Here is a 72,089-nt window from a genome sequence, read left to right as displayed (position 1 = left end):
ATACAGTAGAGAGGTTATATACAGTAGAGAGGTTATATACAGTAGAGAGGCTATATACAGTAGAGAGGTTATATACAGTAGAGAGGCTATATACAGTAGAGAGGTTATATACAGTAGAGAGGTTATATACAGTAGAGAGGCTATATACAGTAGAGAGGCTATATACAGTAGAGAGGCTATATACAGTAGAGAGGTTATATACAGTAGAGAGGTTATATACAGTAGAGAGGCTATATACAGTAGAGAGGTTATATACAGTAGAGAGGCTATATACAGTAGAGAGGTTATATACAGTAGAGAGGTTATATACAATAGAGAGGTTATATACAGTAGAGAGGCTATATACAATAGAGAGGTTATATACAGTAGAGAGGCTATATACAGTAGAGAGGCTATATACAGTAGAGAGGTTATATACAGTAGAGAGGCTATATACAGTAGAGAGGTTATATACAGTAGAGGGGCAATATACAGTAGAGGGGTTATATACAGTAGAGAGGCTATATACAGTAGAGGGGCCACATACAGTAGAGGGGCCACATACAGTAGAGAGGTTATATACAGTAGAGAGGCTATATACAGTAGAGAGGTTATATACAGTAGAGAGGTTATATACAGTAGAGAGGCTATATACAGTAGAGAGGCTATATACAGTAGAGAGGCTATATACAGTAGAGGCTATATACAGTAGAGAGGCTATATACAGTAGAGAGGCTATATACAGTAGAGAGGCTATATACAGTAGAGAGGTTATATACAGTAGAGAGGCTATATACAGTAGAGAGGCTATATACAGTAGAGAGGCTATATACAGTAGAGAGGCTATATACAGTAGAGAGGCTATGTACAGTAGAGAGGTTATATACAGTAGAGAGGCTATATACAGTAGAGAGGCTATATACAGTAGAGAGGTTATATACAGTAGAGAGGCTATATACAGTAGAGAGGCTATATACAGTAGAGAGGCTATATACAGTAGAGAGGCTATATACAGTAGAGAGGCTATATACAGTAGAGAGGGTATATACAGTAGAGAGGGTATATACAGTAGAGAGGCTATATACAGTAGAGAGGGTATATACAGTAGAGAGTATATATACAGTAGAGAGTATATATACAGTAGAGAGGCTATATACAGGCACCGGTTAGTAAGGGCTGATTGAGGTAGTATGTACAGTTGAAGTCAGAAGTTTACATACACCTCAGTCAAATACATTGAAACTCAGTTTTTCACCAATTCCTGACATTTAATTCTAGTAAAAATTCCCTGTCTTAGGTCAGTTAGGATCACGTTTTCTCAATTCGTATTTGGTAGCATTGCCTTTAAATTGTTTAACTTGAGTCAAACGTTTCGGGTAGCCTTCCACAAGCTTCCCACAATAAATTGGGTGAATTTTGGCCCAGTCTAACCCAGTCCAGCCCTAACAACAACCCAGTATACGTAAACTTCTGACCCACTGGGAATGTGATGAAAGAAATAAAAGCTGAAATAAATCATTCTCTCTACTATTATTCTGACATTTCACATTCTTAAAATAAAGTAGTGATCCTAACTGACCTAAGACAGGGAATTTTCACTCTGATTAAATGTCAGGAATTGGTGAAAAACTGAGTTTAAATGTATGTATTTGGCTAAGATGTATGTAAACTTCCAACATCAACTGTAGTCTTGGTCTGGCGTGTTTAGTCTATATATGGATGACACACGCCTCCTTTTACTGTAGAGAACAGAGCACCTGTTTAGTGAATATTATGTGGTATTATTGGAGAGGGTCTGACACATTTAGTTTAGAGAGGCCTGGGGAGTCACAGCTGCTCTAGAAGTAGTGTTTCCTGTTTCTCTCCCAGGCCAGCCCTAACAACAACCCAGTCTAGCCCAAACAACAACCCAGGCCAGCCCTAACAACAACCCAGTCTAGCCCTAACAACAACCCAGTCTAGCCCTAACAACAACCCAGTCTAGCCCAAACAACAACCCAGTCTAGCCCTAACAACAACCCAGTCTAGCCCTAACAACAACCCAGTCTAACCCAGTCCAGCCCTAACATTAACCCAGTCTAGCCCTAACAACAACCCAGTCTAGCCCTCACAACAACCCAGTCTAGCCCTAACAACAACCCAGTCTAGCCCTAACAACAACCCAGTCTAGCCCTAACAGTAACCCAGTGTAACCCTAACAGTAAGCCAGTCTAACCCTAACAGTAACCCAGTCTAACCCAGTCTAGCCCTAACAACAACCCAGTCTAGCCCTAACAGTAACCCAGTCTAACCCTAACAGTAACCCAGTCGAACCCTAACAGTAACCCAGTCTAACCCAGTCCAGCCCTAACAGTAACCCAGTCTAGCCCTAACAGTAACCCAGTCTAGCCCTAACAGTAACCCAGTCTAACCCAGTCTAGCCCTAACAACAACCCAGTCTAGCCCTAACAGTAACCCAGTCTAACCCTAACAGTAACCCAGTCGAACCCTAACAGTAACCCAGTCTAACCCAGTCCAGCCCTAACAGTAACCCAGTCTAACCCAGTCTAGCCCTAACAACAATCCATTCTAACCCAGTCTAGCCCTAACAGTAACCCAGTCTAACCCTAACAAGAACCCAGTCTAACCCTAACAGTAACCGAGTCCAGCCCTAACAACAACCGAGTCCAGCCCTAACAACAACCCAGTCCAGCCCTAACAACAACCCAGTCCAGCCCTAACAGTAACCCAGTCTAACCCAGTCTAGCCCTAACAGTAACCCAGTCTATCCCTAACAGTAACCCAGTCTAACCCTAACAGTAACCCAGTCTAACCCTAACAGTAACCCAGTGTAGCCCTAACAGTAACCCAGTCTAACCCTAACAGTAACCCAGTCTAACCCAAACAGTAATCAAGTCTAACCCAGTCCAGCCCTAACAACAACCCAGTCCAGCCCTAACAGTAACCCAGTCTAGCCCTAACAGTAACCCAGTCTAGCCCTAACAGTAACCCAGTCGAACCCTAACAGTAACCCAGTCGAACCCTAACAGTAACCCAGTCGAACCCAGTCTAGCCCTAACAGTAACCCAGTCTAACCCAGTCTAGCCCTAACAGTAACCCAGTCTAACCCAAACAGTAACCCAGTCTAACCCAAACAGTAACCCAGTCTAGCCCAGTCTAACCCTAACAGTAACGCAGTCTAACCCTAACAGTAACCCAGTCTAACCCAAACAGTAACCCAGTCCAGCCCTAACAGTAACCCAGTCTAACCCTAACAGTAACCCAGTCTAACCCTAACAGTAACCCAGTCTAACCCTAACAGTAACCCAGTCCAGCCCTAACAGTAACCCTGTCTAACCCAGTCCAGCCCTAACAGTAACCCAGTCTAACCCTAACAGTAACCCAGTCTAACCCAGTCTAATTTTTCTGCATCATTTTTGGACAGAAAGTTTCTGATTTTTGCAATGTTACGTAGATGGAAAAAAGCTGTCCTCGAAATGGTCTTGATATGTTCTTCAAAAGAGAGATCAGGGTCCAGAGTAACGCCGAGGTCCTTCACAGTTTTATTTGAGACGACTGTACAACCATTAAGATTAATTGTCAGATTCAACAGAAGATCTCTTAACCCAGTCTAACCCAGTCTAGCCCTAACAGTAACCCAGTCTAGCCCTAACAACAACCCAGTCCAGACCTAACAACAACCCAGTCTAACCCAGTCTAACCCTAACAGTAACCCAGTCTAACCCTAACAGTAACCCAGTCTAACCCTAACAGTAACCCAGTCTAACCCAGTCCAGCCCTAACAACAACCCAGTCTAACCCAGTCTAGCCCTAACAGTAACCCAGTCTAACCCTAACAGTAAACCAGTCTAGCCCAAACAGTAACCCAGTCTAACCCAGTCTAGCCCTAACAACATCCCAGTCTAGCCCTAACAACCCAGTCCAGCCCTAACAACAACCCAGTCTAACCCATTCTAGCCCTAACAGTAACCCAGTCTAACCTTAACAGTAACCCAGTCTAACCCAGTCTAGCCCTAACAGTAACCCAGTCTAACCCTAACAGTAACCCAGTCTAACCCAGTCTAGCCCTAACAGTAACCCAGTCTAACCCAGTCTAGCCCTAACAACAACCCAGTCCAGCCCTAACAACAACCCAGTCTAACCCAGTCTAGCCCTAACAGTAACCCAGTCTAGCCCTAACAGTAACCCAGTCCAGCCCTAACAGTAACCCAGTCTAACCCTAACAGTAACCCAGTCTAGCCCAGTCTAACCCTAACAGTAACTCAGTCTAACCCTAACAGTAACCCAGTCTAACCCTAACAGTAACCCAGTCTAACCCAGTCTAGCCCTAACAGTAACCCAGTCTAACCCTAACAGTAACACAGTCTAACACATTCTAGCCCTAACAGTAACCCAGTTGAACCCTAACAGTAACCCAGTCTAGCCCTAACAGTAACCCAGTCTAGCCCTAACAGTAACCCAGTCTAACCCAGTCTAGCCCTAACAACATCCCAGTCTAGCCCTAACAACAACCCAGTCCAGCCCTAACAACAACCCAGTCTAACCCATTCTAGCCCTAACAGTAACCCAGTCTAACCCTAACAGTAACCCAGTCTAACCCAGTCTAGCCCTAACAGTAACCCAGTCTAACCCTAACAGTAACCCAGTCTAACCCAGTCCAGCCCTAACAGTAACCCAGTCTAACCCAGTCTAGCCCTAACAGTAACCCAGTCCAGCCCTAACAGTAACCCAGTCTAACCCAGTCTAGCCCTAACAGTAACCCAGTCCAGCCCTAACAGTAACCCAGTCTAGCCCTAACAGTAACCCAGTCTAACCCTAACAGTAACCCAGTCTAGCCCAGTCTAACCCTAACAGTAACTCAGTCTAACCCTAACAGTAACCCAGTCTAACCCTAACAGTAACCCAGTCTAACCCAGTCTAGCCCTAACAGTAACCCAGTCTAACCCTAACAGTAACACAGTCTAACACATTCTAGCCCTAACAGTAACCCAGTTGAACCCTAACAGTAACCCAGTCTAGCCCTAACAGTAACCCAGTCTAGCCCTAACAGTAACCCAGTCTAACCCAGTCTAGCCCTAACAACATCCCAGTCTAGCCCTAACAACAACCCAGTCCAGCCCTAACAACAACCCAGTCTAACCCATTCTAGCCCTAACAGTAACCCAGTCTAACCCTAACAGTAACCCAGTCTAACCCAGTCTAGCCCTAACAGTAACCCAGTCTAACCCAGTCCAGCCCTAACAACAACCCAGTCTAACCCAGTCTAGCCCTAACAGTAACCCAGTCTAACCCTAACAGTAACCCAGTCCAACCCTAACAGTAACCCAGTCTAACCCAGTCCAGCCCTAACAGTAACCCAGTCTAACCCTAACAGTAACCCAGTCTAACCCAGTCTAGCCCTAACAGTAACCCAGTCTAGCCCTAACAACAACCCAGTCCAGCCCTAACAACAACCCAGTCTAACCCAGTCTAGCCCTAACAGTAACCCAGTCTAACCCTAACAACAACCCAGTCTAACCCTAACAGTAACCCAGTCCAGCCTTAACAACCCAGTCTAGCCCTAACAGTAACCCAGTCCAGCCCTAACAGTAACCCAGTCTAACCCTAACAGTAACCCAGTCTAGCCCAGTCTAACCCTAACAGTAACTCAGTCTAACCCTAACAGTAACCCAGTCTAACCCTAACAGTAACCCAGTCTAACCCAGTCTAGTCCTAATAGTAACCCAGTCTAACCCTAACAGTAACCCAGTCTAACCCAGTCTAGCCCTAACAACAACCCAGTCTAACCCAGTCTAGCCCTAACAGTAACCCAGTCGAACCCTAACAGTAACCCAGTCTAGCCCTAACAGTAACCCAGTCTAGCCCTAACAGTAACCCAGTCTAACCCAGTCTAGCCCTAACAACATCCCAGTCTAGCCCTAACAACAACCCAGTCCAGCCCTAACAACAACCCAGTCTAACCCATTCTAGCCCTAACAGTAACCCAGTCTAACCCTAACAGTAACCCAGTCTAACCCAGTCTAGCCCTAACAGTAACCCAGTCTAACCCTAACAGTAACCCAGTCTAACCCAGTCTAGCCCTAACAGTAACCCAGTCTAACCCAGTCTTGCCCTAACAACAACCCAGTCTAACCCAGTCTAACCCTAACAGTAACCCAGTCTAACCCAGTCTAACCCTAACAGTAACCCAGTCTAACCCAGTCTAACCCTAACAACAACCCAGTCTAACCCAGTCTAGCCCTAACAGTAACCCAGTCTAACCCTACCAACAACCCAGTCTAACCCTAACAGTAACCCAGTCCAGCCCTAACAACAACCCAGTCTAGCCCTAACAGTAACCCAGTCCAGCCCTAACAGTAACCCAGTCTAACCCAGTCTAGCCCTAACAGTAACCCAGTCCAGCCCTAACAGTAACCCAGTCTAACCCAGTCTAGCCCTAACAGTAACCCAGTCCAGCCCTAACAGTAACCCAGTCTAACCCTAACAGTAACCCAGTCTAGCCCAGTCTAACCCTAACAGTAACTCAGTCTAACCCTAACAGTAACCCAGTCTAACCCTAATAGTAACCCAGTCTAACCCAGTCTAGCCCTAACAGTAACCCAGTCTAACCCTAACAATAACCCAGTCTAACCCAGTCTAGCCCTAACAACAACCCAGTCTAACCCAGTCTAGCCCTAACAGTAACCCAGTCTAACCCTAACAGTAACCCAGTCTAACCCTAACAGTAACCCTGTCTAACCCAGTCCAGCCATAACAGTAACCCAGTCTAACCCAGTCTAGCCCTAACAACATCCCAGTCTAGCCCTAACAACAACCCAGTCCAGCCCTAACAACAACCCAGTCTAACCCATTCTAGCCCTAACAGTAACCCAGTCTAACCCTAACAGTAACCCAGTCTAACCCAGTCTAGCCCTAACAGTAACCCAGTCTAACCCTAACAGTAACCCAGTCTAACCCAGTCTAGCCCTAACAGTAACCCAGTCTAACCCAGTCTAGCCCTAACAACAACCCAGTCCAGCCCTAACAACAACCCAGTCTAACCCAGTCTAGCCCTAACAGTAACCCAGTCTAACCCTAACAACAACCCAGTCTAACCCTAACAGTAACCCAGTCCAGCCCTAACAACAACCCAGTCTAGCCCTAACAGTAACCCAGTCCAGCCCTAACAACAACCCAGTCTAACCCTAACCCTAACCCTAACCCTAACCCTAACAGTAACCCAGTCTAGCCCAGTCTAACCCTAACAGTAACTCAGTCTAACCCTAACAGTAACCCAGTCTAACCCTAACAGTAACCCAGTCTAACCCAGTCTAGCCCTAACAGTAACCCAGAATAACCCTAACAGTAACCCAGTCTAACCCAGTCTAGCCCTAACAACAACCCAGTCTAACCCAGTCTAGCCCTAACAGTAACCCAGTCGAACCCTAACAGTAACCCAGTCTAGCCCTAACAGTAACCCAGTCTAGCCCTAACAGTAACCCAGTCTAACCCAGTCTAGCCCTAACAACATCCCAGTCTAGCCCTAACAACAACCCAGTCCAGCCCTAACAACAACCCAGTCTAACCCATTCTAGCCCTAACAGTAACCCAGTCTAACCCTAACAGTAACCCAGTCTAACCCAGTCTAGCCCTAACAGTAACCCAGTCTAACCCAGTCTAGCCCTAACAACAACCCAGTCCAGCCCTAACAACAACCCAGTCTAACCCAGTCTAGCCCTAACAGTAACCCAGTCTAACCCTAACAACAACCCAGTCTAACCCTAACAGTAACCCAGTCCAGCCCTAACAACAACCCAGTCTAGCCCTAACAGTAACCCAGTCCAGCCCTAACAACAACCCAGTCTAACCCTAACAGTAACCCAGTCCAGCCCTAACAACAACCCAGTCTAGCCCTAACAGTAACCCAGTCCAGCCCTAACAGTAACCCAGTCCAGCCCTAACAGTAACCCAGTCTAACCCAGTCTAGCCCTAACAGTAACCCAGTCTAGCCCTAACAGTAACCCAGTCTAACCCTAACAGTAACCCAGTCTAGCCCAGTCTAACCCTAACAGTAACTCAGTCTAACCCTAACAGTAACCCAGTCTAACCCTAATAGTAACCCAGTCTAACCCAGTCTAGCCCTAACAGTAACCCAGTCTAACCCTAACAGTAACCCAGTCTAACCCAGTCTAGCCCTAACAACAACCCAGTCTAGCCCTAACAGTAACCCAGTCGAACCCTAACAGTAACCCAGTCTAGCCCTAACAGTAACCCAGTCTAGCCCTAACAGTAACCCAGTCTAACCCAGTCTAGCCCTAACAGTAACCCAGTCTAACCCTAACAGTAACCCAGTCCAGCCCTAACAACAACCCAGTCTAACCCATTCTAGCCCTAACAGTAACCCAGTCTAACCCTAACAGTAACCCAGTCTAACCCAGTCTAGCCCTAACAGTAACCCAGTCTAACCCAGTCTAGCCCTAACAGTAACCCAGTCTAACCCAGTCTTGCCCTAACAACAACCCAGTTCAGCCCTAACAACAACCCAGTCTAACCCAGTCTAGCCCTAACAGTAACCCAGTCTAACCCTACCAACAACCCAGTCTAACCCTAACAGTAACCCAGTCCAGCCCTAACAACAACCCAGTCTAGCCCTAACAGTAACCCAGTCCAGCCCTAACAGTAACCCAGTCCAGCCCTAACAGTAACCCAGTCTAACCCAGTCTAGCCCTAACAGTAACCCAGTCTAGCCCTAACAGTAACCCAGTCTAACCCTAACAGTAACCCAGTCTAGCCCTAACAGTAACCCAGTCTAACCCTAACAGTAACCCAGTCTAGCCCTAACAGTAACCCAGTCTAGCCCTAACAGTAACCCAGTCTAACCCTGTCTAGCCCTAACAACATCCCAGTCTAGCCCTAACAACAACCCAGTCCAGCCCTAACAACAACCCAGTCTAACCCATTCTAGCCCTAACAGTAACCCAGTCTAACCCTAACAGTAACCCAGTCTAGCCCTAACAGTAACCCAGTCTAACCCTAACAGTAACCCAGTCTAGCCCTAACAGTAACCCAGTCTAACCCAGTCTAGCCCTAACAACAACCCAGTCCAGCCCTAACAACAACCCAGTCTAACCCAGTATAGCCCTAACAGTAACCCAGTCTAGCCCTAACAGTAACCCAGTCTAACCCTAACAGTAACCCAGTCTAGCCCTAACAACAACCCAGTCTAACCCAGTCTAACCCTAACAGTAACCCAGTCTAGCCCTAACAGTAACCCAGTCTAGCCCTAACAACATCCCAGTTTAACCCAGTCTAGCCCTAACAGTAACCCAGTCTAACCCAGTCTAGCCCTAACAACATCCCAGTCTAGCCCTAACAACAACCCAGTCCAGCACTAACAACAACCCAGTCTAACCCATTCTAGCCCTAAGAGTAACCCAGTCTAACCTAGTCTAGCCCTAACAGTAACCCAGTCTAACCCTAACAGTAACCCAGTCTAACCCAGTCTAGCCCTAACAGTAACCCAGTCTAACCCAGTCTAGCCCTAACAACAACCCAGTCCAGCCCTAACAACAACCCAGTCTAACCCAGTCTAGCCCTAACAGTAACCCAGTCTAACCCTAACAACAACCCAGTCTAACCCTAACAGTAACCCAGTCCAGCCCTAACAACAACCCAGTCTAGCCCTAACAGTAACCCAGTCCAGCCCTAACAGTAACCCAGTCTAGCCCAGTCTAGCCCTAACAGTAACCCAGTCTAGCCCTAACAGTAACCCAGTCTAGCCCTAACAGTAACCCAGTCTAACCCTAACAGTAACCCAGTCTAACCCTAAAAGTAACCCAGTCTAACCCAGTCTAGCCCTAACAGTAACCCAGTCTAACCCTAACAGTAACCCAGTCTAACCCTAACAGTAACCCAGTCTAACCCAGTCTAGCCCTAACAACAACCCAGTCCAGCCCTAACAACAAACCAGTCTTACCCAGTCTAGCCCTAACAGTAACCCAGTCTAACCCTAACAGTAATCCAGTCCAGCCCTAACAACAACCCAGTCTAGCCCTAACAGTAACCCAGTCCAGCCCTAACAGTAACCCAGTCTAGCCCTAACAGTAACCCAGTCTAACCCTAATAGTAACCCAGTCTAACCCAGTCTAGCCCTAACAGTAACCCAGTCTAACCCTAACAGTAACCCAGTCTAACCCAGTCTAGCCCTAAAAACAACCCAGTCTAACCCAGTCTAACCCTAACAGTAACCCAGTCTAACCCTAACAGTAACCCAGTCTAACCCAGTCCAGCCCTAACAGTAACCCAGTCTAACCCAGTCTAGCCCTAACAACATCCCAGTCTAGCCCTAACAACAACCCAGTCCAGCCCTAACAACAACCCAGTCTAACCCATTCTAGCCCTAACAGTAACCCAGTCTAACCCTAACAGTAACCCAGTCTAACCCAGTCTAGCACTAACAGTAACCCAGTCTAACCCTAACAGTAACCCAGTCTAACCCAGTATAGCCCTAACAGTAACCCAGTCTAACCCAGTCTAGCCCTAACAACAACCCAGTCCAGCCCTAACAACAACCCAGTCTAACCCAGTCTAGCCCTAACAGTAACCCAGTCTAACCCTAACAACAACCCAGTCTAACCCTAACAGTAACCCAGTCCAGCCCTAACAACAACCCAGTCTAGCCCTAACAGTAACCCAGTCCAGCCCTAACAGTAACCCAGTCTAACCCTAACAGTAACCCAGTCTAGCCCAGTCTAACCCTAACAGTAACTCAGTCTAACCCTAACAGTAACCCAGTCTAACCCTAACAGTAACCCAGTCTAACCCAGTCTAGTCCTAATAGTAACCCAGTCTAACCCTAACAGTAACCCAGTCTAACCCAGTCTAGCCCTAACAACAACCCAGTCTAACCCAGTCTAGCCCTAACAGTAACCCAGTCGAACCCTAACAGTAACCCAGTATAGCCCTAACAACATCCCAGTCTAGCCCTAACAACAACCCAGTCCAGCCCTAACAACAACCCAGTCTAACCCATTCTAGCCCTAACAGTAACCCAGTCTAACCCTAACAGTAACCCAGTCTAACCCAGTCTAGCCCTAACAGTAACCCAGTCTAACCCAGTCTAGCCCTAACAACAACCCAGTCCAGCCCTAATAACAACCCAGTCTAACCCAGTCTAGCCCAAACAGTAACCCAGTCTAACCCAGTCTAGCCCTAACAACATCCCAGTCTAGCCCTAACAACAACCCAGTCCAGCCCTAACAACAACCCAGTCTAACCCATTCTAGCCCTAACAGTAACCCAGTCTAACCCTAACAGTAATCCAGTCCAGCCCTAACAACAACCCAGTCTAGCCCTAACAGTAACCCAGTCCAGCCCTAACAGTAACCCAGTCTAGCCCTAACAGTAACCCAGTCTAACCCTAATAGTAACCCAGTCTAACCCAGTCTAGCCCTAACAGTAACCCAGTCTAACCCTAACAGTAACCCAGTCTAACCCAGTCTAGCCCTAAAAACAACCCAGTCTAACCCAGTCTAACCCTAACAGTAACCCAGTCTAACCCTAACAGTAACCCTGTCTAACCCAGTCCAGCCATAACAGTAACCCAGTCTAACCCAGTCTAGCCCTAACAACATCCCAGTCTAGCCCTAACAACAACCCAGTCCAGCCCTAACAACAACCCAGTCTAACCCATTCTAGCCCTAACAGTAACCCAGTCTAGCCCTAACAGTAACCCAGTCTAACCCTAACAGTAACCCAGTCTAACCCAGTCTAGCCCTAACAGTAACCCAGTCTAACCCAGTCTAGCCCTAACAACAACCCAGTCCAGCCCTAACAACAACCCAGTCTAACCCAGTCTAGCCCTAACAGTAACCCAGTCTAACCCTAACAACAACCCAGTCTAACCCTAACAGTAACCCAGTCCAGCCCTAACAACAACCCAGTCTAGCCCTAACAGTAACCCAGTCCAGCCCTAACAGTAACCCAGTCTAACCCTAACAGTAACCCAGTCTAGCCCAGTCTAACCCTAACAGTAACTCAGTCTAACCCTAACAGTAACCCAGTCTAGCCCTAACAACAACCCAGTCTAACCCAGTCTAGCCCTAACAGTAACCCAGTCGAACCCTAACAGTAACCCAGTCTAGCCCTAACAGTAACCCAGTCTAGCCCTAACAGTAACCCAGTCTAACCCAGTATAGCCCTAACAACATCCCAGTCTAGCCCTAACAACAACCCAGTCCAGCCCTAACAACAACCCAGTCTAACCCATTCTAGCCCTAACAGTAACCCAGTCTAACCCTAACAGTAACCCAGTCTAGCCCTAACAGTAACCCAGTCTAACCCAGTCTAGCCCTAACAACAACCCAGTCCAGCCCTAATAACAACCCAGTCTAACCCAAACAGTAACCCAGTCTAAACCTACCAACAACCCAGTCTAGCCCTAACAGTAACCCAGTCCAGCCCTAACAGTAACCCAGTCTAACCGAGTCTAGCCCTAACAGTAACCCAGTCCAGCCCTAACAACAACCCAGTCTAGCCCTAACAGTAACCCAGTCCAGCCCTAACAGTAACCCAGTCTAACCCAGTCTAGCCCTAACAGTAACCCAGTCCAGCCCTAACAGTAACCCAGTCTAACCCTAACAGTAACCCAGTCTAGCCCAGTCTAACCCTAACAGTAACTCAGTCTAACCCTAACAGTAACCCAGTCTAACCCTAATAGTAACCCAGTCTAACCCAGTCTAGCCCTAACAGTAACCCAGTCTAACCCTAACAGTAACCCAGTCTAACCCAGTCTAGCCCTAACAACAACCCAGTCTAGCCCTAACAGTAACCCAGTCGAACCCTAACAGTAACCCAGTCTAGCCCTAACAGTAACCCAGTCTAGCCCTAACAGTAACCCAGTCTAACCCAGTCTAGCCCTAACAGTAACCCAGTCGAACCCTAACAGTAACCCAGTCCAGCCCTAACAACAACCCAGTCTAACCCATTCTAGCCCTAACAGTAACCCAGTCTAACCCTAACAGTAACCCAGTCTAGCCCTAACAGTAACCCAGTCTAACCCTAACAGTAACCCAGTCTAACCCAGTCTAGCCCTAACAGTAACCCAGTCTAACCCTACCAACAACCCAGTCTAACCCTAACAGTAACCCAGTCCAGCCCTAACAACAACCCAGTCTAGCCCTAACAGTAACCCAGTCCAGCCCTAACAGTAACCCAGTCCAGCCCTAACAGTAACCCAGTCTAGCCCTAACAGTAACCCAGTCTAGCCCTAACAGTAACCCAGTCTAACCCTAACAGTAACCCAGTCTAGCCCTAACAGTAACCCAGTCTAACCCTAACAGTAACCCAGTCTAGCCCTAACAGTAACCCAGTCTAGCCCTAACAGTAACCCAGTCTAACCCTGTCTAGCCCTAACAACATCCCAGTCTAGCCCTAACAACAACCCAGTCCAGCCCTAACAACAACCCAGTCTAACCCATTCTAGCCCTAACAGTAACCCAGTCTAACCCTAACAGTAACCCAGTCTAGCCCTAACAGTAACCCAGTCTAACCCTAACAGTAACCCAGTCTAGCCCTAACAGTAACCCAGTCTAACCCAGTCTAGCCCTAACAACAACCCAGTCCAGCCCTAACAACAACCCAGTCTAACCCAGTCTAGCCCTAACAGTAACCCAGTCTAGCCCTAACAGTAACCCAGTCTAACCCTAACAGTAACCCAGTCTAGCCCTAACAACAACCCAGTCTAACCCAGTCTAGCCCTAACAACAACCCAGTCTAGCCCTAACAGTAACCCAGTCAACCCTAACAGTAACCCAGTCTAGCCCTAACAGTAACCCAGTCTAGCCCTAACAGTAACCCAGTCTAACCCAGTCTAGCCCTAACAGTAACCCAGTCTAACCCTAACAGTAACCCAGTCTAACCCAGTCTAGCCCTAACAGTAACCCAGTCTAACCCAGTCTTGCCCTAACAACAACCCAGTTCAGCCCTAACAACAACCCAGTCTAACCCAGTCTAGCCCTAACAGTAACCCAGTCTAACCCTACCAACAACCCAGTCTAACCCTAACAGTAACCCAGTCCAGCCCTAACAACAACCCAGTCTAGCCCTAACAGTAACCCAGTCCAGCCCTAACAGTAACCCAGTCCAGCCCTAACAGTAACCCAGTCTAACCCAGTCTAGCCCTAACAGTAACCCAGTCTAGCCCTAACAGTAACCCAGTCTAACCCTAACAGTAACCCAGTCTAGCCCTAACAGTAACCCAGTCTCACCCTAACAGTAACCCAGTCTAGCCCTAACAGTAACCCAGTCTAACCCTGTCTAGCCCTAACAACATCCCAGTCTAGCCCTAACAACAACCCAGTCCAGCCCTAACAACAACCCAGTCTAACCCATTCTAGCCCTAACAGTAACCCAGTCTAACCCTAACAGTAACCCAGTCTAGCCCTAACAGTAACCCAGTCTAACCCTAACAGTAACCCAGTCTAACCCTAACACTAACCCAGTCTAGCCCTATCAGTAACCCAGTCTAACCCAGTCTAGCCCTAACAACAACCCAGTCCAGCCCTAACAACAACCCAGTCTAACCCAGTATAGCCCTAACAGTAACCCAGTCTAGCCTAACAACAACCCAGTCTAGCCCTAACAGTAACCCAGTCCAGCCCTAACAGTAACCCAGTCTAGCCCTAACAGTAACCCAGTCTAACCCTAATAGTAACCCAGTCTAACCCAGTCTAGCCCTAACAGTAACCCAGTCTAACCCTAACAGTAACCCAGTCTAACCCAGTCTAGCCCTAAAAACAACCCAGTCTAACCCAGTCTAACCCTAACAGTAACCCAGTCTAACCCTAACAGTAACCCAGTCTAACCCAGTCCAGCCCTAACAGTAACCCAGTCTAACCCAGTCTAGCCCTAACAACATCCCAGTCTAGCCCTAACAACAACCCAGTCCAGCCCTAACAACAACCCAGTCTAACCCATTCTAGCCCTAACAGTAACCCAGTCTAACCTTAACAGTAACCCAGTCTAACCCAGTCTAGCCCTAACAGTAACCCAGTCTAACCCTAACAGTAACCCAGTCTAACCCAGTCTAGCCCTAACAGTAACCCAGTCTAACCCAGTCTAGCCCTAACAACAACCCAGTCCAGCCCTAACAACAACCCAGTCTAACCCAGTCTAGCCCTAACAGTAACCCAGTCTAACCCTAACAACAACCCAGTCTAACCCTAACAGTAACCCAGTCCAGCCCTAACAACAACCCAGTCTAGCCCTAACAGTAACCCAGTCCAGCCCTAACAGTAACCCAGTCTAACCCTAACAGTAACCCAGTCTAGCCCAGTCTAACCCTAACAATAACCCAGTCTAACCCTAACAGTAACCCAGTCGAACCCTAACAACAACCCAGTCCAGCCCTAACAACAACCCAGTCTAACCCTAACAGTAACCCAGTCTAACCCTAACAGTAACCCAGTCTAGCCCTAACAGTAACCCAGTCTAACCCAGTATAGCCCTAACAACATCCCAGTCTAGCCCTAACAACAACCCAGTCCAGCCCTAACAACAACCCAGTCTAACCCATTCTAGCCCTAACAGTAACCCAGTCTAACCCTAACAGTAACCCAGTCTAGCCCTAACAGTAACCCAGTCTAACCCAGTCTAGCCCTAACAACAACCCAGTCCAGCCCTAATAACAACCCAGTCTAACCCAAACAGTAACCCAGTCTAAACCTACCAACAACCCAGTCTAGCCCTAACAGTAACCCAGTCCAGCCCTAACAGTAACCCAGTCTAACCGAGTCTAGCCCTAACAGTAACCCAGTCCAGCCCTAACAACAACCCAGTCTAACCCAGTCCAGCCCTAACAGTAACCCAGTCTAACCCAGTCTAGCCCTAACAGTAACCCAGTCCAGCCCTAACAGTAACCCAGTCTAACCCTAACAGTAACCCAGTCTAGCCCAGTCTAACCCTAACAGTAACTCAGTCTAACCCTAACAGTAACCCAGTCTAACCCTAATAGTAACCCAGTCTAACCCAGTCTAGCCCTAACAGTAACCCAGTCTAACCCTAACAGTAACCCAGTCTAACCCAGTCTAGCCCTAACAACAACCCAGTCTAGCCCTAACAGTAACCCAGTCGAACCCTAACAGTAACCCAGTCTAGCCCTAACAGTAACCCAGTCTAGCCCTAACAGTAACCCAGTCTAACCCAGTCTAGCCCTAACAGTAACCCAGTCGAACCCTAACAGTAACCCAGTCCAGCCCTAACAACAACCCAGTCTAACCCATTCTAGCCCTAACAGTAACCCAGTCTAACCCTAACAGTAACCCAGTCTAACCCAGTCTAGCCCTAACAGTAACCCAGTCTAACCCTAACAGTAACCCAGTCTAACCCAGTCTAGCCCTAACAGTAACCCAGTCTAACCCTACCAACAACCCAGTCTAACCCTAACAGTAACCCAGTCCAGCCCTAACAACAACCCAGTCTAGCCCTAACAGTAACCCAGTCCAGCCCTAACAGTAACCCAGTCTAGCCCTAACAGTAACCCAGTCTAGCCCTAACAGTAACCCAGTCTAACCCTAACAGTAACCCAGTCTAACCCAGTCTAGCCCTAACAGTAACCCAGTCTAACCCTAACAGTAACCCAGTCTAGCCCTAACAGTAACCCAGTCTAGCCCTAACAGTAACCCAGTCTAACCCTGTCTAGCCCTAACAACATCCCAGTCTAGCCCTAACAACAACCCAGTCCAGCCCTAACAACAACCCAGTCTAACCCATTCTAGCCCTAACAGTAACCCAGTCTAACCCTAACAGTAACCCAGTCTAGCCCTAACAGTAACCCAGTCTAACCCTAACAGTAACCCAGTCTAGCCCTAACAGTAACCCAGTCTAACCCAGTCTAGCCCTAACAACAACCCAGTCCAGCCCTAACAACAACCCAGTCTAACCCAGTCTAGCCCTAACAGTAACCCAGTCTAGCCCTAACAGTAACCCAGTCTAACCCTAACAGTAACCCAGTCTAGCCCTAACAACAACCCAGTCTAACCCAGTCTAGCCCTAACAACAACCCAGTCTAGCCCTAACAGTAACCCAGTCAACCCTAACAGTAACCCATTCTAGCCCTAACAGTAACCCAGTCTAACCCTAACAGTAACCCAGTCTAACCCAGTCTAGCCCTAACAGTAACCCAGTCTAACCCTAACAGTAACCCAGTCTAACCCAGTCTAGCCCTAACAGTAACCCAGTCTAACCCAGTCTTGCCCTAACAACAACCCAGTTCAGCCCTAACAACAACCCAGTCTAACCCAGTCTAGCCCTAACAGTAACCCAGTCTAACCCTACCAACAACCCAGTCTAACCCTAACAGTAACCCAGTCCAGCCCTAACAACAACCCAGTCTAGCCCTAACAGTAACCCAGTCCAGCCCTAACAGTAACCCAGTCCAGCCCTAACAGTAACCCAGTCTAACCCAGTCTAGCCCTAACAGTAACCCAGTCTAGCCCTAACAGTAACCCAGTCTAACCCTAACAGTAACCCAGTCTAGCCCTAACAGTAACCCAGTCTCACCCTAACAGTAACCCAGTCTAGCCCTAACAGTAACCCAGTCTAACCCTGTCTAGCCCTAACAACATCCCAGTCTAGCCCTAACAACAACCCAGTCCAGCCCTAACAACAACCCAGTCTAACCCATTCTAGCCCTAACAGTAACCCAGTCTAACCCTAACAGTAACCCAGTCTAGCCCTAACAGTAACCCAGTCTAACCCTAACAGTAACCCAGTCTAACCCTAACAGTAACCCAGTCTAGCCCTAACAGTAACCCAGTCTAACCCAGTCTAGCCCTAACAACAACCCAGTCCAGCCCTAACAACAACCCAGTCTAACCCAGTATAGCCCTAACAGTAACCCAGTCTAGCCCTAACAGTAACCCAGTCTAGCCCTAACAGTAACCCAGTCTAACCCTAACAGTAACCCAGTCTAGCCCTAACAACAACCCAGTCTAACCCAGTCTAACCCTAACAGTAACCCAGTCTAGCCCTAACAGTAACCCAGTCTAGCCCTAACAGTAACCCAGTCTAGCCCTAACAGTAACCCAGTCTAGCCCTAACAACACCCCAGTTTAACCCAGTCTAGCCCTAACAGTAACCCAGTCTAACCCAGTCTAGCCCTAACAACATCCCAGTCTAGCCCTAACAACAACCCAGTCCAGCACTAACAACAACCCAGTCTAACCCATTCTAGCCCTAAGAGTAACCCAGTCTAACCCTAACAGTAACCCAGTCTAGCCCTAACAACAACCCAGTCTAACCCAGTCTAACCCTAACAGTAACCCAGTCTAGCCCTAACAGTAACCCAGTCTAGCCCTAACAACATCCCAGTTTAACCCAGTCTAGCCCTAACAGTAACCCAGTCTAACCCAGTCTAGCCCTAACAACATCCCAGTCTAGCCCTAACAACAACCCAGTCCAGCACTAACAACAACCCAGTCTAACCCATTCTAGCCCTAAGAGTAACCCAGTCTAACCTAGTCTAGCCCTAACAGTAACCCAGTCTAACCCTAACAGTAACACAGTCTAGCCCAGTCTAGCCCTAACATTAACCCAGTCTAACCCAGTCTAGCCCTAACAACAACCCAGTCCAGCCCTAACAACAACCCAGTCTAACCCTAACTGTAACCCAGTCCAGCCCTAACAACAACCCAGTCTAGCCCTAACAGTAACCCAGTCCAGCCCTAACAGTAACCCAGTCTAGCACAGTCTAGCCCTAACAGTAACCCAGTCTAGCCCTAACAGTAACCCAGTCTAGCCCTAACAGTAACCCAGTCTAACCCTAACAGTAACCCAGTCTAACCCTAAAAGTAACCCAGTCTAACCCAGTCTAGCCCTAACAGTAACCCAGTCTAACCCTAACAGTAACCCAGTCTAACCCTAACAGTAACCCAGTCTAACCCAGTCTAGCCCTAACAACAACCCAGTCCAGCCCTAACAACAAACCAGTCTTACCCAGTCTAGCCCTAACAGTAACCCAGTCTAACCCTAACAGTAATCCAGTCCAGCCCTAACAACAACCCAGTCCAGCCCTAACAGTAACCCAGTCTAACCCAGTCTAGCCCTAACAGTAACCCAGTCTAGCCCTAACAGTAACCCAGTCTAACCCTAACAGTAACCCAGTCTAACCCTAACAGTAACCCAGTCTAGCCCTAACAGTAACCCAGTCTAACCCTAACAGTAACCCAGTCTAGCCCTAACAGTAACCCAGTCTAACCCTAACAGTAACCCAGTCTAGCCCTAACAGTAACCCAGTCTAACCCTAACAGTAACCCAGTCCAGCCCTAACAGTAACCCAGTCCAGCCCTAACAGTAACCCAGTCTAGCCCAGTCCAGCCCTAACAGTAACCCAGTCTAGCCCTAACAACAACCCAGTCTAACCCTAACCCAGTCATCAATGCACTTATTGATAAAGCCAGTGACTGATGTGGTGTACTCCTCAATGCCATCGGAAGAATCCCAGAACATGTCCCAGTCTGTGATAGATAAACAGTCCTGTAGCTTAGCATCTGCTTCATATGACTTTTTAATGGATCGGGTCACTGGTACTTCCTCCAGTTTTTTCTTGTAAGCAGGAATCAGGAGGATAAAATGGTCAGATTTGCCAAATGGATGGCGAAGGAGAGCTTTGCATGTGTCTCTGTGTGTGGAGTAAAGGTGGTCTAGAGTATTTTTCCCTCTGGTTGCACATTTAACATGCTGATAGAAATGAGGCCAAACGGATGAGTTTCCCTGCATTAAAGTCCCCGGCCACTAGGAGCGCCGCCTCTGGATGAGCGGTTTCCTGTTTGCTTATGGCCGTATACAGCTCGTTGAGTGCCAGCATCGGTCTGCTGTGGTTTATAGACAGCTATGAAAAATAAACTATTTTTGTAAATAGTGTGGTCCACAGCTTATCATGAGATACTCTACCTCAGGCGAGCAAAAACCTTACTAGTCCAACGCTCTAACCACTAGGCTACGCTGCCGCCCCAGGGTAGTGGGAATCAAACCCACTACCCTGGCGTTACAACCTCCATGCTGTACCAGCTGAGCTACAGAGGACCACTAAACCACATTGATATGCCCACAGGAAATAGACGTGATAGTTATAACTAAACGTCTTGGTGGTGACTACTTGGTGGTGACTACTAGTTGTATTACCATTGAGTTAGATCTCATTTAAGATTTAAAAAGATTTCTGGAATCTCATTGAATCTCATTGAATACATTTCCAATGTCTCCCATGACAGTATAATTTTAAACCGTCCCCTCGCCCATACCCGGGCGCGAACCAGGGACCTTCTGCACACATCAACAACAGTCACCCACGAAGCATCGTTACCCATCGCTCCACAAAAGCCGCGGCCCTTGCAGAGCAAGGGGAACTACTACTTCAAGGTCTCAGAGCAAGTGACGTAACCGATTGAAACGCTATTTAGCGCGCACCGCTAACTTATTTCGGTCTGTGTGTTCATAAACAAAAGGCCCCCTGTGAAGACTGCCTTCACGTTCAGTTTCCTACTTAATTTATTTTTGATTTTTTTAAAAGGACTTAACAGTAGAAAAAGGTTGTCAAGGCAAGACTAGTCGGCGTGGCAACAAGCTGGAATGATCGCAAACTGACACTCGGGCTGAGGTAGTATAGATTCAAACGAGAGACATCACAACGGTTTTTATTTTCTGAAACAAATCATACATTGTTAAGTTACCATTTATTTAAATATTAAAGACAAAAACAGCTCTGATGAATCTAAAAAGCTAAGCGGAGATCACTCAATTAGGTAAAGCTCTTTCACCTGTTATCACCATTACTCTTCAACACATTTCAAAACATTTTTTAAATGTACATTTTCCTCAGTGGAATACTTTCTAACAAAAGACATATAGTTAAAATATGAACAGTGTCACAAAGTTGTTCATCATACAGTCAAAAAACATGACTGGTTCCCATTGAAGTAATTCATATCCACGATTTCAAAACATAAGCAGTGCAACATATATGTAAACAGTACACGTGAGGGGTATCCCAGGAGTGGTATGTAGTACTGCTCAGTGTATAGTATGGGAATTAGTGATGAAGGAATACTGCTATCCATCCCTCATAGGTCCACCCCTCATCTCACCGGAGTCATATTCACCAGGTACCAAACAGAAAAAATGGTCTGAAACAGAGAGGGACTAACTGAAGGGCTAAAACAGGAAGGGACTAACTGAAGGGCTGAAACAGGAAGGGACTAACTGAAGGGCTGAAACAGGAAGGGACTAACTGAAGGGCTGAAACAGGAAGGGACTAACTGAAGGGCTGAAACAGGGAGGGACTAACTGAAGGGCTGAAACAGGGAGGGACTAACTGAAGGGCTGAAACAGAGAGGGACCAACTGAAGGGCTGAAACAGAGAGGGACTAACTGAAGGGCTGAAACAGAGAGGGACTAACTGAAGGGCTGAAACAGGGAGGGACTAACTGAAGGGCTGAAACAGAGAGGGACTAACTGAAGGGCTGAAACAGAGAGGGACTAACTGAAGGGCTGAAACAGAGAGGGACTAACTGAAGGGCTGAAACAGAGAGGGACTAACTGAAGGGCTGAAACAGGGAGGGACTAACTGAAGGGCTGAAACAGAGAGGGACCAACTGAAGGGCTGAAACAGAGAGGGACTAAACTGAAGGGCTGAAACAGAGAGGGACTAACTGAAGGGCTGAAACAGGGAGGGACTACCTGAAGGGCTGAAACAGGGAGGGACTACCTGAAGGGCTGAAACAGAGAGGGACTACCTGAAGGGCTGAAACAGGGAGGGACTAACTGAAGGGCTGAAACAGGGAGGGACTAACTGAAGGGCTGAAACAGGGAGGGACTAACTGAAGGGCTGAAACAGGGAGGGACTAACTGAAGGGCTGAAACAGGGAGGGACTAACTGAAGGGCTGAAACAGGGAGGGACTAACTGAAGGGCTGAAACAGAGAGGGACTAACTGAAGGGCTGAAACAGAGAGGGACTAACTGAAGGGCTGAAACAGGGAGGGACTAACTGAAGGGCTGAAACAGGGAGGGACTAACTGAAGGGCTGAAACAGGGAGGGACTAACTGAAGGGCTGAAACAGAGAGGGACTAACTGAAGGGCTGAAACAGAGAGGGACTACCTGAAGGGCTGAAACAGAGAGGGACTAACTGAAGGGCTGAAACAGGGAGGGACTAACTGAAGGGCTGAAACAGGGAGGGACTAACTGAAGGGCTGAAACAGGGAGGGACTAACTGAAGGGCTGAAACAGGGAGGGACTAACTGAAGGGCTGAAACAGGGAGGGACTAACTGAAGGGCTGAAACAGAGAGGGACTACCTGAAGGGCTGAAACAGAGAGGGACTAACTGAAGGGCTGAAACAGGGAGGGACTAACTGAAGGGCTGAAACAGGGAGGGACTAACTGAAGGGCTGAAACAGGGAGGGACTAACTGAAGGGCTGAAACAGAGAGGGACTAACTGAAGGGCTGAAACAGGGACTAACTGAAGGGCTGAAACAGAGAGGGACTAACTGAAGGGCTGAAACAGAGAGGGACTACCTGAAGGGCTGAAACAGAGAGGGACTAACTGAAGGGCTGAAACAGAGAGGGACTGACTGAACTTGTCCCATAAAAAAACAACACTTGTTTTCAGTTGTAAAAACGTTTCAGTGCTGTGTGCACTAGTGAATGTGACCCTCGTGATCAGGAAGGAGTAAAGTTCAGAACAGAACTGCACTGTAAATTCCATGCAGCTATTCATTATTCAGCCTACATGGCACAACGAATGACAGACAAAACTGATAATCTGACAATCACCGTAATAAAAAAGGGCTTTCCTGAATGAATCACACATGTTGATATGTACTTATCTTTGCCTTTCCACTTACTAGTATTGATTTTGCAGACAGCTGGGTGTTTTGAAGGATTCTCCTGTACAGTGATTGCGCTAGTTGATGTACCGTCGTTGAACAGACTGATTGATTGTAGGCCGCTCTGGAAAGGAGTGAATGCCGAAGGCCTCCATTGTAATGTGTATGATCTTTATGGAAATCAAATGAACATCCCGAAAACAGGAAAATAAAAAGATAACGGGAAGTTTGTTGACTCGTATTAAAGTGCTGTCATTTAGTCAGCCTGTATTGTGGCAGCGTACATTGTAATTGCGTGTCATTTAGTCATTCAGATGTAATAGATAAGATGGAATGCAATCTGTGTGTTTTGTGGCAGCGTACATTGTAATTGCGTGTCATTTAGTCATTCAGATGTAATAGATAAGATGGAATGCAATCTGTGTGTTTTGTGGCAGCGTGTATTGTGGCAGCGTGTATTGTGGCAGCCTGTATTGTGACAGCCTGTATTGTGACAGCCTGTATTGTGACAGCCTGTATTGTGGCAGCCTGTATTGTGGCAGCGTGTATTGTGGCAGCCTGTATTGTGGCAGCCTGTATTGTGGCAGCCTGTATTGTGGCAGCCTGTATTGTGACAGCCTGTATTGTGGCAGCCTGTATTGTGGCAGCCTGTATTGTGACAGCCTGTATTGTGACAGCCTGTATTGTGACAGCCTGTATTGTGGCAGCCTATATTGTGGCAGCGTGTATTGTGGCAGCGTGTATTGTGGCAGCCTGTATTGTGGCAGCCTGTATTGTGGCAGCCTGTATTGTGACAGCCTGTATTGTGACAGCCCGCTAGCTACTAGACAGACCGCTAGCTAGGCAGACCGCTAGGTAGGCAGACCGCTAGGTAGGCAGACCGCTAGGTATCAGTGGTCCATAGACATCTGCTCTAGTTCCTCCATCCAGTCACAGGGACAGTCCTCTTCAAAGTCTCTGAGAATAGGACATGGGGACTGTTAGAAAACAGGGCACTGTATGTATCAAGCTCCCCATGGACCCCCACCCCCCTACCCCCCACCCCCCTACCCCCCTGTCCATGCAATCATATTCATTGTTATTTAAAAAGGACACAACTCATCCTAAAAATCATCACTCCTACTCTGATACATACATGCCTAAATTAGAGAAATAATGTTCACAGAATGGATGTGTATGGACTGGTCAATATGACTGAAGCATATTATTTACCTCATTCAATGCATCAGAGGGACCAATACTGACCTACCAATACTGCCCTACCAATACTGCCCTACCAATACTGCCCCTACCAATACTGCCCCTACCAATACTGCCCCTACCAATACTGCCCTACCAATACTGCCCTTACCAATACTGCCCTACCAATACTGCCCTTACCAATACTGCCCTTACCAATACTGCCCTTACCAATACTGCCCTACCAATACTGCCCTACCAATACTGCCCTACCAATACTGACCTACCAATACTGCCCTACCAATACTGCCCTACCAATACTGACCTACCAATACTGCCCTACCAATACTGACCTACCAAAACTGCCCTACCAATACTGCCCTACCAATACTGACCTACCAATACTGACCTACCAATACTGACCTACCAATACTGCCCTACCAATACTGCCCTACCAATACTGACCTACCAATACTGACCTACCAATACTGCCTTACCAATACTGACTTACCAATACTGCCCTTACCAATACTGCCCTACCAATACTGCCCTACCAATACTGCCCTACCAATACTGCCCTACCAATACTGCCCTACCAATACTGCCCTACCAATACTGCCCTACCAATACTGCCCTACCAATACTGCCCTACCAATACTGCCCTTACCAATACTTCCCTTACCAATACTGCCCTGACCAATACTGCCCTACCAATACTGCCCTACCAATACTGCCCTACCAATACTGCCCTACCAATACTGCCCTTACCAATACTGCCCTTACCAATACTGCCCTTACCAATACTGCCCTTACCAATACTGCCCTACCAATACTGCCCTACCAATACTGCCCTACCAATACTGCCCTTACCAATACTGCCCTACCAATACTGCCCTACCAATACTGCCCTACCAATACTGCCCCTACCAATACTGCCCCTACCAATACTGCCCTACCAATACTGCCCTACCAATACTGCCCTACCAATACTGCCCTACCAATACTGCCCTACCAATACTGCCCTACCAATACTGCCCTACCAATACTGCCCTACCAATACTGCCCTACCAATTTTTTAAATTACCTTTATTTAACTAGGCAAGTCAGTTAAGAACAAATTAATATTTTCAATGACGGCCTAGGAACAGTGTGTTAACTGCCTGTTCAGGGGCAGAACGACAGATTTGTACCTTGTCAGCTCGGGGATTCGAACTTGCACCCTTTCAGTTACTAGTCCAACACTCTAACCACTAGGCTACGCTGCCGCCCCAGTGTGGAACTGAGGACAATAAATTATTTTATTTACCTTGGTTTCACAGTAACATGACCCCCATTTTCTCCAAAACACAATAGAGGCATGATACTTGTCCACATGATTAAGCATGTATTTAAAATGTAGCCAAAAATGACATTAACTAATTTTTTGACCAAATTAGCATTTACTGCCTTTTAGCTTGTTATGGTTAATGGTCTAATGGTTATACTACTTTCTACTCTCTGTGTCTGTCCCAAAGTAGACCCTATTCCCTTCATAGTGTACAGGCCCATAGGGCCCTGGTCAAAAGTAGTGCACTATATATAGGGAATAGGGTTCCATAGGGCTCTGGTCTAAAGTAGTGCACTATATAGGGAATAGGGTTCCATAGGGCTCTGGTCTAAAGTAGTGCACTATATAGGGAATAGGGTTCTATAGGGCTCTGGTCTAAAGTAGTGCACTATATAGGGAATAGGGTTCCATAGGGCTCTGGTCTAAAGTAGTGCACTATATAGGGAATAGGGTTCCATAGGACTCTGGTCTAAAGTAGTGCACTATATAGGGAATAGGGTTCCATTTGGTGGAATACACAATATGTCTGGTCTGGCCAATGGGCTTCCAGGAGGTCTTACGTATCCTCGTCGTCAGACCGTGGTTGCAGCCGTTCTTCATCCTCTGTCTGTCCAGCTGTCGGTCCGTCTGTGTCGTCCCTTCCTCCCCGGGACAGGGGGCCTACCAGAGGGTCTTCACCTGGGGGGGGGGAAGAGGGACACGTTTCAAATCGGACCCTTTACCCTATGTAGTGTGGGACAAGGCCCCGTTCCCTACATTCTAGGGCCCTACTTTGGACCCGATAAATTAGTGCCTAGTCCTAAATCAGGATGAGTGTACATGTACACTGAGTATACAAAACATTAGGAACACCTTAATATTGAGTTGAACTGCCTTTTCCCCCCAGAACAGCCTCAATTCGTTGGGTCATGGGACTCCACAAGGTGTTGAAAAGTTCCTCAGGGATGCTGGTCCATGTTGACTCCACAAGGTGTTGAAAGCGTTCCACAGGGATGCTGGTCCATGTTGACTCTACAAGGTGTTGAAAGCGTTCCACAGGGCTGCTGGCCCATGTTGACTCCTGACACAGTTGTGTCAGGTTGTCTGGATGTCCTTTGGGTGGTGAATCATTCTTGATACACACAGGGAAACTGTTGAGTGTGAAAAACCCGGCAGCGTTGCAGTTCTTGACACAAACCGGTGCACCTTCTACCATACCCTGTTTAAAGGCAATATTTTGTCTTGCCCGTTCACCCTCTGAATGGCACACAGACACAATCCATGTCTCAATTGTCTCAAGGCTTAAAAATCCTTTATTAACCCGTCTCCTCCCATTAATCTACACTGATTGAAGTGGATTTAACAAGTGACATCAATAAGAGATCGTAGCTTTCACCTGGATTCACCTGGTCAGTCTATGTCCTGGAAAGAGCAGGTGATCTTAATGTTTTGTATACTCAGTGTATATTATATCCTGGAATGCTCAATCCCCCTAAAAAAAAAAAACCATTGAAAAATATTGCAGGAAACCAAACACTCTGGGCACCATAGGGAATGTGGCATCATGGTGTACTAGACTACACTGCAGGAAGACATGACTCCATGTGAACTAACCAAACACTCTGGGCACCATAGGGAATGTGGCGTCATGGTGTACTAGACTACACTGCAGGAAGACATGACTCCATGTGAACTAACCAAACACTCTGGGCACCATAGGGAATGTGGCGTCATGGTGTACTAGACTACACTGCAGGAAGACATGACTCCATGTGAACTAACCAAACACTCTGGGCACCATAGGGAATGTGGCATCACGGTGTACTAGACTACACTGCAGGAAGACATGACTCCATGTGAACTAACCAAACACTCTGGGCACCATAGGGAATGTGGCATCATGGTGTACTAGACTACACTGCAGGAAGACATGACTCCATGTGAACTAACCAAACACTCTGGGCAACCATAGGGAATGTGGCATCATGGTGTACTAGACTACACTGCAGGAAGACATGACTCCATGTGAACTAACCAAACACTCTGGGCACCATAGGGAATGTGGCATCATGGTGTACTAGACTACACTGCAGGAAGACATGACTCCATGTGAACTAACCAAACACTCTGGGCACCATAGGGAATGTGGCATCATGGTGTACTAGACTACACTGCAGGAAGACATGACTCCATGTGAACTAACCAAACACTCTGGGCACCATAGGGAATGTGGCATCATGGTGTACTAGACTACACTGCAGGAAGACATGACTCCATGTGAACTAACCAAACACTCTGGGCACCATAGGGAATGTGGCATCATGGTGTACTAGACTACACTGCAGGAAGACATGACTCCATGTGAACTAACCAAACACTCTGGGCACCATAGGGAATGTGGCATCATGGTGTACTAGACTACACTGCAGGAAGACATGACTCCATGTGAACTAACCAAACACTCTGGGCACCATAGGGAATGTGGCATCATGGTGTACTAGACTACACTTCAGGAAGACATGACTCCATGTGAACTAACCAAACACTCTGGGCACCATAGGGAATGTGGCGTCATGGTGTACTAGACTACACTGCAGGAAGACATGACTCCAGGTGAACTAACCAAAGTTAACGTGCATCAAACCAAACACACGAAGGCTCGTCATGTGTCAATCGTTATTGATCATATCATGCCATTTTTTTTGTCATTTAGCAGAGCAACCTACAGGAGCAATTAGGGTTAAGTGCCTTGCTCAAGGGCACATCGACAGATTGTTCATCTAGTCGGCTCGGGGGTTCAAACCAGAAACCTTTCGGGTTACTGGCCCAACGCTCTTAACCACTTGGCTACCACAGGGTCAGGGTAGTTGATATAGCAGCACAACTCTCATCATCATCATCATCATCATCATCATACTGTAGCTTTAAAGAGCAGTGGTAGACCAAATTACATTCTAGACCAGGGGTACCAATTTACCCCACCATTTCTTCTGTGTGCCGGCTACGGACAGACGATCTGTGTGCCAGCTACGGACAGACGATCTGTGTGCCAGCTACGGACAGACGATCTGTGTGCCAGCTACGGACAGACGATCTGTGTGCCAGCTACGGACAGACGATCTGTGTGCCAGCTACGGACAGGCGATCTGTGTGCCAGCCATGGACAGGGATCTGTGTGTCAGCTTTGGAGAGACGATCTGTGTGCCAGTCATGGACAGGGATCTGTGTGTCAGCTTTGGAGAGACGATCTGTGTGCCAGTTACGGACAGACATACTGTGTGCCAGTTATGGACAGACGATCTGTGTGCCAGCTACGGCCTAGGAACAGTGGGTTAACTGTCTGTTCATGGGCAGAACGACGGATTTGTACCTTGTCAGCTCGGAGATTCGAACTTGCAACCTTTCAGTTACTAGTCCAACGCTCTAACCACTAGGCTACCCTGCCGCCTCTACACTCTAACCACTAGGCTACCCTGCCGCCTCTACACTCTAACCACTAGGCTACCCTGCCGCCTCTACACTCTAACCACTAGGCTACCCTGCCGCCTCTACACTCTAACCACTAGGCTACCCTGCCGCCTCTACACTCTAACCACTAGGCTACCCTGCCACCTCTACACTCTAACCACTAGGCTACCCTGCCGCCTCTACACTCTAACCACTAGGCTACCCTGCCGCCTCTACGCTCTAACCACTAGGCTACCCTGCCGCCTCTACGCTCTAACCACTAGGCTACCCTGCCGCCTCTACGCTCTAACCACTAGGCTACCCTGCCGCCTCTACACTCTAACCACTAGGCTACCCTGCCGCCTCTACGCTCTAACCACTAGGCTACCTGCCTCCTCTACACTCTAACCACTAGGCTACCCTGCCACCTCTACACTCTAACCACTAGGCTACCCTGCCGCCCTACGCTCTAACCACTAGGCTACCCTAACCACCACTAGGCTACCCTGCCGCCTCTACGCTCTAACCACTAGGCTACCCTGCCGCCTCTACGCTCTAACCACTAGGCTACCCTGCCGCCTCTACGCTCGAACCACTAGGCTACCATGCCACCTCTACGCTCTAACCACTAGGCTACCCTGCCACCTCTACACTCTAACCACTAGGCTACCCTGCCACCTCTACACTCTAACCACTAGGCTACCCTGCCACCTCTACACTCTAACCACTAGGCTACCCTGCCACCTCTACACTCACCTACCTCCTCACCTACCTCCTCACCTACCTCCTCAAATGATCTCACCTTTTCCTCACCTACCTCCTCACCTACCTCCAACCACCTCCTCACCTACCTCCTCATCTACCTCCTCACCTACCTCCTCACCTACCTCCTCACCTACCTGCTCTGAGTCACAGTATCTTACAACAACCGTCAATCACATCCGCGCTCATCAAGAGCCACACGAAACAGTTCAACTAAAACAATTTTTTTTTTTTTTTTAAAGCTACAGTTTGCAGCTCCTTGACATTTTCAACCATCTTGAGTAACACACCAGTCAATAGTTCTGGCAGACAAAGGCCAAAGGTCAATTTATCTTTGAAATTATTGTGTCTTTGTTGGGCAAACCATCACATAAAGCCTGCCAAGATTTTTCTTTGCTGATGACAATTTGCATCCTCCTGAAATTAAAAATAAAATAAAAGACTTGCTAGCTGCTAGCCATGCGAAAATGAATCTCTCATCTTCAGTGCTGCCTTGGTTTTTGAATTTGGCGGGAGAGGTGGGTCGTCTTGCACTGAACTAATAATATGAAACTCCTGCAAAATCATGAAAACTGTGCTTCCAACTTTGTGGCAATAGTTTGGTCCCTTTCCTGTTTCAGCATGACAATGTGCACAAAGCGAGGTCCATATTGAAATGGTTTGTCGAGATCGGTGTGGAACAACTTGACTGGCCTGCACAAAGCCCTGACCTCCACCCCATCGAACACATTTGGGATGAATTGGATCGCCGACTGCGAGCCAGGCCTAATCGCCCAACATCACTGCCCGACCTCACTAATGCTCTTGCGGCTGAATAGAAACAAGTCCCGACAGCAATGTTCCAACATCTAGTGGAAAGCCTTCCCAGAAGAGTGGAGGCTGTTATAGCAGCAATGTTCCAACATCTAGTGGAAAGCCTTCCCAGAAGAGTGGAGGCTGTTATAGCAGCAATGTTCAAACATCTAGTGGAAGGCCTTCCCAGAAGAGTGGAGGCTGTTATAGCAGCAATGTTCAAACATCTAGTGGAAAGCCTTCCCAGAAGAGTGGAGGTTCCAACATCTGTTATAGCAGCAATGTTCCAACATCTAGTGGAAAGCCTTCCCAGAAGAGTGGAGGCTGTTATAGCAGCAATGTTCCAACATCTAGTGGAAAGCCTTCCCAGAAGAGTGGAGGCTGTTATAGCAGCAATGTTCCTACATCTAGTGAAAAGCCTTCCCAGAAGAGTGGAGGCTGTTATAGCAGCAATGTTCCAACATCTAGTGGAAAGCCTTCCCAGAAGAGTGGAGGCTGTTATAGCAGCAATGTTCAAACATCTAGTGGAAAGCCTTCCCAGAAGAGTGGAGGCTGTTATAGCAGCAATGTTCCAACATCTAGTGGAAGCCTTCCCAGAAGAGTGGAGGCTGTTATAGCAGCAATGTTCCTACATCTAGTGGAAAGCCTTCCCAGAAGAGTGGAGGCTGTTATAGCAGCAATGTTCCTACATCTAGTGGAAAGCCTTCCCAGAAGAGTGGAGGCTGTTATAGCAGCAATGTTCCAACATCTAGTGGAAAGCCTTCCCAGAAGAGTGGAGGCTGTTATAGCAGCAATGTTCCTACATCTAGTGGAAAGCCTTCCCAGAAGAGTGGAGGCTGTTATAGCAGCAATGTTCCTACATCTAGTGGAAAGCCTTCCCAGAAGAGTGGAGGCTGTTATAGCAGCAATGTTCCAACATCTAGTGGAAAGCCTTCCCAGAAGAGTGGAGGCTGTTATAGCAGCAATGTTCCTACATCTAGTGGAAAGCTTTCCCAGAAGACTGGAGGCTGTTATAGCAGCAATGTTCCAACATCTAGTGGAAAGCCTTCCCAGAAGAGTGGAGGCTGTTATAGCAGCAAAGGGGGGACCAACTCCATGTCAATGCCCATGATTTTGAAATGAGATTTTCAACGAGCAGGTGTCCACATATTTTTGGTCATGTAGTGTATCATAGCTTTTAAATAGCTGTGGTAGAACGTTACAGTAAGTCATAACAGTAGAGATTGAAGCAAATGGAAGAGGCGTAACTGCGTCTATCACTATCAAGGTTGTTGAGAGATCTACATCACTTGGGAAGTCATACATCAATCATCTATTACAATTCCTGTCAATCAGAAATAAGGTTTCACAGCACGCATGACCAACCATGTGGTAGACAAGTCAATTATAATTTTCTAGAAAGATTCCCCTCTAAGTGGGACCTACCTTCTGTGTGTATGGAGTAGGTTCTGAAAGCGGGACCTACCTTCTGTGTGTATGGAGTAGGTTCTGAAAGCGGGACCTACCTTCTGTGTGTATGGAGTAGGTTCTGAAAGCGGGACCTACCTTCTGTGTGTATGGAGTAGGTTCTGAAAGCGGGACCTACCTTCTGTGTGTATGGAGTAGGTTCTGAAAGCGGGACCTACCTTCTGTGTGTATGGAGTAGGGGACCTACCTTCTGTGTGTATGGAGTAGGTTCTGAAAGCGGGACCTACCTTCTGTGTGTATGGAGTAGGTTCTGGAAAGCGGGACCTATCTTCTCTGTGTATGGAGTAGGTTCTGAAAGCGGGACCTACCTTCTGTGTGTATGGTAGGTTCTGAAAGGTTCTGTGTATGGAGTAGCGGGACCTACCTTCTGTGTGTAGGTTCTGGACCTTCTCTGTGTAGTAGGTTCTGAAAGCGGGACCTACCTTCTGTGTGTATGGAGTAGGTTGTGTGTAAGCGGGACCTACCGGGACCTACCTTCTGTGTGTATGGAGTAGGTTCTGGAAAGCGGGACCTACCTTCTCTGTGTATGGAGTAGGTTCTGAAAGCGGGACCTACCTTCTGTGTGTATGGAGTAGGTTCTGAAAGCGGGACCTACCTTCTCGGTGTATGGAGTAGGTTCTGAAAGCGGTGGAGAGCTGGGCTTTCTCTAACAGTCTCAGTAGCTTCTCTGGTGGACTCCTGTCCCATCGTTTCCGCTCTCTGTTCTCTACAGAATTAATGGAAATATTGACAGTTTAAAAAATATATATATATATATTTTTTAATACGTTTTATTTGATTGAATAGTGGAAATCTGAGGGCTCCGACGGGAGGCGAATGTTTATTGCAATTATACACGGTGGGTGTTCACTCTACGTTGTTTGAGTGTACCTATCTAGGGGTGTGTCAAGCATCGTTTCAGTACCTATCTAGGGGTGTGTCAAGCATCGTTTCAGTACCTATCTAGGGGTGTGTCAAGCATTGTTTCAGTACCTATCTAGGGGTGTGTCAAGCATTGTTTCAGTACCTATCTAGGGGTGTGTCAAGCATTGTTTCAGTACCTATCTAGGGGTGTGTCATGCATTGTTTCAGTACCTATCTAGGGTGTGTCAAGCATTGTTTCAGTACCTATCTAGGGTGTGTCAAGCATTGTTTCAGTACCTATCTAGGGGTGTGTCAAGCATTGTTTCAGTACCTATCTAGGGGTGTGTCAAGCATTGTTTCAGTACCTATCTAGGGGTGTGTCAAGCATTGTTTCAGTAACTATCTAGGGGTGTGTGAAGCATTGTTTCAGTACCTATCTAGGGGTGTGTCAAGCATTGTTTCAGTACCTATCTAGGGGTGTGTCACGCATTGTTTCAGTACCTATCTAGGGGTGTGTCAAGCATTGTTTCAGTACCTATCTAGGGGTGTGTCAAGCATTGTTTCAGTAACTATCTAGGGGGTGTGTCAAGCATTGTTTCAGTACCTATCTGGGATGTGTCAAGCATTGTTTCAGTACCTATCTAGGGGTGTGTCAAGGGGTGTGTCATTGTTTCAGTACCTATCTAGGGGTGTGTCAAGCATTGTTTCAGTACCTATCTAGGGGTGTGTCATGCATTGTTTCAGTACCTATCTAGGGGTGTGTCAAGCATTGGTGTGTCAAGCATTGTTTCAGTACCTATCTAGGGGTGTGTCAAGCATTGTTTCAGTACCTATCTAGGGGTGTGTCAAGCATTGTTTCAGTATCTATCTAGGGGTGTGTCAAGCATTGTTTCAGTAACTATCTAGGGGTGTGTGAAGCATTGTTTCAGTACCTATCTAGGGGTGTGTCAAGCATTGTTTCAGTACCTATCTAGGGGTGTGTCAAGCATGGTTTCAGTACCTATCTAGGGGTTTGTCAAGCATGGTTTCAGTACCTATCTAGGGGTGTGTCAAGCATTGTTTCAGTACCTATCTAGGGGTATGTCAAGCATTGTTTCAGTACCTGAATAGGGGTGTGTCAAGCATTGTTTCAGTACCTATCTAGGGGTGTGTCAAGCATTGTTTCAGTACCTATCTAGGGGGGTGTGTCAAGCATTGTTTCAGTACCTGTCTAGGGGTGTGTCACGCATTGTTTCAGTTACTATCTAGGGGTGTGTCAAGCATTGTTTCAGTACCTATCTAGGGGTGTGTCATTGTTTCAGTACCATTGTTTCAGTACCTATCTAGGGGTGGGTGTGTCAAGGGGTGTGCATTGTTTCAGTACCTATCTAGGGGTGTGTCAAGCATTGTTTCAGTACCTATCTAGGGGTGTGTCAAGCATTGTTTCAGTACCTGTCTAGGGGTGTGTCACGCATTGTTTCAGTTACTATCTAGGGGTGTGTCAAGCATTGTTTCAGTACCTATCTAGGGGTATGTCAAGCATTGTTTCAGTACCTGAATAGGGGTGTGTCAAGCATTGTTTCAGTACCTATCTAGGGGTATGTCAAGCATTGTTTCAGTACCTGAATAGGGGTGTGTCAAGCATTGTTTCAGTACCTATCTAGGGGTGTGCCTGGCCTGTCTCAGTGAGAGTATCTGCATACCTGAATGTGTCTGGCCTGTGGTTGCCAGACTCCCAGAGGAGAGGAGGTCTGTGTTAGCCAACACCTGTAGAGCTGTGTCTGAGGGGCCTGGGGCCCACTGTCTACGAGGGCCACAATGCTCTCTACTGGTGCTGCTCTCAGCAGGGGCCTCAGCAGGGGCCTCAGCAGGGGCCACACAGATCTCCAGACCTGTATGAAGACATGATCAAACATGTTCAACTTCCTTATATTATACACACACACACACACACACACACACACACACACACACACACACACACACACACACACACACACACACACACACACACACACACACACACACACACACACACACACACACACACACTCGTGGACAAAAGTTTTGAGAATGACACAAATATTAATTTCCACAAGGTTTGCTGCTTCAGTGTCTTTAGATATTTTTGTCAGATGTTACTATGGATACTGAAGTATAATTACAAGCATTTCATACGTGTCAAAGGCTTTTATTGACAATTTCATGAAGTTGATGCAAAGAGTAAATATTTGCAGTGTTGACCCTTCTTTTTCAAGACCTCTGCAATCCGCCCTGGCATGCTGTCAATTAACTTCTGGGCCACATCCTGACTGATGGCAGCCCATTCTTGCATAATAAATGCTTGGAGTTTGTCAGAATTTGTGGGTTTTTGTTTGTCCACCCATCTCTTGAGGATTGACCACAAGTTCTCAATGGGATTAAGGTCTGGGGAGTTTCCTGGCCATGGACCCAAAATATAGATGTTTTGTTCCCCGAGCCACTTAGTTATTACTTTTTCCTTATGGCAAGGTGCTCCATCATGTTGGAAAAGGCATTGTTCGTTACCAAACTGTTTCTTCTCCTGACAAGCTTTTTTCCCAGATGCCCCAAACAATCGGAAAGGGGATTCATCAGAGAAAATGACTTTACCCCAGTCCTCAGCAGTCCAATCTCTGTACCTTTTGCAGAATATCAATCTGTCCCTGATGTTTTTCCTGGAGAGAAGTGGCTTCTTTGCTGCCCTTCTTGGCAGCAGGTCATCCTCCAAAAGTCTTGGCCTCACTGTGTGTGCAGATGCGACAGGGTAGCCTAGTGGTTAGAGAATTGGACTAGTAACCGGAAGGTTACAAGTTCAAACCCCCGAGCTGACAAGGTACAAATCTGTTGTTCTGCCCCTGAACAGGCAGTTAACCCACTGTTCCTAGGCCGTCATTGAAAATAAGAATTTGTTCTTAACTGACTTGCCTAGTTAAATAAAGGTAAAATATATATATATTTTTTAAATGCACTCACACCTGCCTGCTGCCATTCCTGAGCAAGCCCTGTACTGGTGGTACACCGATCCCACAGCTGAATCAACTTTAGGAGAAGGTCCTGGCGCTTGCTGGACTTTCTTGGGCGCCCTGAAGTCTTCCTCACAACAATTGAACCGCTCTCCTTGAAGTTCTTGATGATCCGATAAACGGTTGATTTAGGTGCAATCTTACTGGCAGCAATATCCTTGCCTGTGAAGCCCTTTTTGTGCAAAGCAGTGATGACTGCACGTGTTTCCTTGCAGTTAACCATGGTTGACAGATGAAGAACAATGATTCCAAGCACCACCCTCCTTTTGAAGCTTCCAGTCTGTTGTTCGAACTCAAATCAGCATGACAGAGTGATCTCCAGCCTTGTCCTCGTCAACACTCACACCAGTGTTAACGAGAGAATCACTGACATGATGTCAGCTGGTCCTTTTGTGGCAGGGCTGAAATACAGTGGAAATGTTTTTTGGGGGGATTCAGTTCATTTGCATGGCAAAGAGGGACTTTGCAATTAATTGCAATTCATCTGATCACTCTTCATAACATTCTGGAGTATATGCAAATTGCCATCATACAAACTGAGGCAGCAGACTTTGTGAAAATTAATATTTGTGTCATTCTCAAAACTTTTGGCCACGACTGTATGCATATATAGACTGTCTTTCACACTACATTCTCATATGTTTCAGTGAGAGGGCCTATCTAGGGGTGTGTCAAGCATTGTTTCAGTTACTATCTAGGGGTGTGTCAAGCATTGTTTCAGTTACTATCTAGGGGTGTGTCAAGCATTGTTTCAGTACCTATCTAGGGGTGTGTCAAGCATTGTTTCAGTTACTATCTAGGGGTGTGTCAAGCATTGTTTCAGTACCTATCTAGGGGTGTGTCAAGCATTGTTTCAGTACCTATCTAGGGGTGTGTCAAGCATTGTTTCAGCACCTATCTAGGGGTGTGTCAAGCATTGTTTCAGTACCTATCTAGGGGTGTGTCAAGCATTGTTTCAGTACCTATCTAGGGGTGTGTCAAGCATTGTTTCAGTACCTATCTAGGGGTGTGTCAAGCATTGTTTCAGTACCTATCTAGGGGTGTGTCAAGCATTGTTTCAGTACCTATCTAGGGGTGTGTCAAGCATTGTTTCAGTACCTATCTAGGGGTGTGTCAAGCATTGTTTCAGTACCTATCTAGGGGTGTGTCAAGCATTGTTTCAGTACCTATCTAGGGGTGTGTCAAGCATTGTTTCAGTACCTATCTAGGGGTGTGTCAAGCATTGTTTCAGTACCTATCTAGGGGTGTGTCAAGCATTGTTTCAGTACCTATCTAGGGGGTGTCAAGCATTGTTTCAGTACCTATCTAGGGGTGTGTCAAGCATTGTTTCAGTACCTATCTAGGGGTGTGTCAAGCATTGTTTCAGTACCTATCTAGGGGTGTGTCAAGCATTGTTTCAGTACCTATCTAGGGGTGTGTCAAGCATTGTTTCAGTACCTATCTAGGGGTGTGTCAAGCATTGTTTCAGTACCTATCTAGGGGTGTGTCAAGCATTGTTTCAGTACCTATCTAGGGGTGTGTCAAGCATTGTTTCAGTACCTATCTAGGGGTGTGTCAAGCATTGTTTCAGTACCTATCTAGGGGTGTGTCAAGCATTGTTTCAGTACCTATCTAGGGGTGTGTCAAGCATTGTTTCAGTACCTATCTAGGGGTGTGTGTTTCAGTACCTATCAAGCATTGTTTCAGTACCTATCTAGGGGGTGTGTCAAGCATTGTTTCAGTACCTATCTAGGGGTGTGTCAAGCATTGTTTCAGTACCTATCTAGGGGTGTGTCAAGCATTGTTTCAGTACCTATCTAGGGGTGTGTCAAGCATTGTTTCAGTACCTATCTAGGGGTGTGTCAAGCATTGTTTCAGTACCTATCTAGGGGTGTGTCAAGCATTGTTTCAGTACCTATCTAGGGGTGTGTCAAGCATTGTTTCAGTACCTATCTAGGGGTGTGTCAAGCATTGTTTCAGTACCTATCTAGGGGTGTGTCAAGCATTGTTTCAGTACCTATCTAGGGGTGTGTCAAGCATTGTTTCAGTACCTATCTAGGGGTGTGTCAAGCATTGTTTCAGTACCTATCTAGGGGTGTGTCAAGCATTGTTTCAGTACCTATCTAGGGGTGTGTCAAGCATTGTTTCAGTACCTATCTAGGGGTGTGTCAAGCATTGTTTCAGTACCTATCTAGGGGTGTGTCAAGCATTGTTTCAGTACCTATCTAGGGGTGTGTCAAGCATTGTTTCAGTACCTATCTAGGGGTGTGTCAAGCATTGTTTCAGTACCTATCTAGGGGTGTGTCAAGCATTGTTTCAGTACCTATCTAGGGGTGTGTCACGCATTGTTTCAGTACCTATCTAGGGGTGTGTCAAGCATTGTTTCAGTACCTATCTAGGGGTGTGTCAAGCATTGTTTCAGTACCTATCTAGGGGTGTGTCAAGCATTGTTTCAGTACCTATCTAGGGGTGTGTCAAGCATTGTTTCAGTACCTATCTAGGGGTGTGTCAAGCATTGTTTCAGTACCTATCTAGGGGTGTGTCAAGCATTGTTTCAGTACCTATCTAGGGGTGTGTCAAGCATTGTTTCAGTACCTATCTAGGGGTGTGTCAAGCATCGTTTCAGTACCTATCTAGGGGTGTGTGAAGCATCGTTTCAGTACCTATCTAGGGGTGTGTCAAGCATTGTTTCAGTACCTATCTAGGGGTGTGTCTGGCATATTAATTTAAAAAAACTTTTTCACACAAGGACACTTTTACCATGAGAGGCTTAAAGGACTAGTCCTACATGGAGAGACAGGATGGATTAAAATGTTTAGTTTAATTCAAATGAATCTCACAGAAACACAGTAATTCATAGGTTATGACTGCTATTACCACTCTACCGTGTAATGTATTGTAAATATATAGTAGTTTGTGTATATATGCATATATACACACACACACACACACACACACACACACACACACCGTAAAATAAAGTATTACCATATTTGCATTGGTATGTAAAGAATAACAGGTTGTACTATGTATGCTGTTATATTTCCTACTCAACCTGCTCTTCTTCACACCAGGACCCTGCAGTTCAATCTCACTACGAAAATTAATACCACATCTGACTGGGTCTTAATTGTCTCCTTACCTACCCTCCAGGGTAGAGCCTGTGATGAGGGTCTTCTGCCCCAGGAGTGAGGCCACCTTCTCCCCCTCCTCTCTCCTCCATCGTCCTGTTCTCCTCTCCGACTCCTACAGATCCAGAAAGCAACACGCTGAATCAGAGACATACTACCAGCTACCGGACGGAGACGGACAGAAGATTTTAAATGGTCAATTCTACATTTCATCACAACGTATTCCCTCCCCCCGACAACAATAAACGTCGCTAATTGATGTGCTGCTGTGTGGTTTTTCAATGGTATGGTAGCTAGATGTGTTTTATTTCTACTAAATGTCTTGATATTTAAAAAACTTTAAAATGTTTTTATTTTTTTTTCAGGAGAGATTGGCCTGCGTACAGCAGCAGCTCAAGATTATTTTAATTGACAGTTCTGGTCGCCTGAACGTTTAAGTGGCTCTTCAGAAACCTCATGCCTCTACAGACCAGTAAAATGCTCGTTCATATCTCCAGAGAAGAAGGGTTCTTCTAAAACGTTGTGTAAGCCTAACAGACAGACTTGCTACAGTCAAGGGCCACATTTCAAGAGGCCACATTCCATTATGTATGAAAAGGGAAATCCATAAAGGCCTCGCAAGACCGACCCAAAGACACCGATGTATCCACCCCGAAGGTGGTGCCGTGAATATGCCAGGATACTCTACTTCCCAACAGACCGAAGACTGAACACACACTTGCATTATTAGCAAAGAGACCGAGCAAAGCAGAGAGAGACAGAAACAGAGGAAAGGCAGGCAGAAACATGCACGGACCAACTGTGTCTTTCACTGACATTTTCAACCTGCACCCTGTCGGGAGTCTGTAATACCAACATGTTTCAAACAGACCACCATAGTCCCTGTGCCAAAGAATGCTGAGGTAACCTGCCTAAATGACTACCAACCCGTAGCACTCACTTCTGTAGCCATGAAGTGTTTTGAAAGGCTGGTCATGTCTCACATCAACACCATCATGCCAGAAACCCTGGAACCAATCCAATTCGCATACCTCCCCAACAGATCCACAGATGATGCAATCTCTATTGCACTCCACACTTCCCTTTCACACTTGGACAAAAGGAACACCTATGTGAGAATGCTATTCATTGACTACAGCTCAGTGTTCAACACCATAGCGCCCTCAAAGCTAATCACTAAGCTAAGAACTCTGGAACTAAACACCTCCCTCTGCAACTGGATCCTGGACTTCCTGACGGGCCACCCCAGGTGGTAAGGGTAGGTAACAACACATCTACCACGCTGATCCTCAACACTGGGGCCCCCCAGGGGTGCGTGCTCAGTCCCCTCCTGTACTCCCTGTTCACCCACAACTGCGTGGCCAAGCACAACTCCAACACCATAATTAAGTTGACTGAAAGCACAACAGTTGCCTGATCACCGACAATGATGAGAGTATATAGGGAAGAGGTCAGAGGTCAGGCCATGTGGTGCCAGGACAACAACTTCTCTCTCAATGTGAGCAAGACAAAGGAGCTAATCGTGGACTATAAGATATAAGAAATGGAGGGCCTTACAGGCCCCCATTAACATCGACATCACCAACAAACTATCATGGTCCAAACACACCAAGACAGTCGGGAAGAGGGCACGACAACACCTTTCCCCCCTCAGGAGACTGATAAAATATTTGGCATGAGTCCCCAGATCTTTAAAAAAAGTCCTGCACCATCGAGAGCATCCTGGTAAGGTAACTGTTCGGCCTCCGACCGCAAGTGTCACAACCGGCCGTGATCGGGAGTTTTAGGGGAGGGCTTGTCCGGGGGGGGGGAGGGGGGCTTTACTTGGCTCGTCGCGCGCTCTTGCGACTCCTGGTGGATCGGCGCTTCAACGCCCCGATGGGAATCGAAGGTGGAGTCATGCGCGGTTTGGCGGGTCATGTTTCGGAGGACGCACGACTCCAACTTCGCCTCCCGTCGGAGAGTTGAAGCGCTGAGAAAATAATTAATCTAATTTGGGGAGAAAAAGGGGTGTAAATTACAAACAAAAATATATAAAAAAAAAATTTTAACACAAAATCAAGGTGTCCTACAAAGATCAAGAGAGGGAGTGCGGTGATGTAATGTCCACTACTAAAGAGAGGGAGTGCGGTGATGTAATGTCCACAACTAAAGAGAGGGAGTGCGGTGATGTAATGTCCACTACTAAAGAGAGGGAATGCGGTGATGTAATGTCCACAACTAAAGAGAGGGAGTGCGGTGATGTAATGTCCACTACTAAAGAGAGGGAGTGCGGTGATGTAATGTCCACAACTAAAGAGAGGGAGTGCGGTGATGTAATGTCCACAACTAAAGAGAGGGAGTGCGGTGATGTAATGTCCACTACTAAAGAGAGGGAATGCGGTGATGTAATGTCCACAACTAAAGAGAGGGAGTGCGGTGATGTAATGTCCACAACTAAAGAGAGGGAGTGCGGTGATGTAATGTCCACTACTAAAGAGAGGGAGTGCGGTGATGTAATGTCCACTACTAAAGAGAGGGAGTGCGGTGATGTAATGTCCACTACTAAAGAGAGGGAGTGCGGTGATGTAATGTCCACTACTAAAGAGAGGGAGTGCGGTGATGTAATGTCCACTACTAAAGAGAGGGAGTGCGGTGATGTAATGTCCACTACTAAAGAGAGGGAGTGCGGTGATGTAATGTCCACTACTAAAGAGAGGGAATGCGGTGATGTAATGTCCACTACTAAAGAGAGGGAATGCGGTGATGTAATGTCCACTACTAAAGAGAGGGAGTGCGGTGATGTAATGTCCACTACTAAAGAATCATTGTGGAATCTGAAAAGACACGTTATCCCCAAAGCGTGATGGTGTACTTACTACGTGCACATGCTGAAAGAGAGGAACGAGGTGGGTAGATAACTAAAGTGTGTGTCATTGTAGCAAAGTATTTATAAACAAAACAATTAGACCTCTTAAACCGTTCGATAATTTGTGTTCTATTATCTATACAACAGTGCAACATTTAGGAGCTTTCGATTTTTGATCGGGGTATTTTACCTAAAAACATTTAGGCCTACCTATAGAAAGAAATTATAGATCAAATAAAATTGAAAACAGCCTGGCAAGAGTGGTCAAAAGGGTGTTTATCATTCCCAAGTGGCTCTGTAAGTGAGGAGAGGATATTCTCCTCCGCTGTCCTGCTCTCCAGCCACCATCCCGTGAGCCTGAAGCCACAGACTCTGGTGAAATTGGTGTTTCTAAAAATGAATTCAAAAGGCACTCAGCCTAACAAGGTATTTTTTTTGGCTTAATTTCAGTCACAGCCTATATATAGACTATAATGATTTAATACAACAAAATGTTGTTTAAATGCTGTGCGCTTAATGTCCGACTCCCTGCCAGCCGCCAGTGTCGCGCACTCGCGAATTCTTCACAATGTTTTTCTTTTGTAGGCTATATAGCCTCGAAATAATTGAAATAGCATAGCCTAAATCGTTCATTTTTGTTGCTTCTTCGGCTCCTTGTTTGAAATGACGAGCACTTCTTCCATTCACATGTCTCATGTTAATTAAAATAATTTTCAAAATCACCAAATCATATGGTTTGGTTTCAATACTTCAAAACCCAAATGGTAGGTCTAGGTAGCCACAAAAAAAAGTAGCTTCGTTTTTGGTTAAATTCTGATTTTAATGAATGGATAGAAGCAACACTCCACGAGCGATGAGCGGGATTTCCGACCCCTCAACTCCACCTCACATGCTCTGGTAGGGGGTGGTGTCTCCTGGGTAGGGGGTGGTGTCTCCTGGGTAGTGGGTGGTGTCTCCTGGGTAGGGGTGGTGTCTCCTGGGTAGGGGTGGTGTCTCCTGGGTAGGGGTGGTGTCTCCTGGGTAGGGGATGGTGTCTCCTGGGTAGGGGATGGTGTCTCCTGGGTAGGGGATGGTGTCTCCTGGGTAGGGGATGGTGTCTCGTGGGTAGGGGGTGGTGTCTCGTGGGTAGTGTCTCGTGGGTAGTGTCTCGTGGGTAGGGGATGGTGTCTCGTGGGTAGGGGATGGTGTCTCGTGGGTAGGGGATGGTGTCTCGTGGGTAAGGGATGGTGTCTCGTGGGTAGTGGATGGTGTCTCAAGGGGTAGGGGATGGTGTCTCCTGGGTAGGGGGTGGTGTCTCCTGGGTAGGGGGTGGTGTCTCCTGGGTGGGGGTGGTGTCTCCTGGGTGGGGGTGGTGTCTCCTGGGTAGGGGGTGGTGTCTCCTGGGTAGGGGGTGGTGTCTCCTGGGTAGGGGGCGGTGTCTCCTGGGTAGGGGGCAGTGTCTCCTGGGTAGGGGGCGGTGTCTCCTGGGTAGGGGGTGGTGTCTCGTGGGTAGTGGGTAGTGTCTCGTGGGTAGTGTCTCGTGGGTAGGGTTGGTGTCTCGTGGGTAGGGGGTGGTGTCTCATGGGTAGTGTCTCGTGGGTAGGTATGGTGTCTCGTGGGAAGGGGATGGTGTCTCCTGGGTAGGGAGTGGTGTCTCCTGGGTAGGGGGTGGTGTCTCCTGGGTAGGGGGTGGTGTCTCCTGGGTAGGGGGTGGTGTCTCCTGGGTAGGGGGTGGTGTCTCCTGGGTAGGGGGTGGTGTCTCCTGGGTAGGGGGTGGTGTTTGGTGGGTAGGGGTTGGTGTTTGGTGGGTAGGGGGTAGGGGGTGGTGTCTGGTGAGTAGGGGATGTGGTTCTGAACTGGGCTGACATGCAGTACCTTGTTGGGCAGGTGTCGGTGCAGGAGACCGGCTACGCGGTGAGACGTGAGGATGGTGTGGAGGGACGGACGGTCTTTGGGGTTGGTCTTGAACATCTGTTTGACCAGGTAGTGCAGCTCATAGGGCAGGTGTTGGGGAAGAGGAGGGTAGGAACCACGGCACACCTTCATTATCAGACTCTTCCAACTAGGAGCCTGAAACTGAGACGGGGAGGGAGAACAGAGGTTTAGGAGGACTCCTGGAAACACAAGACAGACAGCTACAGGCTACGGCTCCAGACAGACAGCTACAGGCTACGGCTCCAGACAGCTACAGGCTATGGCTCCAGACAGACAGCTACAGGCTACGGCTCCAGACAGACAGCTACAGGCTACGGCTCCAGACAGACAGCTACAGGCTACGGCTCCAGACAGCTACAGGCTACGGCTCCAGACAGCTACAGGCTACGGCTCCAGACAGCCAGCTACAGGCTACAGCTCCGGCTCCAGACAGCTACAGGCTACGGCTCCAGACAGACAGCTACAGGCTACGGCTCCGGCTCCAGACAGCTACAGGCTACGGCTCCAGACAGAAAGCTATAGGCTACGGCTTCAGACAGAGAGCTACAGGCTCCGGCTCCAGACAGCTACAGGCTACGGCTCCAGACAGACAGCTACAGGCTACGGCTCCAGACAGACAGCTACAGGCTACGGCTCCAGACAGACAGCTACAGGCTACGGCTCCAGACAGACAGCTACAGGCTACGGCTCCAGACAGACAGCTACAGGCTACGGCTCCAGACAGACAGCTACGGCTCCAGACAGCTACAGGCTACGGCTCCAGACAGCCAGCTACAGGCTACAGCTCCGGCTCCAGACAGCTACAGGCTACGGCTCCAGACAGACAGCTACAGGCTACGGCTCCGGCTCCAGACAGCTACAGGCTACGGCTCCAGACAGACAGCTATAGGCTACGGCTTCAGACAGACAGCTACAGGCTAGCTCCAGGCAGACAGCTACAGGCTACGGCTCCGGCTCCAGACAGACAGCTACAGGATAGACAGGCAGACAGTTACAGACTACGAATCCAGACAGACAGCTACAGGCTAAAGCTACAGGCTCCAGACAGCTACAGGCTACGGCTCCAGACAGACAGCTACAGGCTACGGCTCCAGATAGACAGCTTCAAGCTCCAGACTGACGGCTACAGGCTCCAGACTGACGGCTACAGGCTATGGCTTCAGGCTACGGCTCCAGACAGATGGCTATGGCTCAAGACAGCTACGGCTCCAGACAGATGGCTACGGCTCCAGACAGACGGCTACAGGCTCCAGACAGACGGCTATAGGCTACGGCTCCAGGCTACGGCTCCAGACAGCTACAGGCTACAGCTCTAAACAGCTACAGGCTACGGCTCTAGACAGACAGCTACAGGCTCCAGACAGACGACTACAGCTCCAGGCTACGGCTCCAGACAGCTACATCTCCAGACAGCTACATCTCCAGACAGCTACATCTCCAGACAGCTACAGGCTACATCTCCAGACAGCTACATCTCCAGACAGCTCCATCTCCAGACAGCTCCATCTCCAGACAGCTCCATCTCCCTGGGCTGGGACACATCCTTATTCAACTCTGATGAAGACACCGTCCTTCCCTCACTATGAAACAATGGTTCTTTCAGGGGTCAGCTGAACCACTGTACACACACACACTATTTAGACAGACGAGACAGTGTGTGAGAGTGTGTGAGTACCGGGTGTCGCAGGGTGCAGAGCTCGTAGAGGACACAGCCGAGAGACCACACATCGCTGAAACACACACACACACACACACACACACACACACACACACACACACACACAACACACACACACACACACACACACACACACACACACACACACACACACACACACACACACACACACACGAGAGAGATGGCATGGGAAATCACACATCACGGTAACAATGACAAGAGTTCACACATCCCTAAATTTAAAATTCAACTATTACAAAATGGATAATTCACAAATATATATTATTATTTCGATACAGTAGATTGTAGGGTTAATCAGAATTATAAACGGGGTGGTTCGAGCCCTGAATGCTGATTGGCTGAAAGCCGTGGTATATCAGACTGTATACCAAGGGGCATGACAAAACATTTTTACTGCTCTGATTACGTTGGTAACCAGTTTATATCAGCAATAAGGCATCTCAGGGGGGTTGTGGTATATGGTCAATATACAATGGCTAAGGGCTGTGTCCTGTGTCCTTTAGCCAATGATATATTAGCCATCTACCACACCTTCCTCGGGGGCCTTAATGCTTAAATATAATCGTTGATCCATAGCGTAGCCTAATGGTTAGAGCGTTGGACTAGTAACCGGAAGGTTGCGAGTTCAAACCCCCGAGCTGACAAGATACAAATCTGTCGTTCTGCCCCTGAACAGGCAGTTAACCCACTGTTCCCAGGCCGTCATTGAAAATAAGAATGTGTTCTTAAACTGACTTGCCTGGTTAAATAAAGGTAAAGTACAGGTAATTATAATAATAATAATAATAATAAATGCCATTTAGCAGACGCTTTTATCCAAAGCGACTTACAGTCATGTGTGCATACATTCTACGTATGGGTGGTCCCGGGAATCGAACCCACTACCCTGGCGTTACAAGCGCCATGCTCTACCAACTGAGCCACAGAAGGACCCTTATGACCCTACCTCTTGTTGTTGTACGGCTCACTGTTCCAGATCTCTGGAGACACATAGTAAGGCGTTCCTACGTACGTGTGAGCGTAGGCCTTCGCACTGCCACACAGAATACAGGACGTTAAAAAGCAATGAGAAATAACATCTAAAAAATAAACTATTACATACACCGAGTTTACAAAACATTAAGAACACCTGCTCTTTTCCCGTGACGTAGACTGACCAGGTGAAACCCAGGTGAAAGCTACGATCCCTTTTGGAGGTCACTTGTTAAATCCACTTCAAAGCAGTGTAGAATGAAAGGGAGGACACGGGTTGAAGAAGGATTTATAATTGAGACATGGATTGTGTGTCGTTCACAGGGTGAACGGGCAAGACCAAATATTGAAGAGCCTTTAGACAGGGTATGGTAGAAGGTGCACCGGTTTGTGTCAAGAACTGCAACGCTGCCGGGTTTTTCACACTCAACAGTTTCCCTGTGTGTATCAAGAATGGTTCACCACCCAAAGGACATCCAGACAACCTGACACAACTGTGGGAAACATTGGAACGCTTTCCACACCTTGTAGAGTCCACATGGGGCCAGCATCCCTGTGGAACACTTTCCACACCTTGTAGAGTCCACATGGGGCCAGCATCCCTGTGGAACGCTTTCCACACCTTGTAGAGTCCTACATGGGGCCAGCATCCCTGTGGAACGCTTTCCACACCTTGTAGAGTCCTACATGGGGCCAGCATCCCTGTGGAACGCTTTCCACACCTTGTAGAGTCCACATGGGGCCAGCATCCCTGTGGAACGCTTTCCACACCTTGTAGAGTCCACATGGGGCCAGCATCCCTGTGGAACGCTTTCCACACCTTGTAGAGTCCACATGGGGCCAGCATCCCTGTGGAACGCTTTCCACACCTTGTAGAGTCCACATGGGGCCAGCATCCCTGTGGAACACTTTCCACACCTTGTAGAGTCCACATGGGGCCAGCATCCCTGTGGAACACTTTCCACACCTTGTAGAGTCCACATGGGGCCAGCATCCCTGTGGAACACTTTCCACACCTTGTAGAGTCCACATGGGGCCAGCATCCCTGTGGAACGCTTTCCACACCTTGTAGAGTCCACATGGGGCCAGCACCCCTGTGGAACACTTTCCACACCTTGTAGAGTCCACATATGGCCAGCATCCCTGTGGAACACTTTCCACACCTTGTAGAGTCCACATGGGGCCAGCATCCCTGTGGAACACTTTCCACACCTTGTAGAGTCCTACATGGGGCCAGCATCCCTGTGGAACGCTTTCCACACCTTGTAGAGTCCATGACGCGACAAACTGAGGCTGTTCCGAGGGCGAAAGGGGTGGGGGGTGCAAAATGATATTAAGAAGTTGTTCTTAATGTTATGTATACTCAGTGAATAATTATAGTAATATAGAACCGGAATTAGCGCACGAAGAATCTTCTGGTACCTGTTTAGAACACAGGCTGAGCCAAAGTCACCCAGCTTCACCCTCCCATCATCTGTCAGGAAGATATTCTGAGGAGAAACGAGAAGGAAATGGATGAAAAAAAAAAGTGGGACAGTAAAAACGAGAGAACATCAACTGGCACTGATTCCTTCTATCGCCAGATTTAGGAGGTGAAACATGACGTGAAAGAGCTTTAAAATGCTTTTTTTCTCTCCTCAGAAATAGGCTTAACCATACACAGTGGTTCCTCAAAATTAAAAGTTTCGATCCTTCTTGGCGGCAACAGTTTGTGGTAGAGGATGGCAGATGGTGGTAAATTGCGTCATTCTGTCATTGCGCCACACTATCACAAGGGTGAGTTAGAACGCAGTCTTAAACCGGGGGATTGGGGGATTTTTCACAACCTAGCCGAGCTATTAGAAAATCCTTTTGGTAATATGAATGGTGTGAATGTTTCAGTCTGAGAGACTCTCTCCTCTCGCACTAGACTACTGCATCAGGTCGACAACAACAAAGAAGAGCTTGCGGACGGTTTTCGGAGTTCAGAGAGAACTTGGGTAAATAACAATGGCGCAATTACAATTACACTTACACTTATAATTACAATTACAATTACAATTACACTACACTTACAATTACACTTACAATTACAATTGACATGTGGACTGACAAAAAAAATATATATATATATATATATATATTTGAATAAAGTAGTCTAAAACACTTGAAGGCATCAAATTATTGCTTACTGAAACACCCAAAGTCATCCAATTGTTATAGCAGGATTTAAAAAATATATTGTTCATTATGTATTCTTCAGGCACATTCTCCCCCTCAAGAGAAATGTCCAAAAAATGCCAGCAACAGGAACAGGTCTGCAACTCACACTGTGACCTTTAAATATATGGAAATATATGGAAATATATGCGTTGCCAATCGGAAACAGTAGCCATGTAAACACTCTTTACCTTGGACTTGAGATCCCTGTGTAAGACCCGTTGGTCATGGATGTGCATCGTACCAGAACACATCTGAGCAAACCACTTCAGAATCTAGTAACACATAGACATGAAATACAGTCTGAGATCCTGTTTCAGAAGATACACAAGTTAGGGATAAACGAGATATAAACGCGAAACTGTCAGTTATGGATGGAAACCGTTAATGAAAATAAAACAACAGCCATACGACTGGACTCTTTAAAAAAATAAATAAATACAAAATGTACTCTTTTTTTTTTTCTCTCTCTCTCTCCAATTCCGTGGTATCCAATTGGTAGTTACAGTCTTGTCTCATCTCTACAACTCCCGTACGGACTCGGGAGAGGAGAAGGTCGAGAGCAGTGCGTCCTACGAAACACATCACAGACACTCCGTACTGCTTCTTGACACAGCGCGCATCCAACCTGGAAGCCAGCCGCACCAATGTGTCGGAGGAAACACCGTGCACCTGGCGACCTGGTTAGCGTGCACTGTGCCCGGCCCGCCACAGTAGGTTGGCCGGTAGGGATGTCCTTTTCTCATCGTACACTAGCGACTCCTGTGGCGGGCCGGGCGCAGTGCACGCTAACCAACCAGGTTTCCTCCGCCAGGTGCATGGCGCTGTGTTTCCTCCGACACATTGGTGCTGTGGGTTGGATGGCGCTGTGGCTTGGATGGCGCTGTGGGTTGGATGGCGCTGTGTTAAGAAGCAGTGCGGCTTAGGTTGGGTTGTGTTTCGGAGGACGCGTGGCTTTCGGCCTTCGTCTCTCCCGAGCCCGTACGGGAGTTGTAGCGATGAGACAAGACAGTAGCTACTACCAATTGGATCCCACGAAAATTGGGGAGAAAAGGGGATAACATTTTTATTATTATTATTATTATTATTTTTTGAATGACATGTTCGTCAACTGCCCTACCATTTAGTATGTACCAGTTAGTGTTTTCAAAACAGTGGAGAAACCATTTACTGGTCTACTATTTGAGATTAGCATTTGGCTGAGTTAGCTAATGACCTCATGAATCCATGAATTGATTAATTACGGTGTCATACTGTTTCCTGTGAGAACAGTGTGTTCCTCTGTTGTTGTATCCTCTGGAGCAGGTCTCCTCCACCACACAACTCCATCACTATGTAGAGGTGGCCGTCACCTACAGGAGACAAGACACAAGCACTACTTTATCTGGAAGGGTTTTCTATATGCAGACCCCACATATCACATTCATTAGCCACATTCAATTACATACATAAGCAGAACAAAAGCATTCGACTGGGCACAGATGTCAGTTCAACGTCTAGATTCGATTTACATTTGGTTGAGTTGTCAACTAATGTGAATTTAACATGAAATCAACCAAAAAAAAATGACACTCCAGCCCTATACTCCAGCCCCAAACCCCAGCCCCTTACCAAGCCCTTTACCCAGCCTCAAACCACAGCCCTATACTCCAGCCCTATACTCCAGCCCCAAACCCCAGCCCTATACTCCAGCCCCTTACCAAGCCCTTTACCCAGCCCCAAACCCCAGCCATATACTCCAGCCCCTTACCAAGCCCTTTACCCAGCCTCAAACCCCAGCCCTATACTCCAGCCCTATACTCCAGCCCCTTACCAAGCCCCATACCCCAGCCCTATACTCCAGCCCCAAACCCCAGCCCTATACTCCAGCCCTATACTCCAGCCCCTTACCAAGCCCCATACCCCAGCCCCATACCCCAGCCCTATACCCCAGCCCTATACCCCAGCCCCATACCCCAGCCCCATACCCCAGCCCCAAACCCCAGCCCCATACCCCAGCCCCATACCCCAGCCCCATACCCCAGCCCCAAACCCCAGCCCTATACTCCAGCCCTATACCCCAGCCCCAAACCCCAGCCCTATACTCCAGCACCTTACCAAGCCCCATACCCCAGCCCTATACCCCAGCCCTATACCCCAGCCCCATACCCCAGCCCCATACCCCAGCCCCATACCCCAGCCCTATACCCCAGCCCTATACCCCAGCCCCAAATCCCAGCCCCAAACCCCAGCCCTATACCCCAGCCCTATACCCCAGCCCTATACCCCAGCCCCAAACTCCAGCCCTATACCCCAGCCCTATACTCCAGCCCCTTACCAAGCCCCATACCCCAGCCCTATGCCCCTTACCAAGCCCCATACCTCAGCCCTATACCCCAGCCCTATACCCCAGCCATATACCCCAGCCCCATACCCCAGCCCCATACCCCAGCCCCATACCCCAGCCCCATACCCCAGCCCCATACCTCAGCCCTATACCCCAGCCCTATACCCCAGCCCTATACTCCAGCCCTATACCCCAGCCCCAAACCCCAGCCCTATACCCCAGCCCCTTACCAAGCCCCATACCCCAGCCCTATACCCCAGCCCTATACCCCAGCCCCATACCCCAGCCCCATACCCCAGCCCCAAACCCCAGCCCCAAACCCCAGCCCTATACCCCAGCCCTATACCCCAGCCCTATACCCCAGCCCCAAACCCCAGCCCTATACTCCAGCCCCTTACCAAGCCCCATACCCCAGCCCTATACCCCAGCCCCATACCCCAGCAATATACCCCAGCAATATACCCCAGCCATATACCCCAGCCCCATACCCCCTCAGCCCCATACCTCAGCCCCTTACCCCAGCCCTATACCCCAGCCCCATACCCCAGCCCTATACCCCAGCCCCATACCCCAGCCCTATACCCCAGCCCTGTACCCCAGCCCCAAACCCCAGCCCTATACTCCAGCCCTATACCCCAGCCCCAAACCCCAGCCCTATACTCCAGCCCCTTACCAAGCCCCATACCCCAGCCCTATACCCCAGCCCTATACCCCAGCCCCATACCCCAGCCCCATACCCCAGCCATATACCCCAGCCATATACCCCAGCCATATATCCCAGCCCCATACCCCAGCCCCTTACCCCAGCCCCATACCCCAGCCCTATACCCAAGCCCCATACCCAAGCCCCATACCCCAGCCCCATACCCCAGCCCCATACCCCAGCCCCATACCCCAGCCCCATACCCCAGCCCCATACCCCAGCCCCATACCCCAGCCCCATACCCCAGCCCTATACCCCAGCCCCATACCCCAGCCCCATACCCCAGCCCCATATCCCAGCCCCATACCCCAGCCCCATACCCCAGCCCCATACCCCAGCCCCATACCCCAGCCCTATACACCAGCGCCATACCCCAGCCCTATACCCCAGCCCCATACCCCAGCCCCATACCCCAGCCCTATACTCCAGCCGTCAACGTTAATTCAACCAGTTTTTGCCCAGTGGGATTGCATAATCTGACAAGGATGGCAGTATCAAAGCATTTGCATTTCAAAAAATCAAGATAGACAATTTCACTGTGTCTACCTTCAAAAGAGTCCCTGAAGGCCACTATGCTGGGATGTTTCATCCTGGACAGGAGCACAGCTTCTCTTCTGGCGTTCGCCATCTTGGATTGTGTCTGAAGAAGACAGTTATTACTTGTATTTATTATATGTAATATATGTAGTTATTATTATTTATTTAACCTTTATTTAACCTTTATTTAACTAGGCAAGTGAGTTAAGAACAAATTCTTATTTACAATGACGGTCTACCAAAAGGCAAAAAGCCTCCTGTGGGGTCAGGGGCCTGGGATTAAAATAAATAGAAATAAATAAATAAATAAAATATAAATATTTATTGATTTCACCTTTATTTAACCAGGTAGGCAAGTTGAGAACAAGTTCTCATTTACAATTGCGACCTGGCCAAGATAAAGCAAAGCAGTTCGACACAAACAACGACACAGAGTTACACATGGAGTAAAACAAACATACAGTCAATAATACAGTATAAACAAGTCTATATACGATGTGAGCAAATTGGGTGAGATAGGGGAGGTAAAGGCAAAAAAAGGCCATGGTGGCGAAGTAAATACAATATAGCAAGTAAAACACTGGACTGGTAGTTTTGCAGTGGAAGAATGTGCAAAGTAGAAATAAAAATAATGGGGTGCAAAGGAGCAAAATAAATAAATACAGTAGGGGAAGAGGTTGTTGTTTTTGCTAAATTATAGGTGGGCTATGTACAGGTGCTGTAATCTGTGAGCTGCTCTGACAGCTGGTGCTTAAATTGTAGATGACCTGGAGCCAGTGGGTTTGGCGACAAGTATGAAGCGAGGGCCAGCCAACGAGAGCGTACAGGTCGCAGTGGTGGGTAGTATATGGGGCTTTGGTGACAAAATGGATGGCACTGTGATAGACTGCATCCAATTTATTAAGTAGGGTATTGGAGGCTATTTTGTAAATGACATCGCCAAAGTCGAGGGTCGGTAGGATGGTCAGTTTTTACGAGGGTATGTTTGGCAGCATGAGTGAAGGATGCTTTGTTGTGAAATAGGAAGCCAATTCTAGATTTGGATTGGAGATGTTTGATATGGGTCTGGAAGGAGAGTTTACAGTCTAGCCAGACACCTAGGTATTTGTAGTTGTACACATATTCTAAGTCAGAGCCGTCCAGAGTAGTGATGCTGGTCGGGCGGGCGGGTGCGGGCAGCGATCGGTTGAAGAGCATGCATTTAGTTTTACTTGTATTTAAGAGCAGTTGGAGGCCACGGAAGGAGAGTTGTATGGCATTGAAGCTCGTCTGGAGGTTAGTTAACACAGTGTCCAAAGAAGGGCCAGAAGTATTCAGAATGGTGTCGTCTGCGTAGAGGTCGATCAGAGACTCACCAGCAGCAAGAGCGACCTCATTGATGTATACAGAGAAAAGAGTTGGCCTGAGAATTGAACCCTGTGGCACCCCCATAGAGACTGCCAGAGATCTGGACAAAGGATAAATATAGAAATATAGGACATAACACACATCACAACAAGAGAGCCAACACAACACGATATAAAGAGAGACCTAAGACAACAACATAGCAAGGCAGCAACACATGACAATACAGCATGGTAGCAACACAACATGGTAGCATGGTACAACATGGTAGCATGGTACAACATGGTAGCATGGTACAACATGGTAGCATGGTAGCAACACAACATGGTAGCGTGGTACAACATGGTAGCGTGGTACAACATGGTAGCATGGTACAACATGGTAGCATGGTACAACATGGTAGCAACACAACATAGTAGCATGGTACAACATGGTACAAACAGTATTGGGCACAGACAACAGCACAAAGGGCAAGAAGGTAAAGACAAAAATATATCACACAACGCAGCCACAACTGTCAGTAAGATTGTCCATGATTGAGTCTTTGAATGAAGAGATTGAGATAAAACTGTCCAGTTTGAGTGTTTATTGCAGCTCGTTCTAGCCGCTCGAGAGCACCCTTACTTGCCGATCTACAAATAACGTCTCGGTAATCTTAAATCAGGGTTAGTTTAGCAGCTGGGGGTGAAAGAGGAGTGAGTACGACAGAGAAAACCAAGTCTAGATTTAACTTTCGCCTGCAGCTTTGATATGTGCTGAGCTGGTCCAGTGTTAAGAAGCCATGACGAAGAAGAAGAAGAAGAAGGCTCAGCCACAGACCAGATGTAGTTACTATGATAAATGCATGTAGGTTAACGCCAAAAGGAAAACATGCAAAGTAATATAGCTAGATATACGTGTATATTGAAAAACAGGTGCTTCCACACAGTAGGTCCGGGACGATACCTGTATCGCGATACTCGTTAGTATACGGGCAAAGAAACAACACACAAAGAGGATTTCACACTTCGGGAAATTGATGGAAACAAACATGATTACGTTGCCCTCTATAGTCACATTAAATAATGAACATCATGTTTAGGGTATAGAGTCTGGTCTGCTTACCTACCATTAGGTGTGGTTCCTGAGTTAAATAATGAACATCATGTTTAGGGTATAGAGTCTGGTCTGCTTACCTACCATTAAGTGTGGTTCCCGAGTTAAATAATGAACATCATGTTGAGGGTATAGAGTCTGGTCTGCTTACCTACCATTAGGTGTGGTTCCTGAGTTAAATAATGAACATCATGTTTAGGGTATAGAGTCTGGTCTGCTTACCTACCATTAGGTGTGGTTCCTGAGTTAAATAATTAACATCATGTTTAGGGTATAGAGTCTGGTCTGCTTACCTACCATTAGGTGTGGTTCCTGAGTTAAATAATGAACATCATGTTTAGGGTATAGAGTCTGGTCTGCTTACCTACCATTAGGTGTGGTTCCTGAGTTAAATAATGAACATCATGTTTAGGGTATAGAGTCTGGTCTGCTTACCTACCATTAGGTGTGGTTCCTGAGTTAAATAATGAACATCATGTTTAGGGTATAGAGTCTGGTCTGCTTACCTACCATTAGGTGTGGTTCCTGAGTTAAATAATGAACATCATGTTTAGGGTATAGAGTCTGGTCTGCTTACCTACCATTAGGTGTGGTTCCTGAGTTAAATAATTAACATCATGTTTAGGGTATAGAGTCTGGTCTGCTTACCTACCATTAGGTGTGGTTCCTGAGTTAAATAATTAACATCATGTTTAGGGTATAGAGTCTGGTCTGCTTACCTACCATTAGGTGTGGTTCCTGAGTTAAATAATGAACATCATGTTTAGGGTATAGAGTCTGGTCTGCTTACCTACCATTAGGTGTGGTTCCTGAGTTAAATAATGAACATCATGTTTAGGGTATATGTATAAAAATACAAGGTAGGTCAATATTTTGACTACCACGGCTGTTACGTTGCCCTGCAAGAAAACCAAAATATGTCACAAACAACCTCAGATCCTGAAAAGGTTTTATAGCTGCACCATAGACAGCATCCTGACGGGTTTGCGTCACCGCCTGTCAACTGCTCGGTCTCCGACCGGCGCTACAGAGGGTAGTGCGTACGGCCCAGTACATCACCGGGGCCAAGCTTCCTGCCATGCAGGACCTCTATACCAGGCGGCGTCAGAGGAAGGCCCCAAAAATTGTCAAAGACTCCAGCCATTGTCAAAGACTCCAGCCATTGTCAAAGACTCCAGACTAAACTACATTTTTCACAATTCCTGACATTTAATCCTACTGAAAATGCCCTGTTTTAGGTCAGTTAGGATCACCACTTTATTATAAGAATGTGAAATGTCAGAATAATAGTAGAGAGAACGATTTATTTTATTTCTTTCATCACATTCCCAGTGGGTCAGAAGTTTACATACACTCAATTAGTATTCGGTAGCATTCCCTGTAAATTGTTTAACTTGGGTCAAACGTTTTGGGTAGCCTTGCACAAGCTTCCCACAATAAGATGGGTGAATTTTGGCCCACTTCTCCTGACAGAGCTGGTGTAACTGAGTCAGGTTTGTAAGTATCCTTGTTGTATTGTATTCTATAGGATTGAGGTCAGGGCTTTGTGATGGCCACTCAAATACCTTGACTTTGGTGTCCTTAAGCCATTTTGCCACAACTTTGGAAGGATGCTTGGGGTCATTGTCCATTTGGAAGACCCATTTGTGACCAAGCTTTAACTTGGTCACAAACTGATGTCTTGAGATGTTGCTTCAATATATCCACATAATTTCCCTTCCTCATGATGACATCTATTTTGTGAAGTGCACCAGTCCCTCCAGCAGCAAAGCACCCCCACAACATGATGCTGCCACCAAATCAAATCAAATGTATTTGTCACATACACATACATGGTTAGCAGATGTTAATGCGAGTGTAGCGAAATACTACCGTGCTTCACGGTTGGGATGGTGTTCTTTGGCTTGCAAGCCTCCCCCTTTTTCCTCCAAACATAACGATGGTCATTATGGCCAAACAGTTCTATTTTTGTTTCATCAGACCAGAGGGCAATTCTCCAAAAAGTACAATCTTTTTCCCCATGTGCAGTTGCAAACCATAGTCTGGTTTTTTTTATGGTGGTTTTGGAGCAGTGGCTTCTTCCTTAATGAGCAGCCTTTCAGGTTATGTCGATAGGGCTCGTTTTACTGTGGATGTAGATACTTTTGAACCCGTTTCCTCCAGCATCTTCACAAGGTCCTTTGCTGTTGTTCTGGGATTGATTTGCACTCCACACTAAAGTATGTTCATCTCTAGGAGACAGAACGCATCTCCTTCCTGAGAGTTATGACAGCTTCGTGGTCCCATGGTATTTATACTTGTGTACTATTGTTTGTACAGATGAACATAGTAGCTTCAGCATTTTGACATTTCTCCCAAGGATGGACCAGGCTCGTGGATGTCTACAATGTTTGGCTGATTTCTTTTGATTTTACCATGATGTCAAGCAAAGAGGGACCGAGTTTGAAGGTAGGCCTTGAAATACATCCACAGGTACAGCATACCACCCTGCATACCACTGCTGGCTTGCTTCTGAAGCTAAGCAGGGTTGGTTCTGGTCAGTCCCTGGATGGGAGACCAGATGCTGCTGGCTTGCTTCTGAAGCTAAGGTTTGGTCCTGGTCAGTTCCTGGATGGGAGACCAGATGCTGCTGGAAGTGGTGTTGGAGGGCCAGTAGGAGGCACTCTTTCCTCTGGTCTAAAAAATATCCCAATGCCCCAGGGCAGTGATTGGGGACACTGCCCTGTGTAGGGTGCCGTCTTTCGGATGGGACGTTAAACGGGTGTCCTGACTCTGAGGTCATTAAAGATCCCATGGCACTTATCGTAAGAGTAGGGGTGTTTACCCCGGTGTCCTGGCTAAATTCCCAATCTGGCCCTCAAACCATCATGGTCACTTAATAATCCACAGTTTACAATTGGCTCATTAATCCCCCTCCTCTCCCCTGTAATACCCTGTATATAGCCTCCACATTGACTCTGTACCGTAATACCCTGTATAAAGCCTCCACATTGACTCGGTACCGTAATAGCCTCCACATTGACTCTGTACCGTAATACCCTGTATATAGCCTCCACATTGACTCTGTACCGTAATACCCTGTATATAGCCTCTGCATTGACTCTGTACTGGTACCCCCTGTATATAGCCTCCACATTGACTCTGTACCGTAATACCCTGTATAAAGCCTCCACATTGTACTGTAATACCCTGTATATAGCCTCCACATTGTACCGTAATACCCTGTATATAGCCTCCACATTGTACCGTAATACCCTGTATATAGCCTCCACATTGACTCTGTACCGTAATACCCTGTATAAAGCCTCCACATTGTACTGTAATACCCTGTATATAGCCTCCACATTGTACCGTAATACCCTGTATATAGCCTCCACATTGTACCGTAATACCCTGTATATAGCCTCCACATTGACTCTGTACCGTAATACCCTGTATATAGCCTCCGCATTGACTCTGTACTGGTACCCCCTGTATATAGCCTCCACATTGACTCTGTACCGTAATACCCTGTATATAGCCTCCACATTGACTCTGTACCGGTACCCCCTGTATATAGTCTCCACATTGACTCTGTACCGTAATACCCAGTATAAAGCCTCCACATTGACTCTGTACCGTAATACCCTGTATATAGCCTCCACATTGACTCTGTACCGTAATACCCTGTATATTGACTCTGTACCGTAATACCCTGTATATAGCCTCCACATTGTACTGTAATACCCTGTATATAGCCTCCACATTGTACCGTAATACCCTGTATATAGCCTCCACATTGTACCGTAATACCCTGTATATAGCCTCCACATTGTACCGTAATACCCTGTATATAGCCCCCACATTGACTCTGTACCGTAATACCCTGTATATAGCCTCCACATTGACGATGAGCATGAACACGATGTGAACCGTAATACCCTGTATATAGCCTCCACATTGACTCTGTACCGTAATACCCTGTATATAGCCTCCACATTGACGATGAGCATGAAAACGATGTGAACTGTATATAGCCTCCACATGGACTCTGTACCGTAATACCCTGTATATAGCCTCTGCATTGACTCTGTACTGGTACCCCCTGTATATAGCCTCCACATTGACTCTGTACCGTAATACCCTGTATATAGCCTCCACATTGTACTGTAATACCCTGTATATAGCCTCCACATTGTACCGTAATACCCTGTATATAGCCTCCACATTGTACCGTAATACCCTGTATATAGCCTCCACATTGTACCGTAATACCCTGTATATAGCCTCCACATTGACTCTGTACCGTAATACCCTGTATATAGCCTCCGCATTGACTCTGTACTGGTACCCCCTGTATATAGCCTCCACATTGACTCTGTACCGTAATACCCTGTATATAGCCTCCACATGGACTCTGTACCGGTACCCCCTGTATATAGTCTCCACATTGACTCTGTACCGTAATACCCAGTATAAAGCCTCCACATTGACTCTGTACCGTAATACCCTGTATATAGCCTCCACATTGACTCTGTACCGTAATACCCTGTATATAGCCTCCACATTGACTCTGTACCGTAATACCCTGTATATAGCCTCCACATTGACGATGAGCATGAACACGATGTGAACCGTAATACCCTGTATATAGCCTCCACATTGACTCTGTACCGTAATACCCTGTATATAGCCTCCACATTGACTCTGTACCGTAATACCCTGTATATAGCCTCCACATTGACTCTGTACCGTAATACCCTGTATATAGCCTCCACATTGACTCTGTACCGTAATACCCTGTATATAGCCTCCGCATTGACTCTGTACTGGTACCCCCTGTATATAGCCTCCACATTGACTCTGTACCGTAATACCCTGTATATAGCCTCCACATGGACTCTGTACCGGTACCCCCTGTATATAGTCTCCACATTGACTCTGTTCCGTAATACCCAGTATAAAGCCTCCACATTGACTCTGTACCGTAATACCCTGTATATAGCCTCCACATTGACTCTGTACCGTAATACCCTGTATATAGCCTCCACATTGACTCTGTACCGTAATACCCTGTATATAGCCTCCACATTGACGATGAGCATGAACACGATGTGAACCGTAATACCCTGTATATAGCCTCCACATTGACTCTGTACCGTAATACCCTGTATATAGCCTCCACATTGACTCTGTACCGTACCGTAATACCCTGTATATAGCCTCCACATTGACTCTGTACCGTAATACCCTGTATATAGCCTCCACATTGACTCTGTACCGTAATACCCTGTATATAGCCTCCACATTGACGATGAGCATGAACACGATGTGAACCGTATGCCACGGCCAGTCTCAGTCACCAGATCTCAACCCAATTGAAACACTTCTGGGAGATTCAGGAGCGGCACCTGAGACAGCGTTTTCCCACCACCATGTTAGGCCAGCAGCATACCACCCCACTACTGGCTTGCTTTTGAAGCTAAGCAGGGTTGGCCATGGTCAGTTCCTGGATGGGAGACCAGATGCTGCTGGAAGTGGTGTTGGAGGGCCAGTAGGAGGCACTCTTTCCTCTGGTCTAAAAAAATATTCCAATGCCCCAGGGCAGTGATTGGGAACACTGTTCTGTGTAGGGTGCCGTCTTTCGGATGGGACGTTAAACGGGTGTCCTGACTCTGAGGTCATTAAAGATCCCATGGCACTTATCGTAAGAGTAGGGGTGTTTACCCCGGTGTCCTGGCTAAATTCCCAATCTGGCCCTCAAACCATCATGGTCACTTAATAATCCACAGTTTACAATTGGCTCATTAATCCCCCTCCTCTCCCCTGTAATACCCTGTATATAGCCTCCACATTGACTCTGTACCGTAATACCCTGTATAAAGCCTCCACATTGACTCGGTACCGTAATAGCCTCCACATTGACTCTGTACCGTAATACCCTGTATATAGCCTCCACATTGACTCTGTACCGTAATACCCTGTATATAGCCTCTGCATTGACTCTGTACTGGTACCCCTGTATATAGCCTCCACATTGACTCTGTACCGTAATACCCTGTATAAAGCCTCCACATTGTACTGTAATACCCTGTATATAGCCTCCACATTGTACCGTAATACCCTGTATATAGCCTCCACATTGTACCGTAATACCCTGTATATAGCCTCCACATTGACTCTGTACCGTAATACCCTGTATAAAGCCTCCACATTGACTCGGTACCGTAATAGCCTCCACATTGACTCTGTACCGTAATACCCTGTATATAGCCTCCACATTGACTCTGTACCGTAATACCCTGTATATAGCCTCTGCATTGACTCTGTACTGGTACCCCCTGTATATAGCCTCCACATTGACTCTGTACCGTAATACCCTGTATAAAGCCTCCACATTGTACTGTAATACCCTGTATATAGCCTCCACATTGTACCGTAATACCCTGTATATAGCCTCCACATTGTACCGTAATACCCTGTATATAGCCTCCACATTGACTCTGTACCGTAATACCCTGTATAAAGCCTCCACATTGTACTGTAATACCCTGTATATAGCCTCCACATTGTACCGTAATACCCTGTATATAGCCTCCACATTGTACCGTAATACCCTGTATATAGCCTCCACATTGACTCTGTACCGTAATACCCTGTATATAGCCTCCGCATTGACTCTGTACTGGTACCCCCTGTATATAGCCTCCACATTGACTCTGTACCGTAATACCCTGTATATAGCCTCCACATTGACTCTGTACCGGTACCCCCTGTATATAGTCTCCACATTGACTCTGTACCGTAATACCCAGTATAAAGCCTCCACATTGACTCTGTACCGTAATACCCTGTATATAGCCTCCACATTGACTCTGTACCGTAATACCCTGTATATAGCCTCCACATTGACTCTGTACCGTAATACCCTGTATATAGCCTCCACATTGTACCGTAATACCCTGTATATAGCCTCCACATTGTACCGTAATACCCTGTATATAGCCTCCACATTGTACCGTAATACCCTGTATATAGCCTCCACATTGTACCGTAATACCCTGTATATAGCCTCCACATTGACTCTGTACCGTAATACCCTGTATATAGCCTCCACATTGACGATGAGCATGAACACGATGTGAACCGTAATACCCTGTATATAGCCTCCACATTGACTCTGTACCGTAATACCCTGTATATAGCCTCCACATTGACGATGAGCATGAAAACGATGTGAACTGTATATAGCCTCCACATGGACTCTGTACCGTAATACCCTGTATATAGCCTCTGCATTGACTCTGTACTGGTACCCCCTGTATATAGCCTCCACATTGACTCTGTACCGTAATACCCTGTATATAGCCTCCACATTGTACTGTAATACCCTGTATATAGCCTCCACATTGTACCGTAATACCCTGTATATAGCCTCCACATTGTACCGTAATACCCTGTATATAGCCTCCACATACCGTAATACCCTGTATATAGCCTCCACATTGACTCTGTACCGTAATACCCTGTATATAGCCTCCGCATTGACTCTGTACTGGTACCCCCTGTATATAGCCTCCACATTGACTCTGTACCGTAATACCCTGTATATAGCCTCCACATGGACTCTGTACCGGTACCCCCTGTATATAGTCTCCACATTGACTCTGTACCGTAATACCCAGTATAAAGCCTCCACATTGACTCTGTACCGTAATACCCTGTATATAGCCTCCACATTGACTCTGTACCGTAATACCCTGTATATAGCCTCCACATTGACTCTGTACCGTAATACCCTGTATATAGCCTCCACATTGACGATGAGCATGAACACGCTGTGAACCGTAATACCCTGTATATAGCCTCCACATTGACTCTGTACCGTAATACCCTGTATATAGCCTCCACATTGACTCTGTACCGTAATACCCTGTATATAGCCTCCACATTGACTCTGTACCGTAATACCCTGTATATAGCCTCCACATTGACTCTGTACCGTAATACCCTGTATATAGCCTCCGCATTGACTCTGTACTGGTACCCCCTGTATATAGCCTCCACATTGACTCTGTACCGTAATACCCTGTATATAGCCTCCACATGGACTCTGTACCGGTACCCCCTGTATATAGTCTCCACATTGACTCTGTACCGTAATACCCAGTATAAAGCCTCCACATTGACTCTGTACCGTAATACCCTGTATATAGCCTCCACATTGACTCTGTACCGTAATACCCTGTATATAGCCTCCACATTGACTCTGTACCGTAATACCCTGTATATAGCCTCCACATTGACGATGAGCATGAACACGATGTGAACCGTAATACCCTGTATATAGCCTCCACATTGACTCTGTACCGTAATACCCTGTATATAGCCTCCACATTGACTCTGTACCGTAATACCCTGTATATAGCCTCCACATTGACTCTGTACCGTAATACCCTGTATATAGCCTCCACATTGACTCTGTACCGTAATACCCTGTATATAGCCTCCACATTGACGATGAGCATGAACACGATGTGAACCGTATGCCACGGCCAGTCTCAGTCACCAGATCTCAACCCAATTGAAACACTTCTGGGAGATTCAGGAGCGGCACCTGAGACAGCGTTTTCCCACCACCATGTTAGGCCAGCAGCATACCACCCCACTACTGGCTTGCTTTTGAAGCTAAGCAGGGTTGGTCCTGGTCAGTCCCTGGATGGGAGACCAGATGCTGCTGGAAGTGGCTTTGGAGGGCCAGTAGGAGGCACCCTTTCCTCTGGTCTAGAAAAAATATCCCAATGCCCTGTGTAGGGTGCCATATTTCGGATGGGACGTTAAATGGGTGTCCTGACTCTCTGAGGTCAGTAAAGATCCCGTGGCACTTATCGTGTTAACCCTGGTGTCCTGGCTAAATTCCCAATCTGGCCCTCAAACCATCACGGTCATTCATCCCCCTCCTCTCCCCTGTAACTATTCCCCAGGTCATTGCTGTAAATGAGAACGTGTTCTCAGTCAACTTACCTGGTTAAATAAAACAAATGTTGGTAGTTACCTGTATACGGTATTCCTTTTTTAAAATGGTAATAGTAACCTACCTTTGGGAGTAGGATCTCTTTCATGACATAGTTCTCATGATTGATTCTGGATTGGACAAGTAGTGCCCGACCAAAGGACCCTTCACCTATTACTTTATGCACCGAGTACCCATCCATTGTCACACTGGCATTGACCTGAAGGAAGAAGAATATATTACCAGAAAGCATTACAATCAATGTGTGTGTTTGTTGTTTTGGATTTATACTAGCCATCTCAAACATTGCCCTGTCTTTATCACCCAATGTACCATGTTTTGTGTAGCTATCATGTTGTGCTGCTGCCATGTTGCGTCGCTTCCATGCTATGTTGTCATTTGTTGCTGCCATGCTATGTTTGTTGTTTTAGGTCTCACTTGTCGTGATGGGTTTTGTCCAAAAATAGATATATATTTTTATTTTATTATCCCAGCCCCCGTCACTGCAGGAGGCCTTTTGGTAGGCAGAAATTGTTCTTTAACTGACTTGCCTAGTTAAATAAGGTTTAAATAAAGAATAACATCAATTTATTTATAAAGTGGTCAGTCAATTTGACTTGATGGCTTGGGGGTAATCACCTGAAAGTTGAGCCAAAGATAGGTTACTAGCCAAACGTTTCACCTTCTATTCTACAGTCTGATAATGAAACAAGAAGCTGTGTAACTACTGCTCACAATCTTGTTCATGAACAAAAATCACATTTTGAATACACGAGCCTAAAAAAGAAATGCTGACGTGTCGTTTATAGCTTGGTAAGTAACGTAAATAAAATGCTGCTTTTACATACTTTTCTGGTGGGATTGTGTCAATGTTATCCGCGTGTGTTCAGAAGTTCTTTGTCCACCGCTCTGCTTCCGTATTATTGTATGACGTGACAAGGTGCGGTCCTTTTAAAGACATGCTCTAATATCATTCAGCCACTAGATGGCGGTAGAAGTGCAGTTATACATCCAGTATGTAAATAGGATATTTTGAGCGTTTTTTTACAATAATGTAATTTAGTTACAAGTCAGGTAGCCTAAATGAAGAGCCCTGTCTCTCTGAGGTAGGATGGCTGGTAGCCTAAATGAGGAGCCCTGTCTATCTGATGAAGGGTTTAGGTTTGGTTGTGGGCTATTTAAACCCAGTAGGCAGCTTTTGTGCGGGCTTGTTTTTCAGTTTGTGAAAACCCTAACCTTAACCACACTGCTAACCCTAATCTTAACCCTAACCTTAACCACACTGCTAACCTTAACCCTTAATCACACTGCTAACCCTAACCTTAACCCTAACCTTAACCACACTGCTAACCCTAACCACACTGCTAACCTTAACCCTTAACCACACTGCTAACCCTAACCTTAACCACACTGCTAACCCTTATCTTAACCACACTGCTAACCCTAACCTTAACCCTTAACCCTAACCTTAACCCTAACCTCAACCACACTGCTAACCCTTATCTTAACCACACTGCTAACCCTAACCCTTAACCCTAACCTTAACCCTAACCCTAACCCTTAACCCTAACCTTTAACCCTAACCCTAACCCTAACCCTAACCTTAACCCTAACCTTAACCCTGACCCTTAACCCTAACCCTAACCTTAACCTTAACCCTAACCCTTAACCCTAACCCTTAACCCTAACCTTAACCACACTGCTAACCCTAACCTTAACCCTTAACCCTAACCTTAACCACACTGCTAACCCTAACCCTTAACCCTAACCCTTAACCACACTGCTAACCCTAACCTTAACCCTAACCCTTAACCACACTGCTAACCCTAACCTTAACCCTAACCCTTAACCCTAACCCTTAACCACACTGCTAACCCTAACCTTAACCCTAACCCTTAACCACACTGCTAACCCTAACCTTAACCCTTAACCCTAACCCTTAACCACACTGCTAACCCTAACCCTTAACCCTAACCCTTAACCCTAACCCTTAACCACACTGCTAACCCTAACCTTAACCCTTAACCCTAACCCTTAACCCTAACCCTTAACCCTAACCCTTAACCACACTGCTAACCCTAACCTTAACCCTTAACCCTAACCCTTAACCACACTGCTAACCCTAACCCTTAACCCTAACCCTTAACCACACTGCTAACCCTAACCCTTAACCACACTGCTAACCCTAACCTTAACCCTTAACCCTAACCCTTAACCACACTGCTAACCCTAACCTTAACCCTTAACCCTAACCTTAACCACACTGCTAACCCTAACCTTAACCCTTAACCCTAACCCTTAACCACACTGCTAACCCTAACCTTAACCCTTAACCCTAACCCTTAACCACACTGCTAACCCTAACCTTAACCCTTAACCCTAACCTTAACCACACTGCTAACCCTAACCTTAACCCTTAACCCTAACCCTTAACCACACTGCTAACCCTAACCTTAACCCTAACCCTTAACCCTAACCTTAACCACACTGCTAACCCTAACCTTAACCCTAACTCTTAACCACACTGCTAACCCTAACCTTAACCCTAACCTTAACCTTAACCCTTAACCACACTGCTAACCCTAACCTTAACCCTTAACCCTAACCCTTAACCACACTGCTAACCCTAACCTTAACCCTTAACCCTAACCCTTAACCACACTGCTAACCCTAACCTTAACCCTAACCCTTAACCCTAACCCTTAACCACACTGCTAACCCTAACCTTAACCCTAACCCTTAACCCTAACCCTTAACCACACTGCTAACCCTAACCTTAACCCTAACCCTTAACCCTAACCTTAACCCTAACCCTTAACCCTAACCCTTAACCACACTGCTAACCCTAACCTTAACCCTAACCCTTAACCCTAACCCTTAACCACACTGCTAACCCTAACCCTTAACCCTAACCCTTAACCACACTGCGAACCCTAACCTTAAATTAAGACACAATAATCACGTATATTTTTCATACATTTGTAGGATATTGTCAATTGACTATGTGGCAGTGGTAGGTAGTGACAACCATTCTGCTGTGCTTCGGTGCCTGTTTATGGTATGACCTAAATAAGGCGTGTCCCTGTCAAAATGTAATGCGATTTCAAGCTTTAGCCTCAAGATGGCGGTAAATGTAGAGTTATTAAACCAGAGATTACTGGTAGGCCAGTTATATAAAACAAGTGTTGGGTGGAGCTGTAGGTAATAAGAAAGAGGCGCGGTGGAAAATCAAACCTGTGACCAGCTAGCTGACATCTAATACACGGACCACTGACAGGGCCTTGCAGAAAATGAACCGTTATGTCGGCAACATTGTCTTTTGTCTTGAGACATATATATGAACGTACTTCACATTGTTAAGAGGAACTTGGTCATAGTGTGGGATATCAACAACAAAAAAACTGTTGTGATGTCCATTCCATCAACTTCCTGTTTTGTGTTACGAAACAGGAAGTGAAGAAAGGGTGTGATGTTGAGTTTGGGGTCCTCGCAGACTCACAGACTTGATTGGAAACGAACCAAGTTGGAACATTATGGCGAGCGTCACTGAGGGTTCATCTATGGATCAAGATCCTACAAATGCGTATGAAAATGTGACAGCCAACCAGCAGGACAACAGAGACAGCTCAGGATTAGCTCAGCACTCAAGCAGAAGAGTCTACAGATTAATTGCTGTGGGTTTTGGATCGCTGTGTGTCCTACAAGTCCTTCTTAACGTCTCTCTGCGTTTAGTCGACAACCTGAGCGAAGCGAGAGTCCAGTTGGCCTGTGAGAAAGACGTCCGCAAGATATGTCCCCAAGACTGGATAATACAGTACGGCTGCAGTTGTTATTTCATCTCCCTTGACACTAAAAACTGGACTGAGAGTAGACAGGACTGTCTGGACAGAGGAGCAGACCTCGTGATCATAAACAGCAGAGTGGAACAAGTATTCATCAAAACATTGGGCCACAGAACCTGGATCGGTCTGACTGACAGAGAAGTTGAGGGAACCTGGAGATGGGTGGACGGGACAGGACCGACCGCAAGTTATTGGACTACAACCAGCGAACCGAATGGAGGAGCTGAAGAGAACTGTGCTGAGATTATCGGCATTCACAATGACCCGGTATTGGCCTGGAATGATCTACCATGTTACGATGAACAGCGTTGGATCTGTGAGAGGTCGTTGGTTCTGTGAGAGTTCGTTGGTTCTGTGAGAGGTCGTTGGTTCTGTGAGAGTTCGTTGGTTCTGTGAGAGTTTGTTGGTTCTGTGAGAGGTCGTTGGTTCTGTGAGAGTTCGTTGGTTCTGTGAGAGTTCGTTGGTTCTGTGAGAGTTTGTTGGATCTGTGAGAGTTTGTTGGTTCTGTGAGAGTTTGTTGGTTCTGTGAGAGGTCGTTGGTTCTGTGAGAGTTTGTTCGTTCTGTGAGAGGTCGTTGGTTCTGTGAGATTCAGCCCTAACACCTACAATAGTATCCACATCCATTCCAGAACCCACCAAACAACATTATTTTAAGCAAGTCACCATTCATTTAGGGGAAAAGCAGGTTCCGCATTGATAAGAGTAACGTTTTTTCTCTCTCTTTTGACTCCTTTCTCACAGGTTTTTGCATTGCCCCCATGCTCATTTAACACGTGTTGAATTCCTTTGTTGTATAATGACCCAGAGTCTGAATAGTTCCATGAAAATCCTAATCAATCCTATATGTTAAAACACTTGTAAGAACTTTATATGGTCACTGATAGTGTTTTCTAATGGTCTCCCGACATTATATTGTGATATGTATGCATTTCAGTAATTTATGGACTTATCTGTTGATTTGTGAACACTGTACTGTACATTTTACTCAGGGGTACAACTTTCACTGGGGACAGGGGGGGACATGCCCCCCCCCACCACCCAGTTTTAATCATTGGAATGTGATATAAAACGAGGCAACGGTGTGCTTTAGGACCATGCAGACACCTCCGAGCCGTCTGGTAGGCTGTTTGGAGTGCTTACCCAACTGAATAAAACTATTTTTTAACATGTTTAAAAAAAAAAAAAAATTAAGTTATGCCCCTCCCACTTCAAAAACCAAAGTTGCGCCCCTGATTTTACTACACGTCGTCATTGGGCTAGCATGGCTATTCGTGCCCCCTTTTCGTTATTCATTTGTACTTTACAGAGGATGTGGTGCTTTAGGGCAGCACAACGTTTGTTTTTGGAAGTTATTATTGTAATTATCAGCTATGTCATGTGTTTTTGTTAAGATATTTTGACAATATTTTACTGTTCTTTAAGAGCACATCATGTACTGTAAATGTACTTAACACCTGGCTGTAATGAAGAACGTTGTCAGGCTGAGGCCTATAGGCTACTGGATATTTACATTTAAAACTGTACATTTCATTTATAATTACATTTTTATGTGAAACAACATTATTGTTATTGGCCCCTGTCTACATTCACCTCTTTGGCTCGTTTTACATTCACGAGTGAATGACTCCTCTCTGGTGATGTATGGGATGTGTAGTTTTAGAGTGTAGAGAACAAGTTGTACTGATGTGGATTAGAACAAACGACCCAACCATCTAGATACAGTGTTGGATTAGAACAAACAACCCAACCATCTAGATACAGTGTTGGATTAGAACAAACAACCCAACCATCTAGATACAGTGTTGGATTAGAACAAACAACCCAACCATCTAGATACAGTGTTGGATTAGAACAAACAACCCAACCATCTAGATACAGTGTTGGATTAGAACAAACGACCCAACCATCTAGATACAGTGTTGGATTAGAACAAACGACCCAACCATCTAGATACAGTGTTGGATTAGAACAAACAACCCAACCATCTAGATACAGTGTTGGATTAGAACAAACAACCCAACCATCTAGATACAGTGTTGGATTAGAACAAACGACCCAACCATCTAGATACAGTGTTGGATTAGAACAAACAACCCAACCATCTAGATACAGTGTTGGATTAGAACAAACAACCCAACCATCTAGATACAGTGTTGGATTAGAACAAACAACCCAACCATCTAGATACAGTGTTGGATTAGAACAAACAACCCAACCATCTAGATACAGTGTTGGATTAGAACAAACGACCCAACCATCTAGATACAGTGTTGGATTAGAACAAACAACCCAACCATCTAGATACAGTGTTGGATTAGAACAAACAACCCAACCATCTAGATACAGTGTTGGATTAGAACAAACAACCCAACCATCTAGATACAGTGTTGGATTAGAACAAACGACCCAACCATCTAGATACAGTGTTGGATTAGAACAAACAACCCAACCATCTAGATACAGTGTTGGATTAGAACAAAGACCCAACCATCTAGATACAGTGTTGGATTAGAACAAACGACCCAACCATCTAGATACAGTGTTGGATTAGAACAAACAACCCAACCATCTAGATACAGTGTTGGATTAGAACAAACAACCCAACCATCTAGATACAGTGTTGGATTAGAACAAACAACCCAACCATCTAGATACAGTGTTGGATTAGAACAAACGACCCAACCATCTAGATACAGTGTTGATTAGAACAAACAACCCAACCATCTAGATACAGTGTTGGATTAGAACAAACAACCCAACCATCTAGATACAGTGTTGGATTAGAACAAACAACCCAACCATCTAGATACAGTGTTGGATTAGAACAAACAACCCAACCATCTAGATACAGTGTTGGATTAGAACAAACAACCCAACCATCTAGATACAGTGGTGGATTAGAACAAACGACCCAACCATCTAGATACAGTGTTGGATTAGAACAAACAACCCAACCATCTAGATACAGTGTTGGATTAGAACAAACAACCCAACCATCTAGATACAGTGTTGGATTAGAACAAACGACCCAACCATCTAGATACAGTGTTGGATTAGAACAAACGACCCAACCATCTAGATACAGTGTTGGATTAGAACAAACAACCCAACCATCTAGATACAGTGTTGGATTAGAACAAACAACCCAACCATCTAGATACAGTGTTGGATTAGAACAAACAACCCAACCATCTAGATACAGTGTTGGATTAGAACAAACAACCCAACCATCTAGATACAGTGTTGGATTAGAACAAACAACCCAACCATCTAGATACAGTGTTGGATTAGAACAAACAACCCAACCATCTAGATACAGTGTTGGATTAGAACAAACGACCCAACCATCTAGATACAGTGTTGGATTAGAACAAACAACCCAACCATCTAGATACAGTGTTGGATTAGAACAAACGACCCAACCATCTAGATACAGTGTTGGATTAGAACAAACAACCCAACCATCTAGATACAGTGTTGGATTAGAATAAACAACCCAACCATCTAGATACAGTGTTGGATTAGAACAAACAACAACCATCTAGATATAGTAGTGGATTAGAATAAACAACCCAACCATCTAGATACAGTGTTGGATTAGAACAAACAACCCAACCATCTAGATATAGTAGTGGATTAGAATAAACAACCCAACCATCTAGATACAGTGTTGGATTAGAACAAACAACCCAACCATCTAGATACAGTGTTGGATTAGAACAAACAACCCAACCATCTAGATACAGTGCTGGATTAGAACAAACGACCCAACCACCTAGATACAGTAGTGGATTAGAACAAACAACCCAACCACTAGATACAGTAGTGGATTAGAACAAACAACCCAACCATCTAGATACAGTGTTGGATTAGAACAAACAACCCAACCATCTAGATACAGTGTTGGATTAGAACAAACAACCCAACCATCTAGATACAGTGTTGGATTAGAACAAACAACCCAACCATCTAGATACAGTGTTGGATTAGAACAAACAACCCAACCATCTAGATACAGTGTTGGATTAGAACAAACAACCCAACCATCTAGATACAGTGTTGGATTAGAACAAACAACCCAACCATCTAGATACAGTGTTGGATTAGAACAAACAACCCAACCATCTAGATACAGTAGTGGATTAGAACAAACAACCCAACCATCTAGATACAGTAGTGGATTAGAACAAACAACCCAACCATCTAGATACAGTGTTGGATTAGAACAAACAACCATCTAGATACAGTGTTGGATTAGAACAAACAACCATCTAGATACAGTGGCGACGACATATTATATTATTATTATTGTATTATTACGTTTGTGTATGTTTGGTTATCACCGTATCACGTTCCAGTTTTAAATGTCTCTTTGGACAAAGTGAAGTGTGTGTCTTTCACGTTTTCCAACTTTTACTTGCTTGCATCTTGAATAAAAAAAAACAAACATGCAAATGAATGTGGTTGAAATGTGTTTTTTTTTCACTCCATGTTTCAAATTAAAGTTTGTGAAGTGGGTGGATTTCCAGACTAAATGAAACATGACATCTTTTCTTCTACTGCCGTGTGTTCCGGACTTTACACCCACGTCCAATGAACTCTCTAACTTACCATCCATCAACTCCCTCTCCGTCACCTGGGCTCGTTGATATTTGATCCATAAAGCATATTCTGACTGTTTCACGTAAACCTTTAAAAAAAAACTTGAAACGGCCTCCCGAGTGGCGCAGCGGTCTAAGGCACTGCGTCGCAGCGCTTGAGGTGTCCACTACAAACCCGGGTTCAATCCCAGGCTGTGTCACAAGCGGGCCGTGACCGGGAGACCCATGAGGCGGTGCACAATTGGCCC

The 72,089-nt window shown here is 46.5% G+C and overlaps 3 protein-coding genes across 74 annotated transcripts; 1 reads left to right on the top strand and 2 right to left on the bottom strand.

Moving 5' to 3' along the window:
* Positions 1 to 20,635: 20,635 nt before the first annotated feature.
* nek3 (NIMA related kinase 3) lies at positions 20,636 to 64,342 on the bottom strand. 50 transcript variants are annotated; one of them, XM_052468777.1, is made up of 17 exons: positions 64,247 to 64,342; positions 63,484 to 63,618; positions 51,977 to 52,070; positions 49,656 to 49,753; positions 48,593 to 48,676; positions 47,625 to 47,692; positions 46,177 to 46,263; positions 45,207 to 45,261; positions 43,472 to 43,672; positions 38,785 to 38,884; positions 34,319 to 34,507; positions 32,389 to 32,499; positions 25,907 to 26,024; positions 22,530 to 23,797; positions 22,310 to 22,449; positions 22,114 to 22,169; positions 20,636 to 21,721 (listed from the first exon to the last, which is right to left on the bottom strand). In XM_052468777.1, exons 2-14 carry the CDS (start codon positions 63,598 to 63,600, stop codon positions 23,731 to 23,733), a joined length of 1,389 nt encoding a protein of 462 aa, XP_052324737.1. In that variant the 5' UTR covers positions 63,601 to 63,618; positions 64,247 to 64,342; the 3' UTR covers positions 20,636 to 21,721; positions 22,114 to 22,169; positions 22,310 to 22,449; positions 22,530 to 23,730. The 50 variants fall into 50 exon arrangements, with proteins under 50 accessions (XP_052324737.1, XP_052324749.1, XP_052324761.1 ...); XM_052468789.1 differs by having other exon boundaries at positions 20,636 to 21,552; XM_052468801.1 differs by having other exon boundaries at positions 20,636 to 21,496.
* LOC127908959 (uncharacterized) lies at positions 46,274 to 47,412 on the bottom strand. Of its 12 annotated transcripts, none has more exons than XM_052468841.1 (3): positions 47,121 to 47,412; positions 46,925 to 47,022; positions 46,274 to 46,824 (listed from the first exon to the last, which is right to left on the bottom strand). In XM_052468841.1, the coding sequence occupies exons 1-3, from the start codon at positions 47,341 to 47,343 to the stop codon at positions 46,492 to 46,494; spliced, it is 654 nt and encodes a 217-aa protein (XP_052324801.1). In that variant the 5' UTR covers positions 47,344 to 47,412; the 3' UTR covers positions 46,274 to 46,491. The 12 variants fall into 12 exon arrangements, with proteins under 12 accessions (XP_052324801.1, XP_052324811.1, XP_052324810.1 ...); XM_052468851.1 differs by having other exon boundaries at positions 46,974 to 47,022; XM_052468850.1 differs by having other exon boundaries at positions 46,925 to 46,973.
* Positions 64,343 to 66,630: 2,288 nt separating the features above from the next.
* On the top strand, positions 66,631 to 68,798 carry LOC118378170 (C-type lectin domain family 4 member M-like). 12 transcript variants are annotated; one of them, XR_008069215.1, is made up of 3 exons: positions 66,631 to 67,563; positions 67,697 to 67,772; positions 67,811 to 68,798. XR_008069215.1 is itself a non-coding variant. In XM_035765132.2 (2 exons), exons 1-2 carry the CDS (start codon positions 66,932 to 66,934, stop codon positions 67,710 to 67,712), a joined length of 648 nt encoding a protein of 215 aa, XP_035621025.2. In that variant the 5' UTR covers positions 66,631 to 66,931; the 3' UTR covers positions 67,713 to 68,798. The 12 variants fall into 12 exon arrangements, 5 of the variants coding, with proteins under 5 accessions (XP_035621025.2, XP_052324815.1, XP_052324814.1 ...); XR_008069218.1 differs by having other exon boundaries at positions 66,631 to 67,601; positions 67,735 to 67,772; XR_008069216.1 differs by having other exon boundaries at positions 66,631 to 67,658.
* The last annotated feature ends 3,291 nt before the right edge of the window (positions 68,799 to 72,089 follow it).

This window comes from Oncorhynchus keta, chromosome 18 (assembly GCF_023373465.1).
Source record: "Oncorhynchus keta strain PuntledgeMale-10-30-2019 chromosome 18, Oket_V2, whole genome shotgun sequence".
Classification (NCBI taxonomy): domain Eukaryota; kingdom Metazoa; phylum Chordata; class Actinopteri; order Salmoniformes; family Salmonidae; genus Oncorhynchus; species Oncorhynchus keta.
The sequence above is the reverse complement of the archived record's forward strand: the minus strand, read 5'-3'. Positions and strand labels throughout refer to the sequence as shown.

Coding starts and splice junctions, on each gene's coding strand:
- LOC127908959 (XM_052468840.1), bottom strand. CDS start 47,381: ATGTGGACTCTACAAGGTGTGGAAAGTGTTCCACAGGGATGCTGGCCA. Junction 47,072..47,218: donor CCCCATGTGGACTCTACAAG/GTGTGGAAAGTG, acceptor GGACTCTACAAG/GTGTGGAAAGCGTTCCACAG. Junction 46,875..46,924: donor CCCCATGTGGACTCTACAAG/GTGTGGAAAGCG, acceptor GGACTCTACAAG/GTGTGGAAAGCGTTCCACAG.
- nek3 (XM_052468777.1), bottom strand. CDS start 63,600: ATGGATGGGTACTCGGTGCATAAAGTAATAGGTGAAGGGTCCTTTGGT. Junction 43,673..45,206: donor TCTGCACCCTGCGACACCCG/GTACTCACACAC, acceptor TCCCCGTCTCAG/TTTCAGGCTCCTAGTTGGAA. Junction 38,885..43,471: donor ACCGACACCTGCCCAACAAG/GTACTGCATGTC, acceptor CTGGATCTGTAG/GAGTCGGAGAGGAGAACAGG.
- LOC118378170 (XM_035765132.2), top strand. CDS start 66,932: ATGGCGAGCGTCACTGAGGGTTCATCTATGGATCAAGATCCTACAAAT.